General features: G+C 41.6%; 5 protein-coding genes across 8 annotated transcripts in view; all 5 read left to right on the top strand.

Moving 5' to 3' along the window:
• The window catches only part of LOC117533112, a 5,094-nt gene extending 4,013 nt beyond the window's left edge, over positions 1-1,081 (top strand). For both annotated transcript variants that reach the window (XM_034196748.1, XM_034196749.1), the window contains 5 exons: positions 12-142; positions 313-502; positions 586-727; positions 812-932; positions 1,003-1,081. In XM_034196748.1, the coding sequence (XP_034052639.1) occupies positions 12-142; positions 313-502; positions 586-727; positions 812-932; positions 1,003-1,073 (655 nt within the window). In that variant the 3' untranslated portion in view covers positions 1,074-1,081. The remainder of the gene's footprint in view (positions 1-11; positions 143-312; positions 503-585; positions 728-811; positions 933-1,002) is intronic.
• A 15,950-nt stretch (positions 1,082-17,031) lies between these two features.
• On the top strand, positions 17,032-22,290 carry LOC117533113. 2 transcript variants are annotated; one of them, XM_034196750.1, is made up of 21 exons: positions 17,032-17,152; positions 17,230-17,300; positions 17,384-17,479; positions 17,564-17,688; positions 18,097-18,240; positions 18,317-18,403; positions 18,491-18,655; positions 18,727-18,823; positions 18,908-19,125; positions 19,205-19,361; positions 19,641-19,849; positions 19,930-20,047; positions 20,173-20,372; positions 20,441-20,555; positions 20,638-20,807; positions 20,880-20,977; positions 21,055-21,185; positions 21,356-21,545; positions 21,629-21,770; positions 21,855-21,975; positions 22,046-22,290. In XM_034196750.1, exons 1-21 carry the CDS (start codon positions 17,133-17,135, stop codon positions 22,114-22,116), a joined length of 2,745 nt encoding a protein of 914 aa, XP_034052641.1. In that variant the 5' UTR covers positions 17,032-17,132; the 3' UTR covers positions 22,117-22,290. The 2 variants fall into 2 exon arrangements, with proteins under 2 accessions (XP_034052641.1, XP_034052642.1); XM_034196751.1 differs by lacking the exon at positions 17,230-17,300 and having other exon boundaries at positions 17,138-17,156.
• A 16,855-nt stretch (positions 22,291-39,145) lies between these two features.
• Positions 39,146-44,195, top strand: LOC117533115. The gene is made up of 21 exons (XM_034196754.1): positions 39,146-39,230; positions 39,308-39,378; positions 39,462-39,557; positions 39,642-39,766; positions 40,175-40,318; positions 40,398-40,484; positions 40,572-40,736; positions 40,813-40,909; positions 40,994-41,211; positions 41,293-41,449; positions 41,635-41,843; positions 41,924-42,041; positions 42,167-42,366; positions 42,435-42,549; positions 42,632-42,801; positions 42,874-42,971; positions 43,052-43,182; positions 43,352-43,541; positions 43,625-43,766; positions 43,851-43,971; positions 44,042-44,195. Exons 1-21 carry the CDS (start codon positions 39,211-39,213, stop codon positions 44,110-44,112), a joined length of 2,745 nt encoding a protein of 914 aa, XP_034052645.1. The 5' UTR covers positions 39,146-39,210; the 3' UTR covers positions 44,113-44,195.
• Positions 44,196-48,136: 3,941 nt separating this feature from the next.
• On the top strand, positions 48,137-53,398 carry LOC117533114. 2 transcript variants are annotated; one of them, XM_034196752.1, is made up of 21 exons: positions 48,137-48,257; positions 48,335-48,405; positions 48,489-48,584; positions 48,669-48,793; positions 49,202-49,345; positions 49,422-49,508; positions 49,596-49,760; positions 49,832-49,928; positions 50,013-50,230; positions 50,310-50,466; positions 50,745-50,953; positions 51,034-51,151; positions 51,277-51,476; positions 51,545-51,659; positions 51,742-51,911; positions 51,985-52,082; positions 52,160-52,290; positions 52,462-52,651; positions 52,735-52,876; positions 52,961-53,081; positions 53,153-53,398. In XM_034196752.1, exons 1-21 carry the CDS (start codon positions 48,238-48,240, stop codon positions 53,221-53,223), a joined length of 2,745 nt encoding a protein of 914 aa, XP_034052643.1. In that variant the 5' UTR covers positions 48,137-48,237; the 3' UTR covers positions 53,224-53,398. The 2 variants fall into 2 exon arrangements, with proteins under 2 accessions (XP_034052643.1, XP_034052644.1); XM_034196753.1 differs by lacking the exon at positions 48,335-48,405 and having other exon boundaries at positions 48,243-48,261.
• A 329-nt stretch (positions 53,399-53,727) lies between these two features.
• On the top strand, positions 53,728-71,346 carry LOC117533117 (tetratricopeptide repeat protein 32-like). The gene is given in 5 exon segments (XM_034196756.1): positions 53,728-53,843; positions 54,004-54,032; positions 65,604-65,682; positions 65,684-65,739; positions 71,084-71,346. Coding segments are annotated over 5 exon segments (408 nt in total). The 3' UTR covers positions 71,212-71,346.
• Positions 71,347-71,735: the final 389 nt, after the last annotated feature.

Below are 71,735 nucleotides of genomic sequence, written 5' to 3' on the forward strand. Positions count from 1 at the left end.
TCCCCTAATAGGCAAACCATTTCCTGCTTCTATGTGGTCAATGAGACTCAGACTGTTGCCTTCAGCGCTAAACCAAGAACCTATGAGCCCGCTGCAGAGATCGGCACCGGCCAGCTGATGGTGCAGATGAGGCTTTCCCAAGGCATGGTGGAATTTTACAACATCTTGTTCATGCATACAAAACACTGTTTGCAGGTCTCCCTTGAAAAAGAGATCTATGATCTCAAGGGACTGATCTGATTTAAATAACGGTTTGAAATGAAACTGTAAATGTCCAGGCCTCCTTTCTCTAACGGGACTCTTCTCCTGCAGATCCATCCTACGAGCTCTTCTACCAAGCAGAGGATTATCCAGTGGTGAAATATCTGCAGCAGCCTCTGTATTTTGAGGTGGAGCTGATGCATTCTACCGACCCGCACTTGGAACTCATTGCTGAGAACTGTTGGGCTACCCTTTATGAAGATAGGACATCTCTGCCAAGCTGGGACATCATTGTGGACAGGTAATGTTGTGCAAAACTAACTACTAACTACTCATTTCATTTGTTTAACTGCTGCTTTATTAACTTTCGAATTCCTTCACTAGCTGTGAGAATCGCAATGACAGCTATGCAACAATTTTCCATCCCGTTGTGAGTGACTCCAGAGTTTTAGTCCCGTCCCACATGAAGCGCTTCTCTGTAAAGATGTTCACTTTCACTAAAGATGACAAGGTTCTGAAAGACCAGGTAAGACTTGTAAATCCAAATCTGGAGTCTTTTAGCCACTGCTGCATGTAGCCATGTGTAATAAATCATCCTGTCCGTCCACAGATCTATGTCCACTGTGATGCAGTGATTTGTGACACAAGCAGCCAGGCAGATGGTTCCTGCAGAGGCCAGTGTGTGCATCCTCCAGGTCAGAGCTACTCAAGACCTGCAGGTGTAAAAAAGGGTAAGTGACCGAGTCTGAACAAATGTAGTCGATCTGGATGTGCAGTTGGTAATCTTTACTTGTTTTGCAGAGCGAAGAAGCACCGACTCAACACGCCAAAGGCAGATCTCCTCTGGGGCAATTACTCTGTCTAACCTCTGAATATTTTCTACAAGTGTTTACATTTTGTCATTTGCACCTTATGTACATTTGTTCATTGTTTTGTTTGGGACCAGGGGAACAGTTTTATCAATGAATGTACTGTACTGCCTTTTATATTGATGGATGACAATAAGGACTCGTGTATTTTAAATAAAATAAACGAAGAAACAAAAAAAAGCCACATTTTTATCAATGTGTTGCATCTTCTGTGGTCAATTTTAAGGGACATACAGTATTAATAAAAGCAGGTTCTGTGTCAACCAGTACCCTCATAACTCCAAGAAAATGCAGAGAAGCAGCAACATATGTAGAAAGGATATCCTATATAATAAACAACTCAAAATGATAAGTTGATTTAGGCGCTAAATGAAAGACGTTCTGAAGTTGTTATTGCCCCCGCCTACTTGAGACGCACTAAAACATGATTGGGCGTGTTGTCACTTCCGCCTTTAGGAAACCCAACAAGCCTTAACAGAATTCACAGCCAATGGAGCAAGACAACCCTCAAATACTTGAAAATGCTCACTCTGAGTTTAAAAACTAGAACTTCAAATATGCAGAACAACTGTATACAAAGTGTATCTCCTTACAGTCCAGGTACTCTTTGTTCAATTGTTGGCGATGTCTGTACTAGTGTTGCAGCGTATTCTGTGTCCCCGGTTAAAGCTAACGTCCATCGTGTTCTGTCACTTTGTCATTTCATTACATGTATTGTTTTAGAGACTTTGAACGCTGTCATATTTCCACAGGGATTGTAAAGCCAGTCATTTGGCCACTGCTTACAACAACCGCGGACAGATAAAGTACCACCGGGTGGTTTTTGGCGAAGCAGTGGAGGACTTCTCTTTAGCGATACAGTGACAGCAGCTTTGAGCAGTGGCGAGCCTTGACTTTTATACCTAGGCCCTGTTCCCCGCCTTCCCTCGAGAAAAAAAAATAAGAGTTATTACGTCACAGCGTATACTTCAGCGGAATATCAAAACAACGGCCCGGGGTGCAAAACTCATCAATGACAGCGACCCTCTACCACACACAACATCATTTATATAAACACCTATCATGACAGGGCACCCACAGCCAAGTAACAATTACAAATGAATGAAGTCGGCACGGCGGCCCACATTGAAAATGACTTAGGCCTACCTTTGATGATCAAATCACTTAAACGCAAAGTCCATCCTCCTGTCCTTTTGGATGAAGCACTTGATGGCGGGGTCATGCAGCTGATCCTTTGCCACTCCAGTTTATCATTGTAACTCAATCTTGAAAATTACTCGGTTAATAATTTTACAAACGATGTCATCACTATCACTGAAGTGAACCATCATGAACGAATTTATGCTAATTCATAAATCTATCGATTCGATTTATGATTCGAAAATAATAAAAGTAGGGTAGAGATGTGGATATTATCCGGCTGAACAAAACGTGCCTTTATCTAACAGGTTCGTTTTCCACAGACCTTATTTCAAGCTATTTTCCAAAACCCTATGGAGAAATCCCACTGCTTTCTGTCGAGGGAATCCGAGCGCAGCTTACGTCCGGGTTTTAAGACGCATCACTGCACCACTTGCATAGACCTCACAGCGGGCGGAACTTGTCATAAAGTCCGCGAAAATAAAGCCCGCCCATTTAGAGGGAAGATATGATTGGTCAATTGTACTGTCATTTGACATAACTCTCTCGTTGAGTTATTATAGCTGGCCCTCTGTGAATGTAGAGAGGGACCAACAAGCTCTCCCGTCTTCACAGTAACTCGCAGAGACGGCATTTAACCAAGCGGCAAACTGTGGGGTAGAGCCGGGAAGCCAATACGGAAGTGCCACACACTGCAGTTCATATATTGGCCGATAGGCGATGGCTGCAGAAAGGAGCAATTTCCATAGGCCCCATGTTAAAATGCCCAACTTTACAGCAGAAAAAAACATGTCTCTACCCCTGGCTCCATACATTTTATTAGCGATATAGTTAGATTCCACCTTCATGATTATGGATCTGTGAGTGAATTGTTTTCTAACGCGACCCTTTTATTTATATTAGGTCTTAAAGTTTGTGCATAGATTAGGGCGTGGTCACATTGAGTGACGGCTGTTACAGATATGGGCATCTGTTAATGCCTGCTATATAGTGACGCCTGTTGGCACTTTAGTAAACTGCATGCTGACACAGGCTTACACTGTGATGTACTATATCCGCAAGCGCGGGAATATACATGTGATGGAGTTGTGAGTTACGGAATAAAGCTGCAGACTGAAACATGGTGTCAGAAGTGGTCTTCTTGGACTAAAAGCTCAAGAAAACTCACGTCATGACGACAAACAGTATTCCGGCACCCGAGGGCATGCATATGTCTGGTGATATAGCCAAAAACTGGGAGGTTTTTAGAGCAGAATTTGAGGACTTTATGCTCGCTACAGGTCTGACCGAAAAAACGAATGCGGTGCAGGCAGCCACGCTGAGACGGCTTATGGGGAACGAGTGCCGGCATATATATATGCACAACGTCACGCTGACCGAGGAACAAAAGAAAGACCCCAAAACAATCTTGGATGCGTTGGGGGATTATTTCAAGCCGGCAAAAAATGTGATTTATGAGAGATACACGTTTGGATGCTGCAAACAAGGACCGGACGAGCCGATCGATAGCTTTATAACAAAGCTGAGGGAAAAAGCATCATCATGTGAGTACCGTGACCTAAAATATGAACTGATTAGGGACAGGCTGGTACTCGCTATTGCCAGCGAGAGCACCAGACGGAGACTGCTGCGTGAACGGGACCTAACGCTGCCAACAGCTGTGGAGATTTGCCGCCTTGCAGAATTGACGGAGTCACGCATGAGGCTTATTGAGAGCCCGCAGGCACAGGTGGACAGTATTAATTCTATGGTGGACAGGCAAGGCGGACGACGCAAAATACAGTGGAAAACAGCTGAAAGAAACACAGCGGCTGAGAGAGAGCAGCAGTGGACCTGCAAATACTGTGGAAATGGACACAAACGGGGCAGAGAGCAGTGCCCAGACTATGGTAAGACCTGCCGAGCATGTGGCGTTTCAAATCACTTTGCAAAAGTATGTCAGGCCAGTAGCAGAGCAGAGAAAACAAGAAAAAGTTAATGTTGTTGAGGATGTACAGCAAACTGAAGGGGACTCGGATACAAGTGAAAACCTATACAATGTCACTGAATATGTGGGGAATGTGAAAGCACCTGGACGCAAATGGTTTGTACACCTACACCTGAATAAGAAAAGACAGCTATGCCAGCTAGATACAGGGGCCACTTGCAATGTTATGGGCCGCCAGTTTAAAGAGAAACTGTCACCAAAGACAGCCTTACAGCCGACCAGAAACAAGGCTAAAGCTGTACTCTGATACATACATGCCATCCCTGGGGAAATTTCACACTGACTGTGTGGTCAGGGGGAAAATACACAGACTTGTGTTTGAGATAGTGAACACCAAACAAAAGCCCCTGCTCGGTGGTGCTGCATGCACTGATCTGGGCCTTGTGAAATTCACTATTCCAAGAGAACTACTGCCAGCGGAGGTGAACACTATTGATGCAAGCCAGTCTATGCCACTCACAAAAGAAATGCTACTGAAAGACTTTCATGATGTTTTCCATGACCCGATCGAGTCAGTCCCAGGTAATATTCATTTCGATCTGAACCCTGAAGTGACACCAGTCCAGTGCTCACCACGAAATGTCCCTGTAGCGCTAAAAGCCCGGGTTAAGGAAGAGCTGGACAAACATGTGAAAGCAGGCAACCTTACGCCAGTGACAGAGCCAACAGCGTGGATAAGCAACATGGTGACAGTAGCTAAACCAGACAAGATAATAATCTGCATTGACCCAAAGCCTCTCAATCAGGCACTTCTCAGGTCCCATTACCACATACCAACGCTAGAAGACGTCTTGTACAAACTGCCCAAGGCTCGTGTCTTCACACTGGTTGATGCTCGTGACGCCTTTCTCCAGTGCAAGCTTGATGAGGAAAGCAGCCGCTTGACGATATTCTGGACCCCATGGGGTCGGATGAGATGGCTCAAACTCCCGTTTGGAGTCTCAGTGGCGCCAGAGATCTATCAGCGCAAGCAACATGAGCTGCTATCAGGCCTGGCTGGCATCGAGCCTATTGCGGATGACATCCTGGTGGTCGGGTGTGGCGATACGGACGCAGAGGCTGAAGAGGACCACAATACCAACTTAAGAGCTCTCATGCAACGGTGCAGGGCTGTGAAGCTCAGATTGAGTGAACGCAAGCTGCAGTTCAAGCTCAAAGCTGTACATTTCCACGGCCATGTACTGTCTACAGAAGGACTGAAAATCGACCCAGAGAAAACTCAAGCAGTGTTGGACATGCCGACGCCCACGGATGCTAAGGCAGTGCAACGCATGATCGGGTTTGTGACATATCTGGCTAAGTTCCTGCCAGGGCTATCGGAGATCTGTGAGCCTCTTCGCAGACTCCTGGATAAGGACACAGCATGGCACTGGCTGCCAAAACACGATGATGCAATACGCGAGATAAAGCGGATGGTCACCAACACGCCGGTTCTCAAATATTATGACGTCACAAAGCCTGTAACGATCCAGAGTGATGCCAGCATGAATGGACTGGGGTGCTGCTTGCTGCAAAAGGGGCAGCCCGTAGCCTTTGCCTCACGCGCACTGACACGGACTGAGCAAAACTACGCTCAAATAGAGAAAGAGTGTTTAAGCATAGTTTTTGCATGCCAGAGATTTCACCAGTACCTATACGGCAGGGACACAATCACTGCAGAAACAGACCACAAACCACTGATCACCATCTTTAAGAAGCCCCTCATGAATGCGCCTAAACGCCTTCAGGGCATGTTACTGCAGCTCCAGGGGTACAATCTGGATGTTGTTTACAAACCAGGCATGGAGATGTATGTCAGTGACACTCTAAGCAGGGCCACTCCACCGTATCGTGGTTCCGACACCCCCTATGTACGACAGGCGGTGTGTTCCATGGACAGCTTTCAGGTGGAGGACTCAGAGCTGGATCAGGCACAGCATCTGGATGTTACTGACTTCAGGTTTCGCCAAATTGCCCAGCACACAGAGATGGACGATGTATTACAAGCTTTGACATCAGTAATCCTCAGGGGATGGCCTGATTTCAAAGAGGACACCCCCCTCTTGGTGCGAGAATACTGGCCCTTCAGGGATGAGCTCAACGTGCAAAACAGTGTGCTATACAGAGGGCAGTGCGTTGTTATCCCTAAGGCCTTGAGGGCAGAGTTGTTAAGACGCATACACACCAGCCACATCGGGGGGGAGGCATGTTACAGGCGCGCCAGGGATACGCTGTTCTGGCCAAACATGAGAACAGAGATAAAAGACTATGTGTCGAACTGCTCTGCATGCAATGAATATGCACGAGCCCAGCAGAAGGAATCATTGATGTCGCATGATATCCCAACACGTCCATGGCAAACAGTGAGTATGGATATCTTCTCTTACGCTGGCCAAGATTTCATCGTCCTAGTGGACCACTATTCAGACTTCTGGGAGATTGATCTTCTGCCGGATCTATCAGCTGACACTCTCATCACACGCTGTAAATCTCAATTTTTACGCTACGGACAGCCAGACAAAGTGCTCACAGATAATGGCCCACAGTTTGCCTGTGAACAGTTCAGGAAGTTTTCTGCAAAGTGGGGATTTAACCATGTCACATCCTCACCCAGATATCCAAAATCAAACGGCAAAGCTGAGTCAGCTGTCAAGATAGTGAAATCACTCTGCAAGCGGGCAAAGTTGGATGGCACGGATAAATGGCAGGCCATTCTCCATTGGCGCAACACGCCCACAGAGGGGGTTGGACAGCAGTCCAGCCCAACGCTTAATGTCACGAAGGCTGAAGACTTCGCTGCCGGTTGCGGACAGCTTGCTGCAACCGTGGTTAGTGACAGGAGTGACGGAGAAGCTGCGGTTGAAACGGCGGCTTGCAAAATCCGCCTACGACATATCGGCAAGGGACTTACCAGAACTGAATGTTGGGGAACACATAAGGATGAGGCCTCTTCCAGGAGATCGCACAGGCCGTTGGCAACTGGGTCAATGCCTCCAGAAAGTCGCTCCTCGCTCATTCGTAGTGGAGGTGGACGGCACGCTCTACAGGAGAAACCGGGTGGATCTGCAGGTTGCGGAGCGCTCAGCCCGGATGCGACAGCTGGTAGGGCCGGAGCAGAGCAGCCACACGGACCGGGGCCATGTCAACGCAGAGAGGGCTGCAGGTGGAGCTCGAACCGACCCGGTCCAGGATGACACAGGTTTGGGGGAGCCTCCTCACTCTCCAGGGGTCCCGGCGCAAGGGCGGGGTTTGACACCAGGGAAGCCAGTGAGTACAGAGAGCCAAGCTGTATACTCGCGGTGTGGTCGCCTGTTACGGCCGCCGCAGAGACTGAACCTGTGATACAACTGGGAACATTGTCACTAAGTCTGTTGGACTGTTAAGAAAAAAAAAAAAAGAATTGTTGGATATTATTATAGTTTTGTATCGGTACTTGCATGGTTAATCAGTATTGTAATTGTTTTCATGTATTGGAGGTTGACAATGTTAAAGTGTTAGCTTTACACAATGTAGCTCTTACCTGCACTTTAAAGTGACATGCTGATGTTGTTTACAGCTAAAGGAAAGGAGATGTTACAGATATGGGCATCTGTTAATGCCTGCTATATAGTGACGCCTGTTGGCGCTTTAGTAAACTGCATGCTGACACAGGCTTACACTGTGATGTACTATATCCGCAAGTGCGGGAATATACATGTGATGGAGTTGTGAGTTACGGAATAAAGCTGCAGACTGAAACAACGGCTCTGTCAAGTGCCTGCCGCTGTTAGCTTCTTGTCTCTGCTAGCTGCTCCGTGAAGCTAGCTACAGGGACTCTGCCTGTTCAGCTCATCCAGGAAACACAACTTGTAGCCGGCCGTGGTTGTTTGTTCTTCACGCTTATATATCGGACTATTGGGACTCGCTCTGCGGTTAAAACAGACGGTGCATGAATGCGGTAAGTGAAATTTGAGTGCTTTATTTATGTGTTAATGATTTTAATCGGCTACGTAATGAATGGTAAGGCTTGGGTTAGTTAGTGGCTAGTGGTAGCTACATCGGTGCTAACGATTGTAATCGTAGCCTCCAAGTTAAAATCATATATAAAGGTTAAAACTAAATAGACAAGTGTTAAGTGGGATAATACTGTTGAACAAACGGCTTCTGTTTGAGGTTGATAAAATAAGGTTACATCCTTGTAACTTAGAGATATTTTATTATATAGGTAGAACTGTATGCATCTAAGGTTAATTTAAATTGGCTATGCTCAAGTATGTAGACAAGCTAATGTCGAAGTAGTGTATGTGAAATCAACCTCACAATAAGATGTGTGTATATTACAATTATTAATGTCATATTTCAAGATGATTACTTAGATATTACAATATGGTTGGTTGAGCTGGAGTTCATTATCGAGCTTACACGTTAACGTCACAGTCATCTGAAGAACGAACCCAAACCTTGAAGTTTTTATTAATTGCATTACCAAATGGGTATCAAATAAACAGTAAGCATTGGTAACACAACTTCCAAAGTTACAGTAAAATAAAAAGGACCCTGACTCGGACAATACACAATCCAACATGTTCAACAGAAGAGAATCAGTTATATTGTTTGTACACATGGTACTTTACATATATATCTGTTTGTTTAAAGTGTCCAGGTGATGCAGACAGGCTGGACCAGAGAGTGAGAGACAGAACTGGACTCCTCACAGCAGTGAACTTCAGCACAGGTACAAAGACTCTTTTTTCATACTGTACAAAGAATCAAGAAAGATATTGGTTTAAATGAATGAAGTATTGACTTGAATACACTGATATACATTCCATTAAACAATACTAAATACTAGATCACCTACACATCAGTGAAGTTGAGGGTTTTTTCCATGCAAAAAGTTACATTTAGATATTTAGCAATATGACTTTGTCAGCTTTCTAATTTAATGTATTGAAGGCAAAGATATTTAACACATAGTGAGAACTGCTACTATTTATCTCTCAATATTGTCTGTAAAAAACGTGGTAAAAGTGATTATTTCAGTGAGACAACAGAGCAAGCTTCTACAGTTGCACTACGTTTTGATAACAGTTCAATATTATTTTGATAATAACATATATTTCAATGTTGATGAACTTCATACTGTTCATTCATAATCTGATTGTCTTTGTAGCTCATTGTTGAAATAAAAAAAAAACATTACAATTACAAAATAATTATATCTACAGCCATTAATGAGCCATTCACAGTTTCACTGTACCGGCCGTGTGTACTTAGACTTGCATGGCTTAATCTTTGAGACAAGCATATGCTACTGGCAGGATCAACCAGGTAGCCTGTGATGAAGTAGGGTCGACCCTATATCATATACACACAAACACACACCGCTTTCATAAATAATACACTTGTTCTGCAATAATATGTTTTATGTTTCCTGTCATTTTTGTTAGGAAAGGACATGCCTGAAAGACACAACATTTTCTCCTTCTCTGAGGGTCAAGAAGAACATCCAAGAGGAACATTAAAAGCTGATGTTATGAGATTTTAAGACCAGTACAGGACATTCACTAAGAAACTACTTTTATTGTAAAAACAGTCAGCTGATCGAATGCAGCTATTTCCACATCTACACTCCATCAGCTGATTATTTCTATTTGCCTCACTTTATGAGCTTCACAACATGTACCTTGTTTTGCAACGTCACAAATAAATGGGTTCAATCTTCAGTCAGATGTGAATGTGTAATCTAACATTTTCAGTAAGAATAATGGACAAAAGGAGTGCAATTACAAATACAATTTATTGAAATGTGAACCAAAAGCACATATGGACAGAAGGTGTAAACCTATTAAATGTATAAGTAAACACATTTAGTCAAATAAAGTGACAGACTAGGCCTGTGAAGTTGGTATCAGCTTTGCCCAGCATGGGCTCCTTCATCAGCCCTGGTCCTCCTCGCTGAGGAAAGACCCTCAGTCCTCTCCAAACCAACAGACAGGACGTCCATCACAAGGAGGTTTCTCCCTGAAGTCTCTCCTGCTCTCTGGACACCATGCTGTCTCAATCCGTCCACACTGAATATGAGAGGGGGAAAATGAAAATAATAAATGCTTTAGACCAGGGGTTCTCAAAGTTTTGATGAGTGAGGGCCAATTTAGGTACCCAATATTGGATTGAGGGCCCGCCCAAGAAAAAACGGAACACAAAATAATTCCAAAACAAATCCTTTCTTTATTGTACTAACCAATTACCGCAACTCGCGAGATGCCTAGTTGCCATGCAACCAGTAGTCTAGCAAACTTTCCACAAGCTGTCATTCATAATTTAGGAATGACAACCCAGGGGGCGCAGTTTTACCATTCTTAACCCTCTGGAGTCTAAGGGTATTTTCTCGATTTTTAGATGTTTTCTTAAATCACCTTTTAAATGTATTTCTTCGAACATGGCACCCCATGTGTTACATATCAAAATGTTCAGGACAATCTCTGGTCTTGCTATATATGCATATTGCTCACCTTAGAGCACTGTTTGATGAGATAAGTAGCTCAAAAGCTTAAAATGTGTAATCCGATATTTGGAAAATCTTCAAAACTCTTGTGAAAACACAAATTTACTCATGTGATCGAATTGTTTTGGTGTTTTAGATTTGGTTACCAAAGTCTTAGGATCACAAAAGCAGTGAAATATTTGAATTACACTGTATATAAATGTGTTATTCATGTCTAAAATGAAAAACATTCAATTCAAATGTTGAGTAAAATAGGTGTTTATCACTCTACTTTCACCACAGCAGGGACTGAGATACATTACATTACATTTCGCTGACGCTTTTATCCAAAGCGACTTACAATTACCAATTACAGGGACATTCTCCCTGGAGTAACTAAAGGCTAAGTGCCTTACTCAAGGGCACACTAGTGGATTTGAACTCACAACCTTCCGATCTTCACCCCACCTCACTATCCATTAGACCACCACTAGCCCACATCAGGACTGAATAATAACTTCATATTACATACCAAGGTTCATGTGATGTGTACAAATACAAATTTAGCATTCAACCTTTTTTTTTTCAACCAACTATTTATATAAATATAAGAAACTGGAAAATCTCACTATTTACAATATTGAACATCAGAACTTTCAACCAACTATTCATTATAAATGTCAAGACAGTGTCAAGGTCTTTGTCTGACAGTGGGTCTGGCTGCTGTGAAGATGGGGGTGATGGTGCATGGGCTGCTGTGTAGGTGGGGTGTCCAAGTGCTATACGAGACCTCCTTTCTGGCTGGGTTGAAGGTGATGGCTGTGGTGGAGCCTTTGTGCTGAGGTGTATCTTGACATGGTGGCAGCCGCAGATGGAGGTGGAGGCAGCTGTAGTGATGCTGGTCTGCTGGTCCTTGGTGGTGATGGCTCTGGTGAAGGCCCTTGAGCCACAGTAGATCTTGACCTGGGGGCCGGCACAGATGGATGTTGTGGCTGCTGGATAAACGCCGCCTGTGTAGGACAATAATTACAACTAATTTCATTGAAATAAAGTTCAAGTAAATTGTTGCTCAAGCAAAAATAACAATGCACACATACAAATAAAGTTTGGGAGGTTGCAGAAGGAGTCTCTTGATCTCTCTCTCACACACACATACACACACACACACACACACAGGTATTTCCAGTTACTTTACATTCAGTATAAAATCACAGAAACACACATATACATAGGCTACATCTGATTACAAAGTCTCATCTGTACAGGACGGTAAAATAATAACAGGCACACATATAAATAAATCTATGACAAAGTCTCATCTGTACAGAACAGTATGATAAAATAATCGATGGCAAAAACATGTCACTGTAAATGTCTCCGTTGTGGGACGAATACATGATTAATTTAATCATCTACACATGTAATCTCACTTTTACACACCAAAATAACATTAACACAGAGTAAATGTTTGCTAATGGAGAGTCTATTTTGTTCCAATAAAAAGTTCATGACTATCGATAAAAAATATATCAATAAACCTATTGTTCATTTTCGTGGTATTCCCCACACATTGCCAGTACACTATTACTGTAATATTTACACTTACCCATGTCCAAATGGATCCTTGTTGTTGTCTTTGTATTCTTCTTCTTCAGAAGAGTCGAAGAATTCAGGTTCTGAGGCTCTATCTTCACTGCTGCTAGCGAAAAAAATCTCTAGCGAAGTCGGCAACTGTAAAAAAATGTTTAGCCATTTTCTCTGTCTCTCTCTCTCTTCACAGATGTAAACTGATGGGAGACACGTGGTTTATGTTTTTGTTACTTGGTGGTAGGCCCTTAGTGATTTCTCGATGTCCATTGGTCATTTCAGACCATGATGGCTGCCGGCCGAGATTTCCTTGACGGACACACAAATCCACCAATCCCACACAGTGTAAAGTCAAGCTGCTTTGAGCGGCCATATTGGCTGCTGTGCCCTGGTTACAGTCTCACAGGAGATACCGCTGGAAAGCTACTCATTCTAATTCTTACTAGATACAACCATGGAGGATTCAAATATGACGCATGCATTTCAGCGTGTCACATTAACTATCGCGGGCCGCCAGAAACATTTCCGAGGGCCGCCATTGGCCCGCGGGCCGCACTTTGAGAACCCCTGCTTTAGACAATAAGAAACATAAAGTTGACTGTTGAGTTGCTCAGTTTTTTTAGATTGTCAATACTATTACTGTATAACTAATATCTCAGGTTAAGAGGCACATTCAAATAAAGATTGGTCTTTAAATACATTTTATCTTTTGAATTGTTTGTCTAAAGTCAAGGATCTAGAACTGGTACTTAGTTTTAATGATACAGTCTGGTTATTATGCTGTTTGGAGGAGGCCTCACAGGTAAGAGCACTAACTAGCTACCATCACATGTACCTTAGCTTGACTTAAATGTATTAAACGTATAGTTAAGTGATATCAAAATATAAATAACTAATGTCATGCAAACATATTAATATTTGCTTGATTCCAGTGTTGAATTTAGCACAATTGCATACAAACGTTAAGGGGTTTTAAGATTCTGAAGTATTATGCTAAAAACTCAATAACTTAGATTATTATTTATAGTTTTGCTGAATAGTTTCATGTCCGCTTACCTTAGAAACGTAAAATGCGACGGCAGCGTGCAGATGGGGCTCAGGGCTTTTTGGAGTAGATCACATCATGACCTACTACAAAAACCTAGGGGTACGCAAAGATGATTTCAGTCTAGCAAGGGTAACAACAGCAGAGGTACTCATTAAACTGAGCGCCCTCCAACCTAACAAGGCCACTGGCCACGACAATATCCCCTCCAAATTCCTCAGAGACACAGCAACCGCCATCTCACCAGTCATAGCTCACATAATTAACCTCTCCATAAAACAGGGAAAAGTACCCAAAGACTTCAAAATTGCAAGAGTAACCCCCCTGCACAAAAAGGGCAGCAAATTGGACCCAGGCAACTACCACCCTGTTTCTATACTTACCTCCATCTCGAAAGTCATGGAAAAAATAGTATATGAACAGGTCGAAAAGTACCTCGCGGAAAATAAACTAATCTATGAATTTCAATCTGGCTTTAGAACATCCCACTCCACTGACACATGCCTTCTTTATTTGAGCGACCACATCAAACAAGAGGTGGACGAGGGCAAGTACTGTGGCATGGTGATGCTGGACCTACAAAAGGCTTTCGACACTGTCAATCACCCCATTCTGATTGACAAGCTAAAAGCAATTGGTTTTGATAAACTATCGGTGAGCTGGATGCAATCCTACCTGGAGGGGAGAGAACAGATGGTGGAGGTAAACGGTACTCTGTCCCCCCCCCTCCCAGTGAGCTGTGGTGTTCCACAAGGAAGCATATTAGGTCCGTTACTGTTCCTAATTTATGTAAATGACATGTCATCAGCATGTGACTGCAACTTGTTCCTGTTCGCGGACGACTCAGCCCTGCTGGTCTCTGACAGGAACAGGTTGCAGGTTGAAAAAACCCTCAGCTCCGAGCTCGGCAGAATCTGCACCTGGCTCGCCGATAATAAATTATCATTACACCTGGGTAAAACAGAGTCCATTCTCTTCGGTTCGAAACATAATCTCAGCAAATCCGACGACTTCTCAGTTGCAGTGGGCGACATTATTGTCACAAGTAAGAAGGAAATTACATACCTAGGATCTATTCTTGAGGCAAACCTCTCCTGTGACAAAATGGCATCCAATGTAATAAAAAAAGTCAATCAAAGAACTAGATTCCTATACCGGATCTCCTCTCTGGTAAACAAAAACACCCTGGAAACTCTGGCAGGAGCACTCATTCAAGGGTACTATGACTCTGCTTGCACGTCATGGTACCATAGCACCTCCAAGGCGCTAAAAATAAAACTTCAAACATCGCAAAATAAACTGGTCAGACTACTGCTTGACCTTTCATCTAGAACCCACCTCACCTCTGCCCACTTTGACAACCTAGGATGGCTTAGAGTAGACGACAGAGTACAGCTACTTGCAATGGGCCTGGTCTACAAGATCCACTACACCTCTATGGTACCCATGTACATGTCAAAATTCTTCCCAAAGGTCAAGGAATACCATGATCATAACACCAGAGGGAGCTCCACAAATCATGTGAAACCCAGATTTGGCACAAAAAAAGGGGGAATACACGTTTCGCAATTATGCCACATCAAGGTGGAACGCTCTTCCCACAACTGTAAAGGAAAGTAAAACTATACTTACCTTCAAAACCTCTCTTAAAGAGCACCTTCGGGGGAGAGCATTGCAAAACTGGCCCCGGTAATGGTACAAATCTCAACCTGTCGTTCAATGGACAGCTTCCCCCCCCCCCATCTATGTATATACTCGCATTTTAGACTCTGTTACTAACTGTATATCTGTAGACTTGGTATGTCTTAAATGTCCGGTTAGGATGTATTAGAACGAAATCTAAAATGAAAATTGTAAACAAGCAATCTGTATGTAAAAAAACCACCTGTATGTAAATTGTAAATAAGCCATCTGTATGTCAAATATGTCTTATATGTCTTAAATGACATGATGAATTGGAAATGGGGGACCCTGATGTAAACAAGACGAAAGTCTTTCTCTGGTCTGCATCCCCTTAACAATTGTATGTTTTGAGCTGTACTGTACTGTACCCAATATACAAGCTGTTAATACACTTTTCAATCAATCAATCAATCACACCACAGCATATCAGAAAACGAAAACACCACAGCATTTCAGATTGGACGGAATGGGTATTCTTTAGGGAGAAAACGTATTGTTTGTGATTGGACAGAGCCAGCCATAGAAGCACTGCTGTGATTGGTTGTTTTTGCTGCCAGTCAAGAAATTACTCTTCGTGATTGGCCCAACACATCAGCCATTATCTGTTAGCACACACTCAGAGCTCACAGCTCCTCATATCTGTTCAGAAACTGCACAAAAGTTAAATATATACAAAACACAGACTGTCTATGTCATGGTGAATACAGTCGCTGCTTTATTTATGTCTGTATGACGTTGTTGTGAGTGTGGACGGAGCAGCTACAGGTTAGTTTAGCCTGATCGATCTGTGGTGTCTTGCACTTCAGGGCCAACGTATTAATGAGCTAGTTTGGCAGTACATTACATATCATGACATTTATCTATGAACATTTTTAATGTCTTATAGGTTTTTTCGATGATGCCAAGAGTGACTTCCAACAAGTATTGAAGATGAATCCAGATTTTGAAGATGCCAAAGTGAGCCTGAAACAGACACTTCTGGACCAGCAGCACAAGATAGACAGGGGATACTGACAACTCCATAAACTATAGAATATACCTTTTTATAAATCCTGAAATCTGTTGGCTTGAAGAAACAATCTGTCAAGTTTTGTCAAATTATTTACAATAATGTACAGCTATCGTATAGAAAATTGGAATTGTATTTGATCTGAACATGAACCCTTTGATTAAAGATATCAGAATGAAGATGAACCTTAAAGTAAACACAAACCACATAAAAAATAACCTACACAAGGAACAGAAACAATGAAAATAAAACTATTGCTGCAAAAACATTCAGTTAGAACCTATGAAACCAAGTAGAAATCCCACAGGGATGGGTGCGACATTTTGATATGGTTTTTGTTAAGCAGAGCATCGATTATTCCTTCTTCTGCACTGACTCAACACTCTTCCAGTTGGAACATATTGTTATGGCCTCATAAATGAACATATATCATTGCATAATTGGACAGAGCAGAAAAATCGACCCGGGTGAAACGATAAACTCGGGTTTTACTGTCTGTAATAAATGTTAGTGCATCCTTAGTGGTTTGAGAATATATACAAACAATAATCAAGTGTTAGATTACAGTCATTATAAGGAGGCTCAAAGGAAAAATCAAAAGCACATGTGATTTTAAGGAAAAGTTTAATTTATTATTAACTGTGGATTATTTTGTTGCTTCTTCAAATATAAAAAAGTAATATATGTATAATATCAAATACAAATCTACTTTTGCTGAACAATAAATACTTTTTTTACACTACTGAAAAATGTGTGTTTTTCCTTTCCATACATATGTTCTTACAATATGTTCTTAATAAACTAAGCATACATCAGCTCACCTTGTGTGTGTGTGTGTGTGTGTGTGTGTGTGTGTGTGTGTGTGTGTGTGTGTGTGTGTGTGTGTGTGTGTGTGTGTGTGTGTGTGTGTGTGTGTGTGTGTGTGTGTGTGTGTGTGTGTGTGTGTGTGTGTGTGTGTGTGTGTGTGTGTGTGTGTGTGGAGAATCCTTAACAAGCCTCACCTGTGCTTTGTCGTAAAGTAGAATATAAAGCAGCTGCTGATGTCTCAGTTAATCATCCAGTCACCTTCCTTTTAGACTTGTGTTTTTGTTGGAAGGTGTGCTGGACATTGCCAAGCTCTGATACTGACTGTATTCTTTTTGGTTTTACTGCTTACAAGCTGCAACATGCTGAGGCTTGGGAACATGTAAGTTACATTTCTTGTAGATTTCTTTCTATGTGTGTACTTAATTGTCTCTAAATGATGTGTTTTATGTGTTCAAGTTTGTTATGGATGGCTGCAGCTATCATCTTGGGTCAAGCCAGGCCTAATTTGAAGCTATATTTGCAGTCAAGTAAGCTTCAATTCTCATTAAGTCATTTTACACAGCATATTAAGTCGGTTTACATTCTCCTCACAAGCCTTTTCTTTTAACAGGCAGTGGGTTAAGGTCTGACTGTGCCGCAAATGTAATGAGACTGTCGTTGGACAAGGCTTTAGCAGTGGGAAACCAGCTTGAGGTGGAGGCTATCAGTAAGTATTAACTGCTAATAATGCAGCTGATTGGTTCATCACTGAGGAAAGGGGTCCCTGACAAAGCTTATTTTCTTCCCTCAGATGGCACCAAGCACATTTTGTTAACACCTAGCATGGCTGCTCAGTGTGGATACAGCATGGAGTCTGACCCGTGGGGTAACACCAGAATCTACACCTCCCTGATGGGCTGCTTTGTGGACAACAAGGTTTGTTTTGAGCTAAAGTGGTTTAACAGCATTCAATGTAATTTTCTACCAAGTTTAGCTGTGCTAATTCTGTCAAGTGACTGAATTAATGGCTCAACAAACACATGGTTGCTCCCATTTTTGTGTTTCCCTTAATTTATTTGTAACCCCTTACCGTTAAAAGACCCAAAGTACATTTCCCTTTTTTGTTTGGTACATCCCTAAAATATTAGCTCTGCTCCACTCAAAACTGTATTCCTCAATTAATCTACTAGGTACTTTCTTGACTTGTTTGTTACATACACAAATATCCATTTAGACTTCAAATGTGTCCCTGAAGGCAAGGATATTACATTTTCAATGACAAAGAAGCTGGAACCAAAGAATATTAGGGAGTTTCACTTAATTTAGTTTTTTTTATATTTATAGGATGATGCTACATTTAACGTTGGCTTGAGACTCAAGATGTACGGCGAGAATCCATCAGACGTGGTCAGTCATGACGTGTCTCAGACTTGCAGCTACACTCGCTGGGCCTCCAGGGAGATCCTCTGCGACAGGAACTACATGGAAGTAGGTCATCTTTATATTGATTCCACCATCTTGTGTGTATGGAAACGAATGCTAAAACCACCATTTTCTGTTTTAGGTTTCGCACCACATGGCTAACCTTGATGCTGAAGCTAAGGGTCAGACTTGGGATGGTAAAGACGAGAAGCTCAACGCCAAGCTTGAAGTATGTTGAATTAAACCGTTAAGATACTACAGTTTAATTCCTCCCTACACCAATGAGGATTTAATTATTATTTGTTCTTTCCTGTAGGCCTCTGGTGCATCACAAGGTATCTGGAAGATGACGTTTTACACCCCAGAACCAGTGGCCATGGTGTTGCAAGAGGCTGAACAAGCCGGCTACGCTGCCAAAACTACCTCTAGTCGCCTGGTTATGCGAAGCCCGTACAATACAGCAGAGACTTATTCAGAGGATGTAAGCAACACACTCTTATACAGTGTTCCTTTCCCTCCTTGTCAATTATATTAAACCTCTCCTCTCTTTAGGTGGCTGGAGTCCCCATGGAAGTTTTCAGGGTGAGCGCCTACTACATGGCACCACAGGGTCTTAATGTAGTGAACTTGGCAGCTGCTTGTCCCAAAGGTGAGTCCTGAGCAACATATTGCCTTCACAGTAAGCTTAATTGTTGCACAGTTAACCTCAACAGCTCCATTTTGTCATTAACAGGTGGCGTCCTCTTCACCGAGGATATGATCTCTTGGCACTTACCTCGCCGTGTGACTCCTCTGTTGGACGGCAGAATTACAGTCTCGGAAATGCACATGGGAATCAACGGGCAGAGGCTTGATAGATCTCAGATGGCCGCACGGGGGTACACACTGAGCACCACAGACTTCCACATCGTCGTCGAGATCCCAGTGGGCTCGCCTGATGGTTACTACAAGGTTGGAAATCTCTAGATTATAAATGCAAGAGTCACTAGTGCATTTGCATGTTTTATTGAAAGGTCATGAATTATTGCAGAGCCATGCCCCAGATTACCAGTACCACATCACCTACTTTGTGGAGCCCATGCTTGAGGTACTGTGGAGGGAAGATGACACCCAAGATGATACCAGATACAAGGTTTTGTTCCCCATCATGACTCCTCTGATGCCTCAATCTCCCCAAATCCAGGATGGTAAGTCACATTTTCTAGTAGGTATGAAAAAAAATGACATTAAAACTCGGGCTTGCTCGGATATATCCTAAAGACTGCTAAACCCATTAAATAAAGTCTTCAGTTTTTGCAAAATGGTGTGTTTGGATGGGATTTGAAGCCAAGTACAAAATCTACTTTTGCTTACAAAGGGCACTTTTTTGTTTTTTTTAAATAGCACTCAATCCAACTACTCAATTTTTCTCTATCAATGTTGAGGCTGGTTTAGAAGTTGTAAACCTGCCACTTTCTGTTCCTCAGACACTGTCCCAGAGACTCGGGTGTTCAGCGTTCTCTTGGGAACCTTCCTCCATGACGTTGAGCTGAGGAACATCACCTTCTCCACCGGGGTCCTCACTGTTGAGGAGAGCAATGCCAAAGGCTTCACAGTCCAGGAACACAGCTTGGCTAATGGCTCCAAGAGCTTCTCTCTTCAAGTGCCCTTTGATGCCGATGTTGTCTTAAAACATGTATGACATTATAGATTCAAAATATCACTTTGTACCAGCATATTTTCAGTGCTGCTGAGCTTTTATTTCATTGGTTGCAGAATCCTGAGCGCTTGGTTACATCCTACTTCCTCCCTCTGATCTTTGGGTTGATCGTCCTGCCTGAAGAAACTCCTTTTGCTCTCCCGGTCGACCTGCAGGCCTCTCTGCAGGATGTTGGTGAGATCAGATTGAATTTGCTCTTGACAATATCTTCATGCAAATTGTGTTTTCTAAAATTAAATAAAACATATTGGAGTAAAAGCTACACCATCAAATGGATAATGCATGTTTTGCTGCTCTAGTGTTACCCATCATGGCTGGCACCTGTGACCAGAACCAGTTTTACATCAGCGTGAAGTTCGGGAGTCACGGCTCTAATTTCAAGGCTATCGTTGGACCTCGAGAGCTGACGGCTGAGATGGCTGAAGACTACAATTTCTATGAGAACGGCACACACCTCAGCCTCATTCTGCCATACACTGCCAAGGACGCGGTTTTCGAGGTATGTCAAAACTACAAAATCCCACCATAGATCTTCTGCATTGGCTAACTTTACTTTCTTTTCCACAGCTGCTCACTGCAGAATCAGTCAAATCCAGAATTGACCTGCTTCTGTTGGATCGTGCAAACGACTGGGTGCTTGCTGATCTCTATCTGGCTTGCTACTTCCCCTTAAAAGCAACAGGTAAGATGGAACATGTAAGTATATTTGCTGCTTTAATTGATGGATTTGTGTTGCTTTACACATTGCCTGCTTCATCCTCCAGAGTGCCACCCCAATGGCACAATGACCGCTGTGGCTGTGAAGGTTGAATCGACTCGTAATCTGAAGCCAAGTCAGCTGACGCTAAAGGACCAGTCCTGCACACCACAGTTCAGCGACGATCGCTTTGCATATTTCTCCTTCAGTGTGGATACCTGTGGAACCACCAGAACGGTGAGTGTGAATCACATTTAAATATCAAAAGGGTTTTTTGTCAAATGTTAATACGTTTTTGTTGTTAAATAGTTCTTTGACAACTACATGATGTATGAAAATGAGATCCGCCTGTCTTACAACAACGCCAAAGGAGCAGCCAACACATCACCAGTTGATCCTGATTACAGGTAAAACATTTGATTCTGTATAATTGGAGATGAACACCTTCAATGTATGCATTTATATATTATTTTTCCCCTAATAGGCAAACCATTTCCTGCTTCTATGTGGTCAATGAGACTCAGACTGTTGCCTTCAGCGCTAAACCAAGAACCTATGAGCCCGCTGCAGAGATCGGCACCGGCCAGCTGATGGTGCAGATGAGGCTTTCCCAAGGCATGGTGGAATTTTACAACATCTTGTTCATGCATACAAAACACTGTTTGCAGGTCTCCCTTGAAAAAGAGATCTATGATCTCAAGGGACTGATCTGATTTAAATAAAGGTTTGAAATGAAACTGTAAATGTCCAGGCCGCCTTTCTCTAACGGGACTCTTCTCCTGCAGATCCATCCTACGAGCGCTTCTACCAAGCAGAGGATTATCCAGTGGTGAAATATCTGCAGCAGCCTCTGTATTTTGAGGTGGAGCTGATGCATTCTACCGACCCGCACTTGGAACTCATTGCTGAGAACTGTTGGGCTACCCTTTATGAAGATAGGACATCTCTGCCAAGCTGGGACATGATTGTGGACAGGTAATGTTGTGCAAAACTAACTACTAACTACTCATTTCATTTGTTTAACTGCTGCTTTATTAACTTTCGAATTCCTTCACTAGCTGTGAGAATCGCAATGACAGCTATGCAACAATTTTCCATCCCGTTGTGAGTGACTCCAGAGTTTTAGTCCCGTCCCACATCAAGCGCTTCTCTGTAAAGATGTTCACTTTCACTAAAGATGACAAGGTTCTGAAAGACCAGGTAAGACTTGTAAATCCAAATCTGGAGTCTTTTAGCCACTGCTATATGTAGCCATGTGTAATAAATCATCCTGTCCGTCCACAGATCTATGTCCACTGTGATGCAGTGATTTGTGACACAAGCAGCCAGGCAGATGGTTCCTGCAGAGGCCAGTGTGTGCATCCTCCAGGTCAGAGCTACTCAAGACCTGCAGGTGTAAAAAAGGGTAAGTGACCGAGTCTGAACAAATGTAGTCGATCTGGATGTGCAGTTGGTAATCTTTACTTGTTTTGCAGAGCGAAGAAGCACCGACTCAACACGCCAAAGGCAGATCTCCTCTGGGGCAATTACTCTGTCTAACCTCTGAATATTTTCTACTAGTGTTTACATTTTGTCATTTGCACCTTATGTACATTAGTTCATTGTGTTGTTTGGGACCACGGGGACAGTTTTATCAATGAATGTACTGTACTGCCTTGTATATTGATGGATGACAATAACGACTCGTGTATTTTGAAAAAAATAAACGGAAAAAAAAAAAGCCACATTTATTTATATAGTCTCTTTTATCAATGTGTTGCATCTTCTGTGGTCAATTTTAAGGGACATATTAATAAAAGCAGGTTCTGTGTCAACCAGTACCCTCATAACTCCAAGAAAATGCAGAGAAGCATAAACATATGTAGCAATGATATCTTATATAATAAACAACTCAAAATGATAAGTTGATTTAGGTGCTAAATGAAAGACATTCTGAAGTTGTTATTGCCCCGCCTACTTGAGACGCACTAAAACATGATTGGAGTTTTTTTTTGTGCGTGTTGTCTATTCCGCCTTTAGGAAACGCAACAAACCTTAACAGAATTCACAGCCAATGGAGCAAGACAACCCTCAAATACTTGGAAATGCTCACTCTGAGTTTAAAAACTAGAACTTCAAATGTGCAGAACAACTGTATACAAAGTTTATCTCTTCCTACTTACAGTCCAGGTACTCTCTGTTCAATTTTTGGCGATGTCTGTAGGCTACTAGTGTTGCAGCTTATTCTGCTACCCGTCAAATTCTGTGTCCCCGGTTAACGCTAACGTCCATCGTGTTCTGTCACTTTGTCATTTCATTACATGTATTGTTTTAGAGACTTTCAACGCCGTCAGATTTCCACAGGGATTGTAAAGCCAGTCATTTGGCCACTGCTTACTGTTGGGGAATATTTTCCAAGGCCCATAACTTTGACCCAGTTTATCAGTTCAAACTGTCCTGACTGAGCACACGCACCTCGTAACCTTGGCTGCTGTGCGCTCAGTGTTCTGTCTCCCTGTTCCTGCCTGTTGGCGTCAGCTGATAGAGGTGTTATGATTTTATCTTATGCAGCATGTTGATGATGCTCTCGGAACTAGCTAAATACATGGGTCTGGGGTAGAGTTATTGAGAATTGACGTGGCAACTCTACCGTGCAGTCAGATACCATATTATATATCATTACACCTGGGTAAAACGGAGTCCATTCTCTTCGGTTCGAAACATAATCTCAGCAAATCCGACGACTTCTCAGTTGCAGTGGGTGACATTGTCACAAGTAGGAAGGAAATTACATACCTAGGATCTATTCTTGAGGCAAACCTCTCCTGTGACAAAATGGCATCCAATGTAATAAAAGTCAATCAAAGAACTAGATTCCTATACCGGATCTCCTCTCTGGTAAACAAAAACACCCTGAAAACTCTGGCAGGAGCACTCATTCAAGGGTACTATGACTATGCTTGCACGTCATGGTACCATAGCACCTCCAAGGCGCTAGGGGTTTCACCGACTAGTCGACTACCTTTACCACTAGTCGTAGGCCCTAGTCAACTAGTCGTGAAAAAAATGGAGGTAAACGAGGTGCTGCAAAATGCTTCAAAACACGTCCGACATTCTTATGTATGGCAGTACTTCAACAACGATGTAACCAACTCCACAGTGAAGTGTCAGTTGTGTACAGCTGTACAACAAAAATACATCTGCTATGCGCAACCATCTGAAGATGAGACTCCCGCTGCCGACAGCTAGCACTAGCAGTAATGCTAGCACCAGTGAGCAACGGACCGGCGTCAGCACAGGACAGAGGCAGACGAGCAGCAAGAAAAAACGGGTTTACTGCCAGCGGACACTGCATATCCCCACAATGGATAACGCACTGGAGTGGTGGGCAGAAAACGTGCACCGCGTCCCCCGTTTAGCCAAGCTTTCGAGGAGCTACCTGGCTATTCCAGCCACAGGCACCCCGAGTGAGAGGGTTTTTTCCCTGGCAGGCAACACTGTCACCCGAAAGCGGTCAAGCCTCCTTCCCTCACATGTCGATGCGTTGGTGTTCCTCAACGCAAACCAACAATCTGGAAAGATGGACGTTATCGTGGAGGACAGCGAGTAAAGTGTTGCGCACTGGATTTACGTGGCATTTCAGTAAACAGAGTTTTTTGCTGTCGATTTTGGTGAGTCCAGTTACTGTTTGTTATTTACTCAGCCATGTAACACAAATTAAAATGCAGTGTTTAATGTAACTGTATGAGTTCCAATATAAAATACAGTTGTACACCTCTCTGTGTGTCTTTATTATGACGTATCGACTAGTCGACTGCTATTTTGAAAAACGTGTCGACTAGTAAATATTGGTAGTTACCTACAAGGCGCTAAAAATAAAACTTCAAACATCGCAAAAATAAACTGGTCAGACTACTGCTTGACCTTTCATCTAGAACCCACCTCACCTCTGCCCACTTTGACAACCTAGGATTAGAGTAGACGAGAGTACAGCTACTTGCAATGGGCCTGGGTTGCGTTCCGATAATCCAAAAATCAGCTCCTAAATTCTAACCCTATCTCCTATTCCTTGACCTCTGAGTGAAACGTCACGGGGTTAAGGGATAGTGGATAGGAGAATTCAAAAGGATTTAGGAGAAGAGACCGCGGTATTTTAGAGAATCCGAATGCACTTTCACTATCCGACGTGTTTATGATGCGCCAGCGGACGTCATGAATGTGCGTCTGCTGCTGTGGGGAAACTATGGAAACTACAGTTTTCTATACAGCGGACTACAACATGAATGTTTAGTAAGAACGAGGGACTACTGTAAACTCATCTAGAGACTCTGCACCGTGCTCTGATGCTGTTGCTTTATGCTTTATGAACGTGGACAACAGAGAAACATATTCTTCATGACCAAAGTTGGAATTGAAATAAAAAAGGAAAGTGAAACTTATGCTCGTCACCCTCTCCCTCCGGTCCACATTAATACAAATGATCCCAATACGTATGATTGATGAAAAGATCTTAAAATCAATACAGATGTATTTATTATAAACGTTAGTCCTTAACATCTATCACTGTGTATATCACCATTCAAACATCTTTTAAAAGTTGAACAAACTCCACACAGCTCAGTAAAGACTGTGAAATGTTGACTTTATTTGATCATTTCAGTAAAAACTAACGTTCATATTTCTCTTTTTGATTATAATACTGATGAACGTTCAGAACAAAGCACTTTGGTAACTTACCACATACGTTTTAAAATGCTTAATAAGCACCGTAACTTTCATGATATCATTTCTCGGTCATAATCGGTTGTTTCCGTGAACGGCCGACTGTTGAGTGACGGCAAATGCTGCGGCTGCAATGCATTGTGGGGCAGCATTTTCTCCTCTCCTTTCGGTTAGGGAGGTCCAGTGGTTCCTAAGCTAAAGGAGGTTATAAAGGAAGTTTGAAACCTCCTTTCCTTTCATTTGGAGAATTGGAACGGCACTTATCATGGCTGCCAGTGCCGTACTTCCGGGTCATTTCACTTGGTTAGGAAGGTTCCTAAGCTAAATGGACTATTGGAATGGGCCCCTGGTCTACAAGATCCACTACACCTCTATGGTACCCATGTACATGTCAAAATTCTTCCCAAAGGTCAAGGAATACCATGATCATAACACCAGAGGCACAAAAAAAGGGGGAATACACGTTTCGCAATTATGCCACATCAAGGTGGAACGCTCTTCCCACAACTGTAAAGGAAAGTAAAACTATACTTACCTTCAAAACCTCTCTTAAAGAGCACCTTCGGGGGAGAGCATTGCAAAACTGGCCCCGGTAATGGTACAAATCTCAACCTGTCGTTCAATGGACAGCTTCCCCCCCCCCCCCATCTATGTATATACTCGCATTTTAGACTCTGTTACTAACTGTATATCTGTAGACTTGGTATGTCTTAAATGTCCGGTTAGGATGTATTAGAACGAAATCTAAAATGAAAATTGTAAATAAGCAATCTGTATGTAAAAAACTACCTGTATGTAAATTGTAAATAAGCCATCTGTATGCCATCTGTATGCCATCTGTATCTCAAATATGTCTTTTATGTCTTAAATGATATGATGAATTGGAAATGGGGGACCCTGATGTAAACAAGACGAAAGTCTTTCTCTGGTCTGCATCCCCTTAACAATTGTATGTTTTGAGCTGTACTGTATTGTACCCAATATACAAGCTGTTAATAAACTTTTCAATCAATCAATCATTCAATCGTGGCTGCTGTGACTTGTGATGTGAATTCTCCGGCCGAAGCTCCAAATAAACCATCAGTGTTTGACATCAAAGCTCCTGCTCTTCCCGTGTCTCTTTCCTGAGTCGGTGACTCCCACTGCATTGCTGCTACACAGAAGTTTCCCTTACAAATTGGCGTTGTCGGCAGGATACCAACAAATCTTCAGAACTGGTAAGTGTAATTTCAAATCTACATTTGGACATTGCCTTACCAGAATCTGTGATTGACGGTATCCTAAAATTACCTGTGAAACTGAGCGGCTGTGTTTCGTTTTTGGTTAATGAACATTTGGGGATAATAAACCCAGGGGATCAGTGTCTGGGGACTCAGTCCTGGCTGATTTCCTCTGTGTAGCTGCTCGGGACGGAAGTGTCATACAAGCATGCACAGCTCATGTTTAGAGAGACCTTAAAGAAAGGCATCAGTAAAGTGGAGCTTCTGTATGAAAGCAATGTAAAGATTTGTATTGAACGAATCGCCGAATTCTGGGGGTTTCAGCGGCCAACACAGCAGTTGAAAATAAGCAGCCAGAGATATTACTGCTTTCGCCTCTGTCAACACGGCTCCAGCTGTGATGTGCCACAATAATGTCAGCAAATGTTATTGAGTTAAAATATCAATATTGTGGCTTTCCAAGTTAACATTGTTGATATGACTGCGATTAAATCAGCATATACTTCTGCCAGGGGATGCCACCCCTCAAAATCTCCTGCCACCCTCTTGCCACCCCATGAATATTTGTCTAGATCCGCCCCTGGCAGCCAGAGATATTACTGCTTTCGCCTCTGTAAACACGGCTCCAGCTGCAGCCGCGGGGGTGTGTGTAAAACCTCCCTGTGTTTGTGGGGCTGGGGAAGTGCAGCTGAGAGGGAGAAAGTCACAGCTTTTTGTCTATAGCTTTAACTCACACCACCGCCGTCTCTATTAAAAACGAGATGGTCTAAAAGCACTCGTTGTTTGTGACCGTTTTCTACGTGCATGGTAAGACGGGGCAGCGCGAGGTGCGTGCATCACCCGATGCGCCACAGTTCCCTATACATTGCTAGAGGAGCTGGTGGCGGTCCGGGGTGCATACATAAAATTATAGGCTAATTGATCACGGGTGGGTAGTGGCAAGCAAGTGTAGAACAAAACTGTGTTTCATCGTTGTGATGAACTCGATAGCAAGTGTATAGGCTGGTCGTGTCGGACTACAGTCAACTGGGCTGTTGTGGGAGAGAAAGAGTAGAGGAAAAAGTCTGTGCGCTCCTGATCGGGGGGGGGGGCACAGCGCCACTAGAATAGAGTAGTGGTGTCGCAAGAGGATAAGCTAGTTATCGCTCTTGGACGGCTTTCAGGCACCGATCTAGGACTTGTATACAAGGGTGGACGCGTGAGTCAAGGCGCCCCACTAGAGATAATTCCCTACCCCCTCTGAAACCTCTTAATTCGGACTAAATTGAGCTGGATGAACTTTGCTGTCACGCTGGTCTTCATTACGAGTTCATGTTTGTTTGTCTGATTGTTTGTATGGGGGGGTCTATATTGGTTTGTCTACCCGCCGTCTTGTGTATGTGTTGTAACAACTAATAATGAATCAGTCCATAGACAGGGTAAAATGAACTAAACTTTAGTTATCTCACCAAAAGTAAATGACTTGAGAAAAATAAATAATATAAAGATGTAACGCAAAATTCTGGTAGTATACATGTGCTGCAAAATGAAAATAAATAGCAAAAGAGTGTTTTTATGTCCTGCATCTATCTGAGTGTGCAGAGGAAAATGTAAACAAGAAGCACACTGTTCAGGGTGTGCGCTGTAGGTGTAAGAAGAAAAGAAGATTATATTGCTTTAAGAATCCATTCTTAAATGGTATTGCTGGTATGTTAAGATATGTTTGTGACCTTGTATAAACCCTATGCCCCGTCCTGCGCCCCGAGACCCTCAGAGGCATCACTGCTGGTCGTAAAGACCTGCCTGAGGAGATCAGGGTTGCAAAATCTGTTTTGTTTTTTAGGTCAATGTTGTATTATTTGTTAAACTTATTCTTAAATCTATGTATGGTAATAATGAATAAAAACGTAATGTATTGAACACATTCCGAAACAAAGCAGATAAGACAGAACTAGACTCAGACATAATACTAATTGTTGTTGAAACCTTTGGCGCTGTTGCTGCAATATGGAAACTTTGTTGATTATCTATTCCAACTGGCCACTGGAATCAGATAATTAATATAAGTTGAAGTTCAATTACAGTTGAACAGTTATTAAACTGCTTCAAATTATTTCTCGTATCAACCAATTGGTCTCTATAGACATTACTAAAATTCAAATAGTTGTTAAACTACTGACAAGTTTTCTGAAACCGAGCTTATGAACAACAGAGTAAAGGTCGCTGGTTAAGCCAGGATCAATATATTTGTTGAAGTTTTTATTGTGTGCATAATAAATGTGTTAAATTAATTGAGCAATTCTTTAAAAAGTATAATGTTGCAATCTCTTTAAAATAAGTAATTACAGTTAAAAAAATAGATGTTGTTTTCCAAGGGCCTCTCCTTCACAGGCCCACACTTTGAATCATGACACTTCCAAGTCCTACAGAGATCAGTATCACTTTTGTGTTGCAAGCCAAATCCAGGGGTTCTACTCGAGCCCAATTTTAAATACCATAAAGAAAAGTATTGAACCCAGCTCGAGCTAAATGTCAAATGTATTTAATTAATGTGCAGGTGTTTTGATTTATTTAAAATGTTCCAGTCTAGCTTCCTTCGAGTTTAGTCTAAGCAACATATTGGTTCTCATAACATTCTCACTGCTGTCCCAAATGTTTTAAACCTTGGGCACACACACACACACACACACACACACACACACACACACACACACACACACACACACACACACACACACACACACACACACACACACACACACACACACACACACACACACACACACACACACACACACACACACACACACACACACACACACACACACACACACACACACACACACTTTGGATAAGTATTCACCTTATCCAAATTGTAAATTGTTGCCTTCTTTAAAGTTATTAGTAATTCAAGATTAATTATTAAATTAAATATGGTACATAACATAGAATAAATAAAATAACTTTGACTTGATAATTTCGTTCACAACATTAGACCTTGTCCTCTAATCTCTACTAGAATAAGATACGTGTGCATGTTTGGGTGTTTTAACACTCCTGTAATGTACCTAATCTTGTTATCCTTTTCATTACAGAGCTGGGAAAATGGTGTATTGCTTAGATTCTGATCCGTGCAAGTCCAATTTTGACTGACTTTAGTTCTAATGTCAATGTTAATTTGATTTCAACCCATAAGTAATTATTTAGATTAACTAAAAATTTCACATGATGATGGATTAGTGTTCCACATTTTTTTCCACTAATTTGTTGTGCAATTAGGCCACAGGTAAAGAGAGACATTGATGACCTTGTGTCCCTTTTGTTGGTACGTGGTTCCATTTTGTCTATGGCCTTGGACGGCTTCACTAAGAGTCACCCAGTTCTACCCTGCTACAGTCCGGCTGAGTGCAGTCACAGAGATGCTATGGCTGCTCTACATGAAATGACATTAATGGTCTGGTCCGAGAATGGACACCATTTCCTGCTCCCAAAGAGAATGACGCTCCTCAAACTGAACATTACAGCCGTTGATACTGTCTCACGTGGGTCTGCTCCCCCTCACCGAGCCATGAACTGAAAGCTTGACATCTGCTTTGAACACCTGGAAGCCTCCCTGTCACACCAGCACCAACCCTTGGGTCAGTCAGATGAGACTAACGGCTTCACTTAGGGCAGATCATTTGGGTCAGATACATGACTCTCGTTACCGCAGAGTGGGTTGTTTTTTGAAGGCTATTCATACTGCTATGCAGAGGATGCCTGTAAGTTGGCAAGCTGTTAAAAGCCCCTACTATTTTTTAAAATAGGCCTAATGTCAGGGGCCTCTTAGTTCTACATGTATTCACATTATATGGACCATGTTTCCACCTGGTAAAACTAGAGGTTGCACAGTACTCAGGCTACAATACGACCATTCTGTTCTGCTCTAACGATTCAATTGATAGATTCTACATCAAAACAATTAGCTTTTATTGTTTCCAATGATAACGTCACTTTAAGTGGAGGAATGCAAACCTGTTTTCAAATGTTAGGTTTTGAATTTGTTTGACGTTTCTCAGTAGTGACACCCTCAGACACCCAATTCCATTCATGCTATGCCATCAGTAGTGACTCAGATGTTAAGGGGGATGAAGCTTTCCTCCCAAATGAGATATGCTTTGTTCTTCAACAAAGGTATACATTTCCTGCATAATATATGTTTCTCACAATTGTTTGTAAGCTGCACACAGGTGATACTGAGTCTTCTCGATTAATAGATTATAAACTACACCATGCTTAAATAGACTCCTAAGTTATTATTTCATATGTGACGTATGTAAGAAAAGGGAGGGAAGAGCCAATTATAATTGATTTTATATTGGAACATTTATTTCTCAAACCTGTTTTATGGAAGAGAAAACAAATATTTCTGATATTTTATCAAACGGTAAATGGTGAATTAATATAACATTTAGAATCATTGAGAAGGGGTGATATCCACAGGGACTAGCTCACCTTTAAATTACAATAACATTTCTCTGCTTTGGACTGATGAGTATATGATTCTTGCATGTTAAATGACTAACACAAACCTTACATGTATGCATGTGCATGTGTCAGGAAGGCTCCCAAATAATTCTGAGGGGCCTATCCTATTTTTGTAATTAAATGATAATGTGCTAATCCATTACTTTGAGTTGTCTGCACTCAGGAAAACATCCCTATCAAGTGTTAACCCAATAACAAGGACAGCTCTGAAGGCCAAGGGTCAGAGAGAGAGGGTCACACTCTCCGGCTGCAGAGGGCACCCCCATCCACGGGCAAGGAGGCACAAGGTCGTTCGAGATGAGAGGATTCTAATCTTCAACTTTCTGAGGAGATGGGATGCTTCTTCATCTTTCTGCTCGGTGGGCTCAAGCAGACAACCCTGCAGGACGAGCAAGGGCTTCAGAGGCTTCATACAAGGTTCCTTGTTTCTTGGAGGAGTTTGATGTCTCTCATCACGGGGGGGGGGGGGACACCTGGATGCGCCACTTGGAATATGCAGTTGCACTGCTCTAAAGCAGATAGCAGAAGGAATGCAGGCAGATGAGCCTCCATTTCACTGGGGGATCAACTACAGGGCTCACTGAATGAGCCACACAAAAGCAGAGCAATTGGGGGGGTTGAAATATGGCGCTCTGATGAAGAAGAGTTTGAGCCAATCAGCACCTCAGTGCTAATCTACAGTATCAGGATGCCTTTACACACCAGACATTCTTTGTCATAAAGAGAGGAGGAGAACGAGTCAGAAAGACTGAAGGACATGTTCTTCCAGTTCTCGTACAAAGATGAACTTTGAATTGATTTTATATCTTGGATGTTTACAGATGTACCATTAATGACTGTTTCTATATTTCCAATGACCAGACATGTGTTCGAATAGTGGTGATCAATATATTTTTGCCGGATCAGATTACACTTTCGCACTAAACAAAATTAATTGATTAATATTTTCAGATTATAAAGTATTGAATAATAAGATATTTCTACTATTATCACAGATAATGTTAATATCCTTAATCGTCCAGCAATTAGGCTTAACAACACTACTCTTTAATGTATTATCCATGCACAGAAAGACCTAAAATGATGTTTCAAGTACTGGATTAATTTCAGTTTTGGCCCAAAACAAATATGTTTGCTATTGTGCACCTGTGTTTTATGTGTGTTCATTATTATGCTTTTGACAAAAGATGATCCAAACACTGATGAGAAATGATTTTTCTATTATGATTGGCTGTATCAATCATTGTGATTGAATGTTTCAATCTTATTATGTTGTTCTTAATGTGATTGTTATTGATGTAATTGATTGTTGTGTATGTAGATTCCCATTGATTTAAGTATTGAACAAAATATTATTGGACTAAAGTTTTTAGATTATCAAAATTGATAAAAAGAGAAAACTGTTGGGGAATATTTTCCAAGGCCCATAACTTTGACCCAGTTTATTAGTTCAAACTGTCCTGACTGAGCACACGCACCTCGTAACCTTGGCTGCTGTGCTCTCAGTGTTCTGTCTCCCTGTTCCTGCCTGTTGGCGTCAGCTGATAGAGGTGTTATGATTTTATCTTGTTATGCAGCATGTTGATGATGCTCTCGGAACTAGCTAAATACATGGGTCTGGGGTAGAGTTCTTGAGAATTGACGTGGCAACTCTACCGTGCAGTCAGATCGTGGCTGCTGTGACTTGTGATGTGAATCCTCCGGCCGAAGCTCCTAATAAACCATCAGTGTTTGACATCAAAGCTCCTGCTCTTCCCGTGTCTCTTTCCTGAGTTGGTGACTCCCACTGCATTGCTACACAGAAGTTTCCCTTACACTTACAACAACCGCAGACAGATAAAGTACCTCCGGGTGGTTTTTGGTGAAGCAGTTGAGGACTTCTCTTTAGCGATACAGTGACAGCAGCTTTGAGACACCTTTCTACAACAGAGGACTCATCCACTATAGACTAGGTAAGGGCAGCGCCATATAGACTGAGAGTTATGTCATCTCCGTTCACTCCAATGGACCACTTTTTTACAGCAATGGCGGATCGTGGAGCCTCTCAATCGTTCCCCGGAAGTTAGCGCCAAGGCTAGCAGAGCTATAGAGTTGCAGCATAATAGACCGTTCGTGACGGACTTTTAAAGGTAAGAAGAAGTTTAAAGATTTATATTGCGGATATTATCAGTACATCTGATTCAAATTAACATGTGTATTAAAGGATGTCAGTGGATTATCCCTAAATTAGTAGATTTAGGGAACGTTTACAGATAACAGATTAAGCTAGGATACCGAAGCAAGTTAGCAACACACGTTGAACAGCCTTTTAATTGTAAATTCCATTCTCTTAATGTCTATTTGGTCCAACGTTGTTGAATTAGAGAAGAGGGGCTTCTAAACGGGATTATATGCGGGGGTGGAGGGAGTTAAATAATAGATAAATATAACTTTGGTGCGTGTAGAGTGAGTGTTTTTAGCAGAGCCATATTGTGTCCTTGTGATTATGTTGATTATTACCTGTCTGTATAATGTTGCAGCTCAGCTGATTTTGGATTGATGGCAAAGGGAGAGGGACTTAAGTGAGAGTGAAAACACAAGGTAAGTTTAATACTAGTGTTTTATATAAGTAAACACCTTATCTCCCCAAGGCAATTTCCCATCCAATAGGTGTGCTATATAGGTGTGTATAATCAGGGGTGCACATAACTTGTTTGCCCTGGTTCTCAAAGGAGCACCTGGAGATGTTGCTTGGTGCTCATCCTTAAAATGAAATAAACTGTAACTTTTGAGGGGGTCTTGACTTTATTTGCCAGACACACGGCACTGAACACACATGCAGAGGTGAACACAGAACACACATGCAGAGGTGAACACAAGACAACATTAGCACGACCAGTAATCCTACAAGCTATCATCACTACCCTCCTGACTGTTCTCCTCACTGTCTTCCTCTCTGTCAGACATGGTAGCTGATGATGTAGGCCTACTTCTTTCTCTCTGGTTGAGTCTGCGATTAGCTGCTTGCATCCACAAGTCAACATCTGGTTTTGGGTCGAAAGTCTCTGTTGTCATCTTAGACAAGTGGATGTAATCAAATAAGTATGTGAACATAACCAATAACCTACCATAGCCAATAACAAATGAATGTAACTTATTTTATTTGTGTTGTTCATTCATATCTTATTTTACCTTAACATTTATTTATGCATTTTTTTTGTATCTCTCCAGTTTTAAAGGATATTTTTGGTTACTGTCCTATAGTATGCATTGGAATGATTTCAAACCTGTTTATCCCAATAATTATAAAGGAGTGCCTTGGAAATATGTGTTTACATAAATTGTGACCAAACTGTTTGAACTTAGACTAAAGTGAACCATCTAAACACTCAAGAGTCCTTTACCTCACTGAGCTGTAGTATCAGCCTCTCAGTCTGACTGGAGAGGACTCTCCCTCCACATTATTCTAGAAACATCTTCTTCTTATATCCGTTAGAGCAGCTAGCACCAGATTCTAATAACAACACCGGGCGGTGCGCCCTTCTCTCTCTCCCTCGCTCATTCGCATTTTTTCGCGCCAGATAAGCCAACATCCCCCATTTTCATCACTTACAGCGCCCATTGTACAGGGCAAATGAAACGTGTAACCGGGGTGAAAAGGGTGTTACATTTACTTAATTATGAATATTGTTACATCAAGGCCGAAAATTAGGATGAGCCCCAACGGTCAAAAATGTTTTTTTCCCTCCCAGAACTGCCAGCGCAGCGACTCCCCAGATCTGGCGCCCTAGGCGAACATCTATAACGCCAGTGCTACGGGCCGACCCTGAGTTAATATGCAACTCGCAAATATATTTCTCTCCTCTCTCCTCTCTTCTCCCTCTCCCTCTCTCAATTTTGGTACGCAAATGCGCCTTTTTTCAAATGACCCGGTGCTCTTTTTTTGGTGGAGGTGCGCATGCGCACCAGTTATGTGCAGCCCTGTGTATAACCCTTTCTCCTGTCTGTTACTCCCTCTTTCAGCACAAGAACCAGAGGGGGATTCAATGGAGCCTGAATACCTGCACTGAGACCCTCACCCTGCACCCTGAGTCTCAACTCTCAGTGTTTTTCAAGCCTTTCCCTGTTTTTTTGTATTAAACAAAACATTAAGCTTTCCCAATGGTGTGGTTTTCGTTTTGTGAAAAAGTGCAAATGCAGTATTTGTATATAATTAAATCACATATTTGTTTGCTGTTGGTAGTGAAATTGCTCCTGCTGACTTGAGCCAGCCATTTTTTCCTCCGCTTTGTGTCAGTGGGTAAGCCGTACATTCGTACTCCTTTCTCTGAGCGATTGGAGCATCCCCAGGCAGCACAGCAAACCATGGTGGCGACTAGGAGGCAGCACAGCAAACCAGAACAACACGGAGGAAAAGGCACAGACAAACTGCATGATATGCTATTCAATGTTTATTGAATGCATGTATTTGCAATGGATGTTCCTAATACAACACATTTAACATCATCATCATCATGCTGCTGCTGCTAGTCCTTTGATAGTCACCTGTCGGTCTCCTGTCCTTTCTGAAAGCCATAAAGATGACATTAGTCATTTAGATAACTTGTGTCCTCAATTACCATGGGATTACTGAAACTACCATGAATTTAAGAAAATGGTAGAAATTAATCTAATCTGAATTTTAAAGCATTACTTTAGATCCCCTCCCTCTAAATATATCAATAAACATTAGAAAGTGATGCTCCTCCTGACTACCATACAAGTTTAAGAAGATAATATTGGTTTTAAAGAATTCAAAGCTATAAATAAACAGCAACAGGCTCTTCAACCAAGGCACTGTTATTCTAACATGTAAACTAGTTGTTCACACTAATCCTAATATTATCACTTAATATTAGCACATTCTATTTTATTTTTAAAAACATATTGATGTAAATACATACACATATCGATTTGTTGTATAAATATTGCAAATCAAAACCTTTATTCACTAATAATTACCAAAAATCGTAGTTCTATCTCCTGTTATCAACGCATTCACATTGCCCGCCATGAACTTCCGGGGAACGATCCTCGTCTACATGAACCACGTGACGATAACCGTTTTTGGACTTCCGTTGTCATAACTCTTCTATTATATGGCGCTGGGTAAGGGTACAGAGACCCCTTTCAGTCCAAAGTTCACAGGAGATAGTTATCTGTTATTTTCAAGCCTGACAGAGTAAAAAAAATTCACTTCCGCTTTGCTTCAAAATAATTGTATATTTAGGTTGGATATTGGATTGATATTCACTTGTGTTTTCTAGGTCTGCTTCACTAACTGTCGGAATCTCTTTTCTTGTGGATTTTAGTCCATTGTTTTTTTAGATTAATATAAAACTAACAATAAATAAAACGTTTTTTTTGCAATAGCTTCCATATAATGTGACCTATTGACCCCAAATCAATGCAGCATTGTACAACATAACTAGACGAGAAGGATACACACCTCTTTGTACATTTAAATTGCCTTTTCTATTTGATATGAATATTGTCATGACAACTATGCAGTTTCTTTATTGGCTGCAATGTTAATTGGCTTCAATATCATATTTGTCCAGTGTAGGATTAATATCAGAGGCCTGTACTACGAAGCAGGATTTTCGCTTAGCCGGCTAACTTCAGGGAAAACTCAGGGTTTCTGGTCCTACGATGCTGGTTCTCTTTTTAGCAGGCTAGATCTCCATGGTAACTTATGCTGAGCGTCTAACCTGCCCCGGAGCAGGTTAGGTTGCAGGCTAAGAGATCAACTCAGTGAAAGCACCGCCTGCTGACCAATCAGAGCTCAGTGTGCGGAGTTTAAAGCGATCAAGTCATATTACAGGAGAAAGGAAATACAGAAAAACTGCCGTTGCAGGAAAGACGGCTGGCAAGAATCACCGACTGTGTGAACGTGAACATTAATAGAATATCACCTCCTATCTTCAGAGCAATCTGACTATTATAACATTAGCGTTAAGAAAGCTTACTTAAATATCTGCCACAACATAAGTAACCGGATCAAAGTAACAGTACAGTCTGCGGCATATCACATCATAATGTATCATATATTTCCTTATCTGAGTCAGCTGAGCCGTATCTGGCCGTGCAACACTCACAGTGTCACATACTGTATGCAGAAGTATTATTTTAAGCATCACATTAAGTTGACGAAACACTCGAGTCAAATGTAATGAAAGTCAGATCGTGTCTTAGACGGGGCAGTGATATCATAAACCTGTTAATGTACGCATTCAAACACTTTTTCTTTTGCCAGCTGTATTCACCTTGCAGGTGCAGCTATGTGGCTTTTATCCTGGATAAAGTGTTTAAGTCATGGATGTTTAAAGTTGAACTTCTTCATTTTTGACTAGTATTAAAGTTCACTTTTCATTCAGGAAGTATGACGCTGCGCTGTCAGTACGCTTCTCCATGTTTGTGATTGGTCGAATGCTCCAAATACCACCCCTTTCATGTGAACGCGCACCTAACTAGATAGGAAACGGCTGGCTTGAGCGATCCACTTGATAACCAGCGTCGTAGTACAGTTTAGCGAGAGCGCGTATGTTTTGGATTAGGCCAACCGGCTAACTCAAACATATCCAGGTTAGGTTGAACCAGCTTTGTAGTATAGGCCCCAGATGGAGCTGTGTACTTACTTGTTCTCATGATGCCCAGAACATAAAACTGCTGACTCTTAATGAGCTAGTTTGGCAGTACATTACATATCATGACATTTATCTATGAACATTTGTAATGTTACATTACATTACATTACATTGCATTTAGCTGACGCTTTTATCCAAAGCGACTTACAATAAGTGCGTTCGACCAACAAAATACAAACTTGAAGAAAACAGAATCATATAAGTACATCAGGTTTCATAGAGCAAAAACATTTCAAGTGCTGCTCAACTGGCTTTAGATAAGCCAGCCCTTTATTAGTATATAAGTGCTTTGTTAATAGTTCTATCGCTCGAAGTGGAGTCGAAAGAGATGAGTTTTCAGTCTGCGCCGGAAGGTGTGTAAGCTATCTGCTGTCCTGATGTCAATGGGGAGCTCATTCCACCATTTAGGAGCCAGGATAGCAAACCCACATGTTTTTGCTGATGGGAACTTGGGTCCCCTTCGCAGCGAGGGTGCAGCGAGCCGTTTGGTTGATGCAGAGCGGAGTGCACGTGCTGGGGTGTACGGTTTAACCATGTCCTGGATGTAGGAAGGGCCAGATCCATTCGCAGCATGGTACGCAAGTTTTGTCAAATTATTTACAATAATGTACAGCTATCGTATAGAAAATTGGAATTGTATTTGATCTGAACATGAACCCTTTGATTAAAGATATCAGAATGAAGATGAACCTTAAAGTAAACACAAACCACATAAAAAATAACCTACACAAGGAACAGAAACAATGAAAATAAAACTATTGCTGCAAAAACATTCAGTTTGAACCTATGAAACCAAGTAGAAATCCCACAGGGATGGGTGCGACATTTTGATATGGTTTTTGTTAAGCAGAGCATCGATTATTCCTTCTTCTGCACTGACTCAACACTCTTCCAGTTGGAACATATTGTTATGGCCTCATAAATGAACATATATCATTGCATAATTGGACAGAGCAGAAAAATCGACCCGGGTGAAACGATAAACTCGGGTTTGACTGTCTGTAATAAATGTTAGTGCATCCTTAGTGGTTTGAGAATATATACAAACAATAATCAAGTGTTAGATTACAGTCATTATAAGGAGGCTCAAAGGAAAAATCAAAAGCACATGTGATTTTAAGGAAAAGTTTAATTTATTATTAACTGTGGATTATTTTGTTGCTTCTTCAAATATAAAAAAGTAATATATGTATAATATCAAATACAAATCTACTTTTTCTGAATAATAAATACTTTTTTTACACTACTGAAAAATGTGTGTTTTTCCTTTCCATACATATGTTCTTACAATATGTTCTTAATAAACTAGGCATACATCAGCTCACCTTGTGTGTGTGTGTGTGTGTGTGTGTGTGTGTGTGGAGAATCCTTAACAAGCCTCACCTGTGCTTTGTCGTTAAGTGGAATATAAAGCAGCTGCTGATGTCTCAGTTAATCATCCAGTCACCTTCATTTTAGACTTGTGTTTTTGTTGGAAGGTGTGCTGGACATTGACAAGCTCTGATACTGACTGTATTCTTTTTGGTTTTACTGCTTACAAACTGCAACATGCTGAGGCTTGGGAACATGTAAGTTACATTTCTTGTAGATTTCTTTCTATGTGTGTACTTAATTGTCTCTAAATGATGTGTTTTATGTGTTCAAGTTTGTTATGGATGGCTGCAGCTATCATCTTGTGTCAAGCCAGGCCTAATGTGAAGCTAAATTCGCAGTCAAGTAAGCTTCAATTCTCATCAAGTCATTTTAAACAGCATATTAAGTCGGTTTACATTCTCCTCACAAGCCTTTTCTTTTAACAGGCAGTGGGTTAAGGTCTGACTGTGCCGCAAATGTAATGAGACTGTCGTTGGACAAGGCTTTAGCAGTGGGAAACCAGCTTGAGGTGGAGGCTATCAGTAAGTATTAACTGCTAATAATGCAGCTGATTGGTTCATCACTGAGGAAAGGGGTCCCTGACAAAGCTTATTTTCTCCCCTCAGATGGCACCAAGCACATTTTGTTAACACCTAGCATGGCTGCTCAGTGTGGATACAGCATGGAGTCTGACCCGTGGGGTAACACCAGAATCTACACCTCCCTGATGGGCTGCTTTGTGGACAACAAGGTTTGTTTTGAGCTAAAGTGGTTTAACAGTATTCAATGTAATTTTCTACCAAGTTTAGCTGTGCTAATTCTGTCTCAAGTGACTGAATTAATGGCTCAACAAACACATGGTTGCTCCCATTTTTGTGTTTCCCTGAATTTATTTGTAACCCTTACCGTTAAAAGACCCAAAGTACATTTCCCTTTTTGTTTGGTACATCCCTAAAATATTAGCACTGCTCCACTCAAAACTGTATTCCTCAATTAATCTACTAGGTACTTTCTTGACTTGTTTGTTACATACACAAATATCCATTTAGACTTCAAATGTGTCCCTGAAGGCAAGGATATTACATTTTCAATGACAAAGAAGCTGGAACCAAAGAATATTAGGGAGTTTCACTTAATTTAGTTTTTTTTATATTTATAGGATGATGCTACATTTAACGTTGGCTTGAGACTCCAGATGTACGGCGAGAATCCATCAGACGTGGTCAGTCATGACGTGTCTCAGACTTGCAGCTACACTCGCTGGGCCTCCAGGGAGATCCTCTGCGACAGGAACTACATGGAAGTAGGTCATCTTTATATTGATGAGTCCACCATCTTGTGTGTATGGAAACGAATGCTAAAACCACCATTTTCTGTTTTAGGTTTCGCACCACATGGCTAACCTTGATGCTGAAGCTAAGGGTCAGACTCGGGATGGTAAAGACGAGAAGCTCAACGCCAAGCTTGAAGTATGTTGAATTAAACTGTTCAGATACTACAGTTGAATTCCTCCCTACACCAATGAGGATTTAATTATTATTTGTTCTTTCCTGTAGGCCTCTGGTGCATCACAAGGTATCTGGAAGATGACGTTTTACACCCCAGAACCAGTGGCCATGGTGTTGCAAGAGGCTGAACAAGCCGGCTACGCTGCCAAAACTACCTCTAGTCGTCTGGTTATGCGAAGCCCGTACAATACAGCAGAGACTTATTCAGAGGATGTAAGCAACACACTCCTATACAGTGTTTATTTCCTTTCCCTCCTTGTCAATTATATTAAACCTCTCCTCTCTTTAGGTGGCTGGAGTCCCCATGGAAGTTTTCAGGGTGAGCGCCTACTACATGGCACCACAGGGTCTGAATGTAGTGAACTTGGCAGCTGCTTGTCCCAAAGGTGAGTCCTGAGCAACATATTGCCTTCACAGTAAGCTTAATTGTTGCACAGTTAACCTCAACAGCTCCATTTTGTCATTAACAGGTGGCGTCCTCTTCACCGAGGATATGATCTCTTGGCACGTACCTCGCCGTGTGACTCCTCTGTTGGACGGCAGAATTACAGTCTCAGAAATGCACATGGGAATCAACGGGCAGAGGCTTGATAGATCTCAGATGGCCGCACGGGGGTACACACTGAGCACCACAGACTTCCACATCGTCGTCGAGATCCCAGTGGGCTCGCCTGATGGTTACTACAAGGTTGGGGAAATCTCTAGATTAGAAATGCAAGAGTCACTAGTGCATTTGCATGTTTTATTGAAATGTCATGAATTATTGCAGAGCCATGCCCCAGATTACCAGTACCACATCACCTACTTTGTGGAGCCCATGCTTGAGGTACTGTGGAGAGAAGATGACACCCAAGATGATACCAGATACAAGGTTTTGTTCCCCATCATGACCCCTCTGATGCCTCAATCTCCCCAAATCCAGGATGGTAAGTCACATTTTCTAGTAGGTATGAAAAAAATGACATTTGAACTCGGGCTTGCTCAGATATATCCTAAAGACTGCTACTTTTTAGTTTTTTTTTAAATGGCACTCAAGCCAACTACTCAATTTTTCTCTATCAATGTTGAGGCTGGGTTAGAAGTTGTAAACCTGCCACTGTCTGTTCCTCAGACACTGTCCCAGAGACTCGGGTGTTCAGCGTTCTCTTGGGAACCTTCCTCCATGACGTTGAGCTGAGGAACATCACCTTCTCCACCGGGGTCCTCACTGTTGAGGAGAGCAATGCCAAAGACTTCACAGTCCAGGAACACAGCTTGGCTAATGGCTCCAAGAGCTTCTCTCTTCAAGTGCCCTTTGATGCCGATGTTGTCTTAAAACATGTATGACATTATAGATTCAAAATATCACTTTGTACCAGCATATTTTCAGTGTTGCTGAGCTTTTATTTCATTGGTTGCAGAATCCTGAGCGCTTGGTTACATCCTACTTCCTCCCTCTGATCTTTGGGTTGATCGTCCTGCCTGAAGAAACTCCTTTTGCTCTCCCGGTCGACCTGCATGCCTCTCTGCAGGATATTGGTGAGATCATATTGAATTTGCTTTTGACAATATCTTCATGCAAATTGTGTTTTCTAAAATTAAATAAAACATATTGGAGTAAAAGCTACACAATCAAATGGATAATGCATGTTTTGCTGCTCTAGTGCTACCCATCATGGCTGGCACCTGTGACCAGAACCAGTTTTACATCCGTGTGAAATTCGGGAGTCACGGCTCTAATTTCAAGGCTATCGTTGGACCTCGAGAGCTGACGGCTGAGATGGCTGAAGACTACAATTTCTATGAGAACGGCACACACCTCAGCCTCATTCTGCCATACACTGCCAAGGACGCTGTTTTCGAGGTATGTCAAAACTACAAAATCCCACCATAGATCTTCTGCATTGGCTAACTTTACTTTCTTTTCCACAGCTGCTCACTGCAGAATCAGTCAAATCCAGAATTGACCTGCTTCTGTTGGATCGTGCAAACGACTGGGTGCTTGCTGATCTCTATCTGGCTTGCTACTTCCCCTTAAAAGCAACAGGTAAGATGGAACATGTAAGTATATTTGCTGCTTTAATTGATGGATTTGTGTTGCTTTACACATTGCCTGCTTCATCCTCCAGAGTGCCACCCCAATGGCACAATGACCGCTGTGGCTGTGAAGGTTGAATCGACTCGTAATCTGAAGCCAAGTCAGCTGACGCTAAAGGACCAGTCCTGCACACCACAGTTCAGCGACGATCGCTTTGCATATTTCTCCTTCAGTGTGGATACCTGTGGAACCACCAGAACGGTGAGTGTGAATCACATTTAAATAGCAAAAGGGTTTTTTGTCAAATGTTAATGCGTTTTTGTTGTTAAATAGTTCTTTGACAACTACATGATGTATGAAAATGAGATCCGCCTGTCTTACAACAACACCAAAGGAGCAGCCAACACATCACCAGTTGATCCTGATTACAGGTAAAATATTTTATTCTGTATAATTGGAGATGAACACCTTCAATGTATGCATTTATATACTTTATTTGTTCCCCTAATAGGCAAACCATTTCCTGCTTTTATGTGGTCAATGAGACTCAGACTGTTGCCTTCAGCGCTAAACCAAGAACCTATGAGCCCGCTGCAGAGATCGGCACCGGCCAGCTGATGGTGCAGATGAGGCTTTCCCAAGGCATGGTGGAATTTTACAACATCTTGTTCATGCATACAAAACACTGTTTGCAGGTCTCCCTTGAAAAAGAGATTTTTGATCTCAAGGGACCGATCTGATTAAATAAAGGTTTGAAATGAAACTGTAAATGTCCAGGCCTCCTTTCTCTAACGGGACTCTTCTCCTGCAGATCCATCCTACGAGCGCTTCTACCAAGCAGAGGATTATCCAGTGGTGAAATATCTGCAGCAGCCTCTGTATTTTGAGGTGGAGCTGATGCATTCTACCGACCCACACTTGGAACTCATTGCTGAGAACTGTTGGGCAACCCTTTATGAAGATAGGACATCTCTGCCAAGCTGGGACATCATTGTGGACAGGTAATGTTGTGCAAAACTAACTACTAACTACTCATTTCATTTGTTTAACTGCTCCTTTATTAACTTTCGAATTCCTTCACTAGCTGTGAGAATCGCAATGACAGCTATGCAACAATTTTCCATCCCGTTGTGAGTGACTCCAGAGTTTTAGTCCCGTCCCACATGAAGCGCTTCTCTGTAAAGATGTTCACTTTCACTAAAGATGACAAGGTTCTGAAAGACCAGGTAAGACTTGTAAATCCAAATCTGGAGTCTTTTAGCCACTGCTGCATGTAGCCATGTGTAATAAATCATCCTGTCCATCCACAGATCTATGTCCACTGTGATGCAGTGATTTGTGACGCAAGCAGCCAGGCAGATGGTTCCTGCAGAGGCCAGTGTGTGCATCCTCCAGGTCAGAGCTACTCAAGACCTGCAGGTGTAAAAAAGGGTAAGTGACCGAGTCTGAACAAATGTAGTCGATCTGGATGTGCAGTTGGTAATCTTTACTTGTTTTGCAGAGCGAAGAAGCACCGACTCAACACGCCAAAGGCAGATCTCCTCTGGGGCAATTATTCTGTCTAACCTCTGAATATTTTCTACAAGTGTTTACATTTTGTCATTTGCACCTTATGTACATTTGTTCATTGTTTTGTTTGGGACCAGGGGAACAGTTTTATCAATGTACTGTACTGCCTTTTTATATTGATGGATGACAGTAACGACTCGTGTATTTTAAATAAAATAAACGAAGAAACAAAAAAGCCACATTTTTATCAATGTGTTGCATCTTCTGTGGTCAATTTTAAGTGACATATTAATAAAAGCAGGTTCTGTGTCAACCAGTACCCTCATAACTCCAATAAAATGCAGAGAAGCAGCAACATATGTAGAAAGGATATCCTATATAATAAACAACCCAAAATGATAAGTTGATTTAGGCGCTAAATGAAAGACGTTCTGAAGTTGTTATTGCCCCGCCTACTTGAGACGCACTAAAACATGATTGGGCGTGTTGTCACTTCCGCCTTTAGGGAACACAACAAACCTTAACAGAATTCACAGCCAATGGAGCAAGACAACCCTCAAATACTTGAAAATGCTCACTCTGAGTTTAAAAACTAGAACTTCAAATATGCAGAACAACTGTATACAAAGTTTATCTCCTTACAGTCCAGGTACTCTTTGTTCAATTGTTGGCGATGTCTGTACTAGTGTTGCAGCGTATTCTGTGTCCCCGGTTTAAAGCTAACGTCCATCGTGTTCTGTCATTTCATTACATGTATTGTTTTAGAGACTTTCAACGCTGTCATATTTCCACAGGGATTGTAAAGCCAGTCATTTGGCCACTGCTTACAACAACCGCAGACAGATGAAGTACCACCGGGTGGTTTTTGGCGAAGCAGTGGAGGACTTCTCTTTAGCGATACAGTGACAGCAGAGTAAAACAATTTCACTTCCGCTTTGCTTCAAAATAATTGTATATTTAGGTTGGATATTGGATTGATATTCACTTGTGTTTTCTAGGTCTGCTTCACTAACTGTCGGAACCTCTTTTCTTGTGGATTTTAGTCCCTTTTTTTTTTTTAGATTAATATAAAACTAACAAACGTTTTTTTTTTTGCAATAGCTTCCATATAATGTGACCTATTGACCTCAAATCAATGCAGCATTGAACAACATAACTAGACGAGAAGGATACACACCTCTTTGTACATTTAACTTGCCTTTTCTATTTGATATGAATATTGTCATGACAACTATGCAGTTTCTTTATTGGCTGCAATGTTAATTGGCTTCAATATCATATTTGTCCAGTGTAGGATTAATATCAGAGGCCTGTACTACGAAGCAGGATTTTCGCTTAGCCGGCTAACTTCAGGGAAAACTCAGGGTTTCTGGTCCTACGATGCTGGTTCTCTTTTTAGCAGGCTAGATCTCCATGGTAACTTATGCTGAGCGTCTAACCTGCCCCGGAGCAGGTTAGGTTGCAGGCTAAGAGATCAACTCAGTGAAAGCACCGCCTGCTGACCAATCAGAGCTCAGTGTGCGGAGTTTAAAGCGATCAAGTCATACAGGAGAAAGGAAATACAGAAAAACTGCCGTTGCAGGAAAGACGGCCGGCAAGAATCACCGACTGTGTGAACGTGAACATTAATAGAATATCACCTCCCATCTTCAGAGCAATCTGACTATTATAACATTAGCGTTAAGAAAGCTTAATTAAATATCTGCCACAACATAAGTAACCGGATCAAAGTAACAGTACAGTCTGCGGCATATCACATCATAATGTATCATATATTTCCTTATCTGAGTCAGCTGAGCCCTATCTGGCCGTGCAACACTCAGTGTCACATACTGTATGCAGAAGTATTATTTTAAGCATCACATTAAGTTGACGAAACACTCGAGTCAAATGTAATTAAAGTCAGATCGTGTCTTAGACGGGGCAGTGATATCATAAACCTGTTAATGTACGCAATCAAACACTTTTTCTTTTGCCAGCTGTATTCACCTTGCAAGTGCAGCTATGTGGCTTTTATCCTGGATAAAGTGTTTAAGTCATGGATGTTTAAAGTTTAACGTCTTCATTTTTGACTAGTATTAAAGTTCACTTTTCATTCAGAAAGTATGACGCTGCGCTGTCAGTACGCTTCTCCATGTTTGTGATTGGTCGAATGCTCCAAATACCACCCCTTTCATGTGAACGCGCACCTAACTAGATAGGAAACGGCTGGCTTGAGCGATCCACTTGATAACCAGCGTCGTAGTACAGTTTAGCGAGAGCGCGTATGTTTTGGATTAGGCCAACCGGCTAACTCAAACATATCCAGGTTAGGTTGAACCAGCTTTGTAGTATAGGCCCCAGATGGAGCTGTGTACTTACTTGTTCTCATGATGCCCAGAACATAAAACTGCTGACTCTTAATGAGCTAGTTTGGCAGTACATTACATATCATGACATTTATCTATGAACATTTTTAATGTTACATTACATTACATTTAGCTGACGCTTTTATCCAAAGCGACTTACAATAAGTGCGTTCGACCAACAAAATACAAACTTGAAGAAAACAGAATCATATAAGTACATCAGGTTTCATAGAGCAAAAACATTTCAAGTGCTACTCAACTGGCTTTAGATAAGCCAGCCCTTTATTAGTATATAAGTGCTTTGTTAATAGTTCTATCGCTCGAAGTGGAGTCGAAAGAGATGAGTTTTCAGTCTGCGCCGGAAGGTGTGTAAGTAATCTGCTGTCCTGATGTCAATGGGGAGCTCATTCCACCATTTAGGAGCCAGGATAGCAAACCCACATGTTTTTGCTGATGGGAACTTGGGTCCCCTTCGCAGCGAGGGTGCAGCGAGCCGTTTGGTTGATGCAGAGCGGAGTGCACGTGCTGGGGTGTACGGTTTAACCATGTCCTGGATGTAGGAAGGGCCAGATCCATTCGCAGCATGGTACGCAAGTACCATTGTCTTGAAGTGGATGTCTTATAGGTTTTTTCGATGATGCCAAGAGTGACTTCCAACAAGTATTGAAGATGAATCCAGATTTTGAAGATGCCAAAGTGAGCCTGAAACAGACACTTCTGGACCAGCAGCACAAGATAGACAGGGGATACTGACAACTCCATAAACTATAGAATATACCTTTTTATAAATCCTGAAATCTGTTGGCTTGAAGAAACAATCTGTCAAGTTTTGTCAAATTATTTACAATAATGTACAGCTATCGTATAGAAAATTGGAATTGTATTTTATCTGAACATGAACCCTTTGATTAAAGATATCAGAATGAAGATGAACCTTAAAGTAAACACAAACCACATAAAAAATAACCTACACAAGGAACAGAAACAATGAAAATAAAACTATTGCTGCAAAAACATTCAGTTTGAACCTATGAAACCAAGTAGAAATCCCACAGGGATGGGTGCGACATTTTGATATGGTTTTTGTTAAGCAGAGCATTGATTATTCCTTCTTCTGCACTGACTCAACACTCTTCCAGTTGGAACATATTGTTATGGCCTCATAAATGAACATATATCATTGCATAATTGGACAGAGCAGAAAAATCGACCCGGGTGAAACGATAAACTCGGGTTTGACTGTCTGTAATAAATGTTAGTGCATCCTTAGTGGTTTGAGAATATATACAAACAATAATCAAGTGTTAGATTACAGTCATTATAAGGAGGCTCAAAGGAAAAATCAAAAGCACATGTGGTTTTAAGGAAAAGTTTAATTTATTATTAACTGTGGATTATTTTGTTGCTTCTTCAAATATAAAAAAGTAATATATGTATAATATCAAATACAAATCTACTTTTTCTGAATAATAAATACTTTTTTTACACTACTGAAAAATGTGTGTTTTTCCTTTCCATACATATGTTCTTACAATATGTTCTTAATAAACTAGGCATACATCAGCTCACCTTGTGTGTGTGTGTGTGTGTGTGTGTGTGTGTGTGTGTGTGTGTGTGTGTGTGTGTGTGTGTGTGTGTGTGTGTGTGTGTGTGTAGAATCCTTAACAAGCCTCACCTGTGCTTTGTCGTTAAGTGGAATATAAAGCAGCTGCTGATGTCTCAGTTAATCATCCAGTCCCCTTCCTTTTAGACTTGTGTTTTTGTTGGAAGGTGTGCTGGACATTGCCAAGCTCTGATACTGACTGTATTCTTTTTGGTTTTACTGCTTACAAGCTGCAACATGCTGAGGCTTGGGAACATGTAAGTTACATTTCTTGTAGATTTCTTTCTATATGTGTACTTAATTGTCTCTAAATGATGTGTTTTATGTGTTCAAGTTTGTTATGGATGGCTGCAGCTATCATCTTGGGTCAAGCCAGGCCTAATTTGAAGCTATATTTGCAGTCAAGTAAGCTTCAATTCTCATTAAGTCATTTTACACAGCATATTAAGTCGGTTTACATTCTCCTCACAAGCCTTTTCTTTTAACAGGCAGTGGGTTAAGGTCTGACTGTGCCGCAAATGTAATGAGACTGTCGTTGGACAAGGCTTTAGCAGTGGGAAACCAGCTTGAGGTGGAGGCTATCAGTAAGTATTAACTGCTAATAATGCAGCTGATTGGTTCATCACTGAGGAAAGGGGTCCCTGACAAAGCTTATTTTCTCCCCTCAGATGGCACCAAGCACATTTTGTTAACACCTAGCATGGCTGCTCAGTGTGGATACAGCATGGAGTCTGACCCGTGGGGTAACACCAGAATCTACACCTCCCTGATGGGCTGCTTTGTGGACAACAAGGTTTGTTTTGAGCTAAAGTGGTTTAACAGCATTCAATGTAATTTTCTACCAAGTTTAGCTGTGCTAATTCTGTCAAGTGACTGAATTAATGGCTCAACAAACACATGGTTGCTCCCATTTTTGTGTTTCCCTGAATTTATTTGTAACCCCTTACCGTTAAAAGACCCAAAGTACATTTCCCTTTTTTGTTTGGTACATCCCTAAAATATTAGCACTGCTCCACTCAAAACTGTATTCCTCAATTAATCTACTAGGTACTTTCTTGACTTGTTTGTTACATACACAAATATCCATTTAGACTTCAAATGTGTCCCTGAAGGCAAGGATATTACATTTTCAATGACAAAGAAGCTGGAACCAAAGAATATTAGGGAGTTTCACTTAATTTAGTTTTTTTTATATTTATAGGATGATGCTACATTTAACGTTGGCTTGAGACTCAAGATGTACGGCGAGAATCCATCAGACGTGGTCAGTCATGACGTGTCTCAGACTTGCAGCTACACTCGCTGGGCCTCCAGGGAGATCCTCTGCGACAGGAACTACATGGAAGTAGGTCATCTTTATATTGATTCCACCATCTTGTGTGTATGGAAACGAATGCTAAAACCACCATTTTCTGTTTTAGGTTTCGCACCACATGGCTAACCTTGATGCTGAAGCTAAGGGTCAGACTCGGGATGGTAAAGACGAGAAGCTCAACGCCAAGCTTGAAGTATGTTGAATTAAACCGTTAAGATACTACAGTTTAATTCCTCCCTACACCAATGAGGATTTAATTATTATTTGTTCTTTCCTGTAGGCCTCTGGTGCATCACAAGGTATCTGGAAGATCACGTTTTACACCCCAGAACCAGTGGCCATGGTGTTGCAAGAGGCTGAACAAGCCGGCTATGCTGCCAAAACTACCTCTAGTCGCCTGGTTATGCGAAGCCCGTACAATACAGCAGAGACTTATTCAGAGGATGTAAGCAACACACTCTTATACAGTGTTCCTTTCCCTCCTTGTCAATTATATTAAACCTCTCCTCTCTTTAGGTGGCTGGAGTCCCCATGGAAGTTTTCAGGGTGAGCGCCTACTACATGGCACCACAGGGTCTGAATGTAGTGAACTTGGCAGCTGCTTGTCCCAAAGGTGAGTCCTGAGCAACATATTGCCTTCACAGTAAGCTTAATTGTTGCACAGTTAACCTCAACAGCTCCATTTTGTCATCAACAGGTGGCGTCCTCTTCACCGAGGATATGATCTCTTGGCACTTACCTCGCCGTGTGACTCCTCTGTTGGACGGCAGAATTACAGTCTCGGAAATGCACATGGGAATCAACGGGCAGAGGCTTGATAGATCTCAGATGGCCGCACGGGGGTACACACTGAGCACCACAGACTTCCACATCGTCGTCGAGATCCCAGTGGGCTCGCCTGATGGTTACTACAAGGTTGGAAATCTCTAGATTATAAATGCAAGAGTCACTAGTGCATTTGCATGTTTTATTGAAAGGTCATGAATTATTGCAGAGCCATGCCCCAGATTACCAGTACCACATCACCTACTTTGTGGAGCCCATGCTTGAGGTACTGTGGAGGGAAGATGACACCCAAGATGATACCAGATACAAGGTTTTGTTCCCCATCATGACTCCTCTGATGCCTCAATCTCCCCAAATCCAGGATGGTAAGTCACATTTTCTAGTAGGTATGAAAAAAAATGACATTAAAACTCGGGCTTGCTCGGATATATCCTAAGACTGCTAAACCCATTAAATAAAGTCTTCAGTTTTTGCAAAATGGTGTGTTTCGATGGGATTTGAAGCCAAGTACAAAATCTACTTTTGCTTACAAAGGGCACTTTTTTGTTTTTTTTAAATAGCACTCAATCCAACTACTCAATTTTTCTCTATCAATGTTGAGGCTGGTTTAGAAGTTGTAAACCTGCCACTTTCTGTTCCTCAGACACTGTCCCAGAGACTCGGGTGTTCAGCGTTCTCTTGGGAACCTTCCTCCATGACGTTGAGCTGAGGAACATCACCTTCTCCACCGGGGTCCTCACTGTTGAGGAGAGCAATGCCAAAGGCTTCACAGTCCAGGAACACAGCTTGGCTAATGGCTCCAAGAGCTTCTCTCTTCAAGTGCCCTTTGATGCCGATGTTGTCTTAAAACATGTATGACATTATAGATTCAAAATATCACTTTGTACCAGCATATTTTCAGTGCTGCTGAGCTTTTATTTCATTGGTTGCAGAATCCTGAGCGCTTGGTTACATCCTACTTCCTCCCTCTGATCTTTGGGTTGATCGTCCTGCCTGAAGAAACTCCTTTTGCTCTCCCGGTCGACCTGCAGGCCTCTCTGCAGGATGTTGGTGAGATCAGATTGAATTTGCTCTTGACAATATCTTCATGCAAATTGTGTTTTCTAAAATTAAATAAAACATATTGGAGTAAAAGCTACACCATCAAATGGATAATGCATGTTTTGCTGCTCTAGTGTTACCCATCATGGCTGGCACCTGTGACCAGAACCAGTTTTACATCAGCGTGAAGTTCGGGAGTCACGGCTCTAATTTCAAGGCTATCGTTGGACCTCGAGAGCTGACGGCTGAGATGGCTGAAGACTACAATTTCTATGAGAACGGCACACACCTCAGCCTCATTCTGCCATACACTGCCAAGGACGCTGTTTTCGAGGTATGTCAAAACTACAAAATCCCACCATAGATCTTCTACATTGGCTAACTTTACTTTCTTTTCCACAGCTGCTCACTGCAGAATCAGTCAAATCCAGAATTGACCTGCTTCTGTTGGATCGTGCAAACGACTGGGTGCTTGCTGATCTCTATCTGGCTTGCTACTTCCCCTTAAAAGCAACAGGTAAGATGGAACATGTAAGTATATTTGCTGCTTTAATTGATGGATTTGTGTTGCTTTACACATTGCCTGCTTCATCCTCCAGAGTGCCACCCCAATGGCACAATGACCGCTGTGGCTGTGAAGGTTGAATCGACTCGTAATCTGAAGCCAAGTCAGCTGACGCTAAAGGACCAGTCCTGCACACCACAGTTCAGCGACGATCGCTTTGCATATTTCTCCTTCAGTGTGGATACCTGTGGAACCACCAGAACGGTGAGTGTGAATCACATTTAAATATCAAAAGGGTTTTTTTGTCAAATGTTAATACGTTTTTGTTGTTAAATAGTTCTTTGACAACTACATGATGTATGAAAATGAGATCCGCCTGTCTTACAACAACGCCAAAGGAGCAGCCAACACATCACCAGTTGATCCTGAATACAGGTAAAACATTTGATTCTGTATAATTGGAGATGAACACCTTCAATGTATGCATTTATATATTATTTTTCCCCTAATAGGCAAACCATTTCCTGCTTCTATGTGGTCAATGAGACTCAGACTGTTGCCTTCAGCGCTAAACCAAGAACCTATGAGCCCGCTGCAGAGATCGGCACCGGCCAGCTGATGGTGCAGATGAGGCTTTCCCAAGGCATGGTGGAATTTTACAACATCTTGTTCATGCATACAAAACACTGTTTGCAGGTCTCCCTTGAAAAAGAGATCTATGATCTCAAGGGACTGATCTGATTTAAATAACGGTTTTGAAATGAAACTGTAAATGTCCAGGCCGCCTTTCTCTAACGGGACTCTTCTCCTGCAGATCCATCCTACGAGCGCTTCTACCAAGCAGAGGATTATCCAGTGGTGAAATATCTGCAGCAGCCTCTGTATTTTGAGGTGGAGCTGATGCATTCTACCGACCCGCACTTGGAACTCATTGCTGAGAACTGTTGGGCAACCCTTTATGAAGATGGGACATCTCTGCCAAGCTGGGACATCATTGTGGACAGGTAATGTTGTGCAAAACTAACTACTAACTACTCATTTCATTTGTTTAACTGCTGCTTTATTAACTTTCGAATTCCTTCACTAGCTGTGAGAATCGCAATGACAGCTATGCAACAATTTTCCATCCCGTTGTGAGTGACTCCAGAGTTTTAGTCCCGTCCCACATGAAGCGCTTCTCTGTAAAGATGTTCACTTTCACTAAAGATGACAAGGTTCTGAAAGACCAGGTAAGACTTGTAAATCCAAATCTGGAGTCTTTTAGCCACTGCTATATGTAGCCATGTGTAATAAATCATCCTGTCCATCCACAGATCTATGTCCACTGTGATGCAGTGATTTGTGACACAAGCAGCCAGGCAGATGGTTCCTGCAGAGGCCAGTGTGTGCATCCTCCAGGTCAGAGCTACTCAAGACCTGCAGGTGTAAAAAAGGGTAAGTGACCGAGTCTGAACAAATGTAGTCGATCTGGATGTGCAGTTGGTAATCTTTACTTGTTTTTCCAGAGCGAAGAAGCACCGACTCAACACGCCAAAGGCAGATCTCCTCTGGGGCAATTATTCTGTCTAACCTCTGAATATTTTCTACTAGTGTTTACATTTTGTCATTTGCACCTTATGTACATTAGTTCATTGTGTTGTTTGGGACCACGGGGACAGTTTTATCAATGAATGTACTGTACTGCCTTGTATATTGATGGATGACAATAACGACTCGTGTATTTTGAAAAAAATAAACGGAAAAAAAAAAGCCACATTTATTTATAGTCGCTTTTATCAATGTGTTGCATCTTCTGTGGTCAATTTTAAGTGACATATTAATAAAAGCAGGTTCTGTGTCAACCAGTACCCTCATAACTCCAAGAAAATGCAGAGAAGCATAAACATATGTAGCAATGATATCCTATATAATAAACAACTCAAAATGATAAGTTGATTTAGGCGCTAAATGAAAGACATTCTGAAGTTGTTATTGCCCCGCCTACTTGAGACGCACTAAAACATGATTGGAGTTTTTTTTTGTGCGTGTTGTCTATTCCGCCTTTAGGAAACGCAACAAACCTTAACAGAATTCACAGCCAATGGAGCAAGACAACCCTCAAATACTTGGAAATGCTCACTCTGAGTTTAAAAACTAGAACTTCAAATGTGCAGAACAACTGTATACAAAGTTTATCTCTTCCTACTTACAGTCCAGGTACTCTCTGTTCAATTTTTGGCGATGTCTGTAGGCTACTAGTGTTGCAGCTTATTCTGCTACCCGTCAAATTCTGTGTCCCCGGTTAACGCTAACGTCTATCGTGTTCTGTCATTTCATTACATGTATTGAGACTTTCAACGCCGTCAGATTTCCACAGGGATTGTAAAGCCAGTCATTTGGCCACTGCTTACTGTTGGGGAATATTTTCCAAGGCCCATAACTTTGACCCAGTTTATCAGTTCAAACTGTCCTGACTGAGCACACGCACCTCGTAACCTTGGCTGCTGTGCGCTCAGTGTTCTGTCTCCCTGTTCCTGCCTGTTGGCGTCAGCTGATAGAGGTGTTATGATTTTATCTTATGCAGCATGTTGATGATGCTCTCGGAACTAGCTAAATACATGGGTCTGGGGTAGAGTTATTGAGAATTGACGTGGCAACTCTACCGTGCAGTCAGATACATTATCATTACACCTGGGTAAAACGGAGTCCATTCTCTTCGGTTCGAAACATAATCTCAGCAAATCCGACGACTTCTCAGTTGCAGTGGGTGACATTGTCACAAGTAGGAAGGAAATTACATACCTAGGATCTATTCTTGAGGCAAACCTCTCCTGTGACAAAATGGCATCCAATGTAATAAAAGTCAATCAAAGAACTAGATTCCTATACCGGATCTCCTCTCTGGTAAACAAAAACACCCTGAAAACTCTGGCAGGAGCACTCATTCAAGGGTACTATGACTATGCTTGCACGTCATGGTACCATAGCACCTCCAAGGCGCTAGGGGTTTCACCGACTAGTCGACTACCTTTACCACTAGTCTTAGGCCCTAGTCAACTAGTCGTGAAAAAAATGGAGGTAAACGAGGTGCTGCAAAATGCTTCAAAACACGTCCGACATTCTTATGTATGGCAGTACTTCAACAACGATGTAACCAACTCCACAGTGAAGTGTCAGTTGTGTACAGCTGTACCGAAGTACAACAAAAATACATCTGCTATGCGCAACCATCTGAAGATGAGACTCCCGCTGCCGACAGCTAGCACTAGCAGTAATGCTAGCACCAGTGAGCAACGGACCGGCGTCAGCACAGGACAGAGGCAGACGAGCAGCAAGAAAAAACGGGTTTACTGCCAGCGGACACTGCATATCCCCACAATGGATAACGCACTGGAGTGGTGGGCAGAAAACGTGCACCGCGTCCCCCGTTTAGCCAAGCTTTCGAGGAGCTACCTGGCTATTCCAGCCACAGGCACCCCGAGTGAGAGGGTTTTTTTCCCTGGCAGGCAACACTGTCACCCGAAAGCGGTCAAGCCTCCTTCCCTCACATGTCGATGCGTTGGTGTTCCTCAACGCAAACCAACAATCTGGAAAGATGGACGTTATCGTGGAGGACAGCGAGTAAAGTGTTGCGCACTGGATTTACGTGGCATTTCAGTAAACAGAGTTTTTTGCTGTCGATTTTGGTGAGTCCAGTTACTGTTTGTTATTTACTAAGTCCAGTTACTGTTTGTTATTTACTCAGCCATGTAACACAAATTAAAATGCAGTGTTTAATGTAACTGTATGAGTTCCAATATAAAATACAGTTGTACACCTCTCTGTGTGTCTTTATTATGACGTATCGACTAGTCGACTGCTATTTTGAAAAACGTGTCGACTAGTAAATATTGGTAGTTACCTACAAGGCGCTAAAAATAAAACTTCAAACATCGCAAAAATAAACTGGTCAGACTACTGCTTGACCTTTCATCTAGAACCCACCTCACCTCTGCCCACTTTGACAACCTAGGATTAGAGTAGACGACAGAGTACAGCTACTTGCAATGGGCCTGGGTTGCGTTCCGATAATCCAAAAATCAGCTCCTAAATTCTAACCCTATCTCCTATTCCTTGACCTCTGAGTGAAACGTCACGGGGTTAAGGGATAGTGGATAGGAGAATTCAAAAGGATTTAGGAGAAGAGACCGCGGTATTTTAGAGAATCCGAATGCACTTTCACTATCCGACGTGTTTATGATGCGCCAGCGGACGTCATGAATGTGCGTCTGCTGCTGTGGGGAAACTATGGAAACTACAGTTTTCTATACAGCGGACTACAACATGAATGTTTAGTAAGAACGAGGGACTACTGTAAACTCATCTAGAGACTCTGCACCGTGCTCTGATGCTGTTGCTTTATGCTTTATGAACGTGGACAACAGAGAAACATATTCTTCATGACCAAAGTTGGAATTGAAATAAAAAAGGAAAGTGAAACTTATGCTCGTCACCCTCTCCCTCCGGTCCACATTAATACAAATGATCCCAATACGTATGATTGATGAAAAGATCTTAAAATCAATACAGATGTATTTATTATAAACGTTAGTCCTTAACATCTATCACTGTGTATATCACCATTCAAACATCTTTTAAAAGTTGAACAAACTCCACACAGCTCAGTAAAGACTGTGAAATGTTGACTTTTTTGATCATTTCAGTAAAAACTAACGTTCATATTTCTCTTTTTGATTATAATACTGATGAACATTCAGAACAAAGCACTTTGGTAACTTACCATATACGTTTTAAAATGCTTAATAAGCACCGTAACTTTCATGATATCATTTCTCGGTCATAATCGGTTGTTTCCGTGAACGGCCGACTGTTGAGTGAAGGCAAATGCTGCGGCTGCAATGCATTGTGGGGCAGCATTTTCTCCTCTCCTTTCGGTTAGGGAGGTCCAGTGGTTCCTAAGCTAAAGGAGGTTATAAAGGAAGTTTGAAACCTCCTTTCCTTTCATTTGGAGAATTGGAACGGCACTTATCATGGCTGCCAGTGACGTACTTCCGGGTCATTTCACTTGGTTAGGAAGGTTCCTAAGCTAAATGGACTATTGGAATGGGCCCCTGGTCTACAAGATCCACTACACCTCTATGGTACCCATGTACATGTCAAAATTCTTCCCAAAGGTCAAGGAATACCATGATCATAACACCAGAGGCACAAAAAAAGGGGGAATACACGTTTCGCAATTATGCCACATCAAGGTGGAACGCTCTTCCCACAACTGTAAAGGAAAGTAAAACTATACTTACCTTCAAAACCTCTCTTAAAGAGCACCTTCGGGGGAGAGCATTGCAAAACTGGCCCCGGTAATGGTACAAATCTCAACCTGCCGTTCAATGGACAGCTTCCCCCCCCCCCCCCATCTATGTATATACTCGCATTTTAGACTCTGTTACTAACTGTATATCTGTAGACTTGGTATGTCTTAAATGTCCGGTTAGGATGTATTAGAACGAAATCTAAAATGAAATTGTAAATAAGCAATCTGTATGTAAAAAACTACCTGTATATAAATTGTAAATAAGCCATCTGTATGCCATCTGTATGCCATCTGTATCTCAAATATGTCTTTTATGTCTTAAATGATATGATGAATTGGAAATGGGGGACCCTGATGTAAACAAGACGAAAGTCTTTCTCTGGTCTGCATCCCCTTAACAATTGTATGTTTTGAGCTGTACTGTATTGTACCCAATATACAAGCTGTTAATAAACTTTTCAATCAATCAATCATTCAATCGTGGCTGCTGTGACTTGTGATGTGAATTCTCCGGCCGAAGCTCCAAATAAACCATCAGTGTTTGACATCAAAGCTCCTGCTCTTCCCGTGTCTCTTTCCTGAGTCGGTGACTCCCACTGCATTGCTGCTACACAGAAGTTTCCCTTACAAATTGGCGTTGTCGGCAGGATACCAACAAATCTTCAGAACTGGTAAGTGTAATTTCAAATCTACATTTGGACATTGCCTTACCAGAATCTGTGATTGACGGTATCCTAAAATTACCTGTGAAACTGAGCGGCTGTGTTTCGTTTTTGGTTAATGAACATTTGGGGATAATAAACCCAGGGGATCAGTGTCTGGGGACTCAGTCCTGGCTGATTTCCTCTGTGTAGCTGCTCGGGACGGAAGTGCCATACAAGCATGCACAGCTCATGTTTAGAGAGACCTTAAAGAAAGGCATCAGTAAAGTGGAGCTTCTGTATGAAAGCAATGTAAAGATTTGTATTGAACGAATCGCCGAATTCTGGGGGTTTCAGCGGCCAACACAGCAGTTGAAAATAAGCAGCCAGAGATATTACTGCTTTCGCCTCTGTCAACACGGCTCCAGCTGTGATGTGCCACAATAATGTCAGCAAATGTTATTGAGTTAAAATATCAATATTGTGGCTTTCCAAGTTAACATTGTTGATATGACTGCGATTAAATCAGCATATACTTCTGCCAGGGGATGCCACCCCTCAAAATCTCCTGCCACCCTCTTGCCACCCCATGAATATTTGTCTAGATCCGCCCCTGGCAGCCAGAGATATTACTGCTTTTGCCTCTGTAAACACGGCTCCAGCTGCAGCCGCGGGGGTGTGTGTAAAACCTCCCTGTGTTTGTGGGGCTGGGGAAGTGCAGCTGAGAGGGAGAAAGTCACAGCTTTTTGTCTATAGCTTTAACTCACACCACCGCCGTCTCTATTAAAAACGAGATGGTCTAAAAGCACTCGTTGTTTGTGACCGTTTTCTACGTGCATGGTAAGACGGGGCAGCGCGAGGTGCGTGCATCACCCGATGCGCCACAGTTCCCTATACATTGCTAGAGGAGCTGGTGGCGGTCCGGGGTGCATACATAAAATTATAGGCTAATTGATCACGGGTGGGTAGTGGCAAGCAAGTGTAGAACAAAACTGTGTTTCATCGTTGTGATGAACTCGATAGCAAGTGTATAGGCTGGTCGTGTCGGACTACAGTCAACTGGGCTGTTGTGGGAGAGAAAGAGTAGAGGAAAAAGTCTGTGCGCTCCTGATCGGGGGGGGGCACAGCGCCACTAGAATAGAGTAGTGGTGTCGCAAGAGGATAAGCTAGTTATCGCTCTTGGACGGCTTTCAGGCACCGATCTAGGACTTGTATACAAGGGTGGACGCGTGAGTCAAGGCGCCCCACTAGAGATAATTCCCTACCCCCTCTGAAACCTCTTAATTCGGACTAAATTGAGCTGGATGAACTCTGCTGTCACGCTGGTCTTCATTACGAGTTCATGTTTGTTTGTCTGATTGTTTGTATGGGGGGTCTATATTGGTTTGTCTACCCGCCGTCTTGTGTATGTGTTGTAACAACTAATAATGAATCAGTCCATAGACAGGGTAAAATGAACTAAACTTTAGTTATCTCACCAAAAGTAAATGACTTGAGAAAAATAAATAATATAAAGATGTAACGCAAAATTCTGGTAGTATACATGTGCTGCAAAATGAAAATAAATAGCAAAAGAGTGTTTTTATGTCCTGCATCTATCTGAGTGTGCAGAGGAAAATGTAAACAAGAAGCACACTGTTCAGGGTGTGCGCTGTAGGTGTAAGAAGAAAAGAAGATTATATTGCTTTAAGAATCCATTCTTAAATGGTATTGCTGGTATGTTAAGATATGTTTGTGACCTTGTATAAACCCTATGCCCCGTCCTGCGCCCCGAGACCCTCAGAGGCATCACTGCTGGTCGTAAAGACCTGCCTGAGGAGATCAGGGTTGCAAAATCTGTTTTGTTTTTTAGGTCAATGTTGTATTATTTGTTAAACTTATTCTTAAATCTATGTATGGTAATAATGAATAAAAACGTAATGTATTGAACACATTCCGAAACAAAGCAGATAAGACAGAACTAGACTCAGACATAATACTAATTGTTGTTGAAACCTTTGGCGCTGTTGCTGCAATATGGAAACTTTGTTGATTATCTATTCCAACTGGCCACTGGAATCAGATAATTAATATAAGTTGAAGTTCAATTACAGTTTTAAAAATAGTTTAACATTCTTTATAGGGCCGGGACTCGATTAAAAAAAGTAATCTAATTAATTAGAGGCTTTGTAATTAATTAATCGAAATTAATCGCATTTTTAATCACATATAAATATTTGACCTGAGAACAGTGAGAAGCAATTTTTTTCACATGGATTTTAGTATACCATTAGGCACATTCACACCGCAGTACTTTTCCCACAAAGGTTCATGAGAACTCTTTGAATTTGGGGGTGGATTAGGCAAATGAAGCCGCTGACGTCACTTCTTCTTCTTCTGCTTTGGGTTTACTGGCAGGTCGCAAACCACTTCACGGCGTATACTGCCGCCCAAAGTCCCCGGAGTTGGGGACTGGCTTCAGTAGAAGCTGCTGGGAGTCCCAGCAGCCTTCCGAGTAAATCGCCAGAACGCCGACACCTCCTCATCTCCACCGCTCCCATGTTTTATTTTGTGTTGCCATAAATTAGTCTCTCTGCGTTTCTGCGCTGGGCTAATGCTAATAATGCTAATGCGAGGATAATAAAATTCACAAAACTTTTTGGGAGTTTTACGGGGCGTGGTTTGCAATCCGCCCAGCCAATCAGAAATATAGCTCTTTTCTCACAAGAGAGCCGTACAAAAGTCCCTGCTCTCTAGCAGCTCTCTGCTCTCTAGCAGGGACTTTCGTGGGGGTAAAAAGGTTCTCATGAACTAATTTTAGTACCGGCTCTTTTTGGTGTGAACGCGATAAAAGAGGCTAACGTCCACGCTAGCTTCCACGCTAGCTGCTATATGTTTTGCATTGAGGTGATACTTGAGGCTTGATGTGCTGCGGTGATATGCGAATTCCTTTTTGCATAATTTGCACACAACCGTGCTCTTATCGACGCTTCCATCCGTCCGTTTTTTAAAACAACATATCCCACTGTTGTTCACTGTGGTTTGTTGTTGTCTGAAGTCATGAACGTTAGTTGGTGCTCCAGTATAATCGGTACGCCTGAAACTCATCCAGTGAGAAAAGTTCCGCGGTGCAAAAATAAGTGCGATTAAAATGCGTTAATTTTTGTGTAATTAATTAATCTTAATTAACGCGTTAAAGTCCCGGCCCTAATTCTTTATTAAACTGCTTCAAATTATTTCTCGTATCAACCAATTGGTCTCTATAGACATTACTAAAATTCAAATAGTTGTTAAACTACTGACAAGTTTTCTGAAACCGAGCTTATGAACAACAGAGTAAAGGTCGCTGGTTAAGCCAGGATCAATATATTTGTTGAAGTTTTTATTGTGTGCATAATAAATGTGTTAAATTAATTGAGCAATTCTTTAAAAAGTATAATGTTGCAATCTCTTTAAAATAAGTAATTACAGTTAAAAAAATAGATGTTGTTTTCCAAGGGCCTCTCCTTCACAGGCCCACACTTTGAATCATGACACTTCCAAGTCCTACAGAGATCAGTATCACTTTTGTGTTGCAAGCCAAATCCAGGGGTTCTACTCGAGCCCAATTTTAAATACCATAAAGAAAAGTATTGAACCCAGCTCGAGCTAAATGTCAAATGTATTTAATTAATGTGCAGGTGTTTTGATTTATTTAAAATGTTCCAGTCTAGCTTCCTTCGAGTTTAGTCTAAGCAACATATTGGTTCTCATAACATTCTCACTGCTGTCCCAAATGTTTTAAACCTTGGGCACACACACACACACACACACACACACACACACACACACACACACACACACACACACACACACACACACACACACACACACACACACACACACACACACACACACACACACACACACACACACACACACACACACACACACACACACACACACACTTTGGATAAGTATTCACCTTATCCAAATTGTAAATTGTTGCCTTCTTTAAAGTTATTAGTAATTCAAGATTAATTATTAAATTAAATGTGGTACATAACATAGAATAAATAAAATAACTTTGACTTGATAATTTCGTTCACAACATTAGACCTTGTCCTCTAATCTCTACTAGAATAAGATACGTGTGCATGTTTGGGTGTTTTAACACTCCTGTAATGTACCTAATCTTGTTATCCTTTTCATTACAGAGCTGGGAAAATTGTGTATTGCTTAGATTCTGATCCGTGCAAGTCCAATTTTGACTGACTTTAGTTCTAATGTCAATGTTAATTTGATTTCAACCCATAAGTAATTATTTAGATTAACTCAATATTTCACATGATGATGGATTAGTGTTCCACATTTTTTTCCACTAATTTGTTGTGCAATTAGGCCACAGGTAAAGAGAGACATTGATGACCTTGTGTCCCTTTTGTTGGTACGTGGTTCCATTTTGTCTATGGCCTTGGACGGCTTCACTAAGAGTCACCCAGTTCTACCCTGCTACAGTCCGGCTGAGTGCAGTCACAGAGATGCTATGGCTGCTCTACATGAAATGACATTAATGGTCTGGTCCGAGAATGGACACCATTTCCTGCTCCCAGAGAGAATGACGCTCCTCAAACTGAACATTACAGCCGTTGATACTGTCTCACGTGGGTCTGCTCCCCCTCACCGAGCCATGAACTGAAAGCTTGACATCTGCTTTGAACACCTGGAAGCCTCCCTGTCACACCAGCACCAACCCTTGGGTCAGTCAGATGAGACTAACGGCTTCACTTAGGGCAGATCATTTGGGTCAGATACATGACTCTCGTTACCGCAGAGTGGGTTGTTTTTTGAAGGCTATTCATACTGCTATGCAGAGGATGCCTGTAAGTTGGCAAGCTGTTAAAAGCCCCTACTATTTTTTAAAATAGGCCTAATGTCAGGGGCCTCTTAGTTCTACATGTATTCACATTATATGGACCATGTTTCCACCTGGTAAAACTAGAGGTTGCACAGTACTCAGGCTACAATACGACCATTCTGTTCTGCTCTAACGATTCAATTGATAGATTCTACATCAAAACAATTAGCTTTTATTGTTTCCAATGATAACGTCACTTTAAGTGGAGGAATGCAAACCTGTTTTCAAATGTTAGGTTTTGAATTTGTTTGACGTTTCTCAGTAGTGACACCCTCAGACACCCAATTCCATTCATGCTATGCTATCAGTAGTGACTCAGATGTTAAGGGGGATGAAGCTTTCCTCCCAAATGAGATATGCTTTGTTCTTCAACAAAGGTATACATTTCTTGCATAATATATGTTTCTCACAATTGTTTGTAAGCTGCACACAGGTGATACTGAGTCTTCTCGATTAATAGATTATAAACTACACCATGCTTAAATAGACTCCTAAGTTATTATTTCATATGTGACATATGTAAGAAAAGGGAGGGAAGAGCCAATTATAATTGATTTTATATTGGAACATTTATTTCTCAAACCTGTTTTATGGAAGAGAAAACAAATATTTCTGATATTTTATCAAACGGTAAATGGTGAATTAATATAACATTTAGAATCATTGAGAAGGGGTTATATCCACAGGGACTAGCTCACCTTTAAATTACAATAACATTTCTCTGCTTTGGACTGATGAGTATATGATTCTTGCATGTTAAATGACTAACACAAACCTTACATGTATGCATGTGCATGTGTCAGGAAGGCTCCCAAATAATTCTGAGGGGCCTATCCTATTTTTGTAATTAAATGATAATGTGCTAATCCATTACTTTGAGTTGTCTGCACTCAGGAAAACATCCCTATCAAGTGTTAACCCAATAACAAGGACAGCTCTGAAGGCCAAGGGTCAGAGAGAGAGGGTCACACTCTCCGGCTGCAGAGGGCACCCCCATCCACGGGCAAGGAGGCACAAGGTCGTTCGAGATGAGAGGATTCTAATCTTCAACTTTCTGAGGAGATGGGATGCTTCTTCATCTTTCTGCTCGGTGGGCTCAAGCAGACAACCCTGCAGGACGAGCAAGGGCTTCAGAGGCTTCATACAAGGTTCCTTGTTTCTTGGAGGAGTTTGATGTCTCTCATCACGGGGGGGGGGGGGGGACACACCTGGATGCGCCACTTGGAATATGCAGTTGCACTGCTCTAAAGCAGATAGCAGAAGGAATGCAGGCAGTTGATCCTCCATTTCACTGGGGGATCAACTACAGTGCTCACTGAATGAGCCACACAAAAGCAGAGCAATTGGGGGGGTTGAAATATGGCGCTCTGATGAAGAAGAGTTTGAGCCAATCAGCACCTCAGTGCTAATCTACAGTATCAGGATGCCTTTACACACCAGACATTCTTTGTCATAAAGAGAGGAGGAGAACGAGTCAGAAAGACTGAAGGACATGTTCTTCCAGTTCTCGTACAAAGATGAACTTTGAATTGATTTTATATCTTGGATGTTTACAGATGTACCATTAATGACTGTTTCTATATTTCCAATGACCAGACATGTGTTCGAATAGTGGTGATTAATATATTTTTGCCGGATCAGATTACACTTTCGCACTAAACAAAATTAATTGATTAATATTTTCAGATTATAAAGTATTGAATAATAAGATATTTCTACTATTATCACAGATAATGTTAATATCCTTAATCGTCCAGCAATTAGGCTTAACAACACTACTCTTTAATGTATTATCCATGCACAGAAAGACCTAAAATGATGTTTCAAGTACTGGATTAATTTCAGTTTTGGCCCAAAACAAATATGTTTGCTATTGTGCACCTGTGTTTTATGTGTGTTCATTATTATGCTTTTGACAAAAGATGATCCAAATACTGATGAGAAATGATTTTTCTATTATGATTGGCTGTATCAATCATTGTGATTGAATGTTTCAATCTTATTATGTTTGTAGCTCTTTTCACGACACAGACACAGGTCGGTTCTTTAAAACGGGCGTTTATTTCTTGGGAGTTTTCATCCTGTAGTCTTCCCTCTTCCGTTACGCCGTGAGAACTACAACACCGAAATGACACGCATACATAGCCAAACACATTAGCATATTGTGCTACACATATGAATGAAAACAAGAAAATGAAAACACAAAACATATACCTCGTTGGTTAATTTAGTTCCTTTTCTGCATAACTTCGTCACAGACCTCCCGTCACACTAAACTTTATCACAGACCTCAGCAGAGCTTCAAAAAGACGTCAACCCACATGGAGTTGTACAGTGTAACAGCAAAACACGCAGTACCAGCACATGAACAAACATTAGTTCCTAGGCACAAGAAACACATACGCATATCGGCCCAAGATGTAAAACAAACTGTATTAAATCATGCCATATTTAACGATTATAAATAACATGAAATAAAGTATTCATTTATCCAATTGAACTATGACATTAACCGTGTTACTCCTTTTAATTAAGGCAACTTCGTTACGTCATTTACAATGTTGTTCTTAATGTGATTGTTATTGATGTAATTGATGTTGTGTATGTAGATTCCCATTGATTTAAGTATTGAACAAAATATTATTGGACTAAAGTTTTTAGATTATCAAAATTGATAAAAAGAAAAAACTGTTGGGGAATATTTTCCAAGGCCCATAACTTTGACCCAGTTTATTAGTTCAAACTGTCCTGACTGAGCACACGCACCTCGTAACCTTGGCTGCTGTGCTCTCAGTGTTCTGTCTCCCTGTTCCTGCCTGTTGGCGTCAGCTGATAGAGGTGTTATGATTCTATGTTCCTGCCTGTTGACGTCAGCTGATAGAGGTGTTATGATTTTATCTTGTTATGCAGCATGTTGATGATGCTCTCGGAACTAGCTAAATACATGGGTCTGGGGTAGAGTTCTTGAGAATTGACGTGGGAACTCTACCGTGCAGTCAGATCGTGGCTGCTGTGACTTGTGATGTGAATCCTCCGGCCGAAGCTCCTAATAAACCATCAGTGTTTGACATCAAAGCTCCTGCTCTTCCCGTGTCTCTTTCCTGAGTTGGTGACTCCCACTGCATTGCTACACAGAAGTTTCCCTTACACTTACAACAACCGCAGACAGATAAAGTACCTCCGGGTGGTTTTTGGTGAAGCAGTTGAGGACTTCTCTTTAGCGATACAGTGACAGCAGCTTTGAGACACCTTTCTACAACAGAGGACTCATCCACTATAGACTAGGTAAGGGCAGCGCCATATAGACTGAGAGTTATGTCATCTCCGTTCACTCCAATGGACCACTTTTTTACAGCAATGGCGGATCGTGGAGCCTCTCAATCGTTCCCCGGAAGTTAGCGCCAAGGCTAGCAGAGCTATAGAGTTGCAGCATAATAGACCGTTCGTGACGGACTTTTAAAGGTAAGAAGAAGTTTAAAGATTTATATTGCGGATATTATCAGTACATCTGATTCAAATTAACATGTGTATTAAAGGATGTCAGTGGATTATCCCTAAATTAGTAGATTTAGGGAACGTTTACAGATAACAGATTAAGCTAGGATACCGAAGCAAATTAGCAACAGACGTTGAACAGCCTTTTAATTGTAAATTCCGTTCTCTTAATGTCTATTTGGTCCAACGTTGTTGAATTAGAGAAGAGGGGCTTCTAAACGGGATTATATGCGGGGGTGGAGGGAGTTAAATAATAGATAAATATAACTTTGGTGCGTGTAGAGTGAGTGTTTTTAGCAGAGCCATATTGTGTCCTTGTGATTATGTTGATTATTACCTGTCTGTATAATGTTGCAGCTCAGCTGATTTTGGATTGATGGCAAAGGGAGAGGGACTTAAGTGAGAGTGAAAACACAAGGTAAGTTTAATACTAGTGTTTTATATAAGTAAACACCTTATCTCCCCAAGGCAATTTCCCATCCAATAGGTGTGCTATATAGGTGTGTATAATCAGGGGTGCACATAACTTTTTTGCCCTGGTTCTCAAAGGAGCACCTGGAGATGTTGCTTGGTGCTCATCCTTAAAATGAAATAAACTGTAACTTTTGAGGGGGTCTTGACTTTATTTGCCAGACACACGGCACTGAACACACATGCAGAGGTGAACACAGAACACACATGCAGAGGTGAACACAGAACACACATGCAGAGGTGAACACAAGACAACATTAGCACGAGCAGTAATCCTACAAGCTGTCATCACTCCCCTCCTGACTGTTCTCCTCTCTGTCTTCCTCTCTGTCAGACATGGTAGCTGATGATGTAGGCCTACTTCTTTCTCTCTGGTTGAGTCTGCGATTAGCTGCTTGCATCCACAAGTCAACATCTGGTTTTGGGTCGAAAGTCTCTGTTGTCATCTTAGACAAGTGGATGTAATCAAATAAGTATGTGAACATAACCAATAACCTACCATAGCCAATAACAAATGAATGTAACTTATTTTATTTGTGTTGTTCATTCATATCTTATTTTACCTTAACATTTATTTATGCATTTCTTTTTTTATCTCTCCAGTTTTAAAGGATATTTTTGGTTACTGTCCTATAGTATGCATTGGAATGATTTCAAACCTGTTTATCCCAATAATTATAAAGGAGTGCCTTGGAAATATGTGTTTACATAAATTGTGACCAAACCGTTTGAACTTAGACTAAAGTGAACCATCTAAACACTCAAGAGTCCTTTACCTCACTGAGCTGTAGTATCAGCCTCTCAGTCTGACTGGAGAGGACTCTCCCTCCACATTATTCTAGAAACATCTTCTTCTTATATCCGTTAGAGCAGCTAGCACCAGATTCTAATAACAACACCGGGCGGTGCGCCCTTCTCTCTCTCCCTCGCTCATTCGCATTTTTTTCGCGCCAGATAAGCCAACATCCCCCATTTTCATCACTTACAGCGCCCATTGTACAGGGCAAATGAAACGTGTAACCGGGGTGAAAAGGGTGTTACATTTACTTAATTATGAATATTGTTACATCAAGGCCAAAAATTAGGATGAGCCCCAACGGTCAAAAATGTTTTTTTCCCTCCCAGAACTGCCAGCGCAGCGACTCCCCAGATCTGGCGCCCTAGGCGAACATCTATAACGCCAGTGCTACGGGCCGACCCTGAGTTAATATGCAACTCGCAAATATATTTCTCTCCTCTCTCCTCTCTTCTCCCTCTCCCTCTCTCAATTTTGGTACGCAAATGCGCCTTTTTTCAAATGACCCGGTGCTCTTTTTTTGGTGGAGGTGCGCATGCGCACCAGTTATGTGCAGCCCTGTGTATAACCCTTTCTCCTGTCTGTTACTCCCTCTTTCAGCACAAGAACCAGAGGGGGATTCAATGGAGCCTGAATACCTGCACTGAGACCCTCACCCTGCACCCTGAGTCTCAACTCTCAGTGTTTTTCAAGCCTTTCCCTGTTTTTTTGTATTAAACAAAACATTAAGCTTTCCCAATGGTGTGGTTTTCGTTTTGTGAAAAAGTGCAAATGCAGTGTTTGTATATAATTAAATCACATATTTGTTTGCTGTTGGTAGTGAAATTGCTCCTGCTGACTTGAGCCAGCCATTTTTTCCTCCGCTCTGTGTCAGTGGGTAAGCCGTACATTCGTACTCCTTTCTCTGAGCGATTGGAGCATCCCCAGGCAGCACAGCAAACCATGGTGGCGACTAGGAGGCAGCACAGCAAACCAGAACAACACGGAGGAAAAGGCACAGACAAACTGCATGATATGCTATTCAATGTTTATTGAATGCATGTATTTGCAATGGATGTTCCTAATACAACACATTTAACATCATCATCATCATGCTGCTGCTGCTAGTCCTTTGATAGTCACCTGTCGGTCTCCTGTCCTTTCTGAAAGCCATAAAGATGACATTAGTCATTTAGATAACTTGTGTCCTCAATTACCATGGGATTACTGAAACTACCATGAATTTAAGAAAATGGTAGAAATTAATCTAATCTGAATTTTAAAGCATTACTTTAGATCCCCTCCCTCTAAATATATCAATAAACATTAGAAAGTGATTCTCCTGACTACCATACAAGTTTAAGAAGATAATATTGGTTTTAAAGAATTCAAAGCTATAAATAAACAGCAACAGGCTCTTTAACCAAGGCACTGTTAGTCTAACATGTAAACTAGTTGTTCACACTAATCCTAATATTATCACTTAATATTAGCAAATTCTATTTTATTTTTAAAAACATATTGATGTAAATACATACACATATTGATTTGTTGTATAAATATTGCAAATCAAAACCTTTATTCACTAATAATTACCAAAAATCGTAGTTCTATCTCCTGTTATCAACGCATTCACATTGCCTGCCATGAACTTCCGGGGAACGATCCTCGTCTACATGAACCACGTGACGATAACCGTTTTTGCACTTCCGTTGTCATAACTCTTCTATCTATATGGCGCTGGGTAAGGGTACAGAGACCCCTTTCAGTCCAAAGTTCACAGGAGATAGTTATCTGTTATTTTCAAGCCTGACAGAGTAAACAAAATTCACTTCCGCTTTGCTTCAAAATAATTGTATATTTAGGTTGGATATTGGATTGATATTCACTTGTGTTTTCTAGGTCTGCTTCACTAACTGTCGGAACCTCTTTTCTTGTGGATTTTAGTCCATTTTTTTTTAGATTAATATAAAACTAACAATAAATAAAACATTTTTTTTGCAATAGCTTCCATATATGACCTATTGACCCCAAATCAATGCAGCATTGTACAACATAACTAGACGAGAAGGATACACACCTCTTTGTACATTTAAATTGCCTTTTCTATTTGATATGAATATTGTCATGACAACTATGCAGTTTCTTTATTGGCTGCAATGTTAATTGGCTTCAATATCATATTTGTCCAGTGTAGGATTAATATCAGAGGCCTGTACTACGAAGCAGGATTTTCGCTTAGCCGGCTAACTTCAGGGAAAACTCAGGGTTTCTGGTCCTACGATGCTGGTTCTCTTTTTAGCAGGCTAGATCTCCATGGTAACTTATGCTGAGCGTCTAACCTGCCCCGGAGCAGGTTAGGTTGCAGGCTAAGAGATCAACTCAGTGAAAGCACCGCCTGCTGACCAATCAGAGCTCAGTGTGCGGAGTTTAAAGTGATCAAGTCATACAGGAGAAAGGAAATACAGAAAAACTGCCGTTGCAGGAAAGACGGCCGGCAAGAATCACCGACTGTGTGAACGTGAACATTAATAGAATATCACCTCCCATCTTCAGAGCAATCTGACTATTATAACATTAGCGTTAAGAAAGCTTAATTAAATATCTGCCACAACATAAGTAACCGGATCAAAGTAACAGTACAGTCTGCGGCATATCACATCATAATGTATCATATATTTCCTTATCTGAGTCAGCTGAGCCGTATCTGGCCGTGCAACACTCACAGTGTCACATACTGTATGCAGAAGTATTATTTTAAGCATCACATTAAGTTGACGAAACACTCGAGTCAAATGTAATGAAAGTCATATCGTGTCTTAGACGGAGCAGTGATATCATAAACCTGTTAATGTACGCATTCAAACACTTTTTCTTTTGCCAGCTGTATTCACCTTGCAGGTGCAGCTATGTGGCTTTTATCCTGGATAAAGTGTTTAAGTCATGGATGTTTAAAGTTTAACGTCTTCATTTTTGACTAGTATTAAAGTTCACTTTTCATTCAGGAAGTATGACGCTGCGCTGTCAGTACGCTTCTCCATGTTTGTGATTGGTCGAATGCTCCAAATACCACCCCTTTCATGTGAACGCGCACCTAACTAGATAGGAAACGGCTGGCTTGAGCGATCCACTTGATAACCAGCGTCGTAGTACAGTTTAGCGAGAGCGCGTATGTTTTGGATTAGGCCAACCGGCTAACTCAAACATATCCAGGTTAGGTTGAACCAGCTTTGTAGTATAGGCCCCAGATGGAGCTGTGTACTTACTTGTTCTCATGATGCCCAGAACATAAAACTGCTGACTCTTAATGAGCTAGTTTGGCAGTACATTACATATCATGACATTTATCTATGAACATTTTTAATGTTACATTACATTACATTACATTGCATTTAGCTGACGCTTTTATCCAAAGCGACTTACAATAAGTGCGTTCGACCAACAAAATACAAACTTGAAGAAAACAGAATCATATAAGTACATCAGGTTTCATAGAGCAAAAACATTTCAAGTGCTACTCAACTGGCTTTAGATAAGCCAGCCCTTTATTAGAATATAAGTGCTTTGTTAATAGTTCTATCGCTCGAAGTGGAGTCGAAAGAGATGAGTTTTCAGTCTGCGCCGGAAGGTGTGTAAGCTATCTGCTGTCCTGATGTCAATGGGGAGCTCATTCCACCATTTAGGAGCCAGGATAGCAAACCCACGTGTTTTTGCTGATGGGAACTTGGGTCCCCTTCGCAGCGAGGGTGCAGCGAGCCGTTTGGTTGATGCAGAGCGGAGTGCACGTGCTGGGGTGTACGGTTTAACCATGTCCTGGATGTAGGAAGGGCCAGATCCATTCGCAGCATGGTACGCAAGTACCATTGTCTTGATGTGGATGTCTTATAGGTTTTTTCGATGATGCCAAGAGTGACTTCCAACAAGTATTGAAGATGAATCCAGATTTTGAAGATGCCAAAGTGAGCCTGAAACAGACACTTCTGGACCAGCAGCACAAGATAGACAGGGGATACTGACAACTCCATAAACTATAGAATATACCTTTTTATAAATCCTGAAATCTGTTGGCTTGAAGAAACAATCTGTGAAGTTTTGTCAAATTATTTACAATAATGTACAGCTATCGTATAGAAAATTGGAATTGTATTTGATCTGAACATGAATCCTTTGATTAAAGATATCAGAATGAAGATGAACCTTAAAGTAAACACAAACCACATAAAAAATAACCTACACAAGGAACAGAAACAATGAAAATAAAACTATTGCTGCAAAACCATTCAGTTTGAACCTATGAAACCAAGTAGAAATCCCACAGGGATGGGTGCGACATTTTGATATGGTTTTTGTTAAGCAGAGCATCGATTATTCCTTCTTCTGCACTGACTCAACACTCTTCCAGTTGGAACATATTGTTATGGCCTCATAAATGAACATATATCATTGCATAATTGGACAGAGCAGAAAAATCGACCCGGGGTGAAACGATAAACTCGGGTTTTACTGTCTGTAATAAATGTTAGTGCATCCTTAGTGGTTT

Source organism: Gymnodraco acuticeps, unplaced genomic scaffold (genome assembly GCF_902827175.1).
Source record: "Gymnodraco acuticeps unplaced genomic scaffold, fGymAcu1.1, whole genome shotgun sequence".
NCBI lineage: Eukaryota > Metazoa > Chordata > Actinopteri > Perciformes > Bathydraconidae > Gymnodraco > Gymnodraco acuticeps.

Coding starts and splice junctions, on each gene's coding strand:
- LOC117533113 (XM_034196750.1), top strand. CDS start 17,133: ATGCTGAGGCTTGGGAACAT. Junction 17,689..18,096: donor GCTGCTTTGTGGACAACAAG/GTTTGTTTTGAG, acceptor TTATATTTATAG/GATGATGCTACATTTAACGT. Junction 19,126..19,204: donor CGCCTGATGGTTACTACAAG/GTTGGAAATCTC, acceptor GAATTATTGCAG/AGCCATGCCCCAGATTACCA.
- LOC117533115 (XM_034196754.1), top strand. CDS start 39,211: ATGCTGAGGCTTGGGAACAT. Junction 41,450..41,634: donor ATCTCCCCAAATCCAGGATG/GTAAGTCACATT, acceptor TCTGTTCCTCAG/ACACTGTCCCAGAGACTCGG. Junction 43,542..43,624: donor TGGGACATCATTGTGGACAG/GTAATGTTGTGC, acceptor TTCCTTCACTAG/CTGTGAGAATCGCAATGACA.
- LOC117533114 (XM_034196752.1), top strand. CDS start 48,238: ATGCTGAGGCTTGGGAACAT. Junction 49,761..49,831: donor CAGAGACTTATTCAGAGGAT/GTAAGCAACACA, acceptor TCCTCTCTTTAG/GTGGCTGGAGTCCCCATGGA. Junction 53,082..53,152: donor ACCTGCAGGTGTAAAAAAGG/GTAAGTGACCGA, acceptor TTGTTTTTCCAG/AGCGAAGAAGCACCGACTCA.